This window comes from Lonchura striata, chromosome 10 (genome assembly GCF_046129695.1).
Source record: "Lonchura striata isolate bLonStr1 chromosome 10, bLonStr1.mat, whole genome shotgun sequence".
Taxonomy (NCBI): Eukaryota; Metazoa; Chordata; class Aves; order Passeriformes; family Estrildidae; genus Lonchura; species Lonchura striata.
In genome coordinates, this window is record NC_134612.1 from 19995050 (window position 1) to 20067138 (window position 72089).

Below are 72089 nucleotides of genomic sequence, written 5' to 3' on the forward strand. Positions count from 1 at the left end.
ATTTCACTCATATTGTCATGTACTTCAGGTTTTATCAACAGAGTGCTCAACTGCCAAAAAACATAATTTTAGCACATCAGAACTAAGGTGAAAAAAATTAAAAAGAGTACACATTATTATTTGATTTTCTGCAAGTAATAAATCATAAAAACATTATTTTACTATAAGTACTGCCTAATCACAAATTCAAAAAAAATAAAAAGAAAAGTAAGGGAGAAAAGATGGAGGATGCTGCTGGAAGGATGAATGTGGATTCAGGTATACAAAATATTGTCTTATTATGTGGTAAGATTTTTCTTCCATCAGAAATAATAAATGGGAAGAGATTGCTAAATGCATTTCCACTGCAAAGGGAAAAAAGTAATTTCTGGTATGTTGGACTTACAACAATATGAATTTTTTTTTGGCTTGCCATTATTTACAGTATCTTATGTACATTAGGGATAAGTACAAGACAAGCAGCATCTTTTGTTGCCTCTCAAGTCATACTTCCTGACTGCCCCATGTGTGCTTTCTAACAGCTGTATATATACACTGACAGCAACTGGTGAGGGGGTCCAAGCAGCCTTCTCCTGGCTTTTGGACATGTATAAAAGCATGGTCCAATTGTAAATAATTAAAGGATTTACTGGTCAGGCCAGGCTCCAGAATCTGTAGCACACACCAGGGAATAGCCAGGCTTGGTGCCTCAAGTTCCCATGTGATACAACAATGACAGAAGTACACAGATCTAGGTCCATCTCCTCTCTGCTTACATTTAGTCTCTGGCTGCTTCTGCTCTTACAGATGCTCTTCTCAAGCCCATGGATATGCTTCTGAGTTAGCAGAAGTCATTGGACAGGGAGGCAGAGAGAAGTTGCTTTTGTCAGAGCTTTTGTAAAGAACTTACTGGGAATCCTTCAAGAAATCAGTTCTCTGAATTGAAACTTTTCACTGGAGTTTACCCATTTTAGCAAAACTTTCAGCGAGAAAAGTATCTCAAGTCAGTATTTGTGACAAAGCAAAGAAAGACATGCATGGTCAGCATCCCAGGACAGAGGTACTAGCCTGGAATGTCAAACACAAAGCATTCAAGTGAACCTGAGGCAGCATTTGTGCAGTTGTAAATACAACACTGTGCTTATTAGAACGCCTACATTTTCCAGATTGTTGTCAATGCAGGAGTTGTTTGGGTGCATGAGACTCCTGGCTGTTGACTCAGGTTATGTCCTGTACAACACTGAGCAATCCATCAGGAGCCATCTTTCCTGAGATGTGCAGTGCTGGATGAGTGCCCAGCGTGCCCAGAACACAGCCTCAGGAAGCTGTAAATAGGAGCTTATGGTGAGTGTTGAGGAGCAACGACTGGAAAGCTGCCTAAGGACTGTGAAAGTGCTCTCCCAACATCCATTTCATAATGAAGTTACTCCAATGACTTCAGTGAAATTGCCCTTACTCTACACAGGAGTCAGAGGAAAATGAAACTGCCTCAAACTGTAAAACCTACCTTGTACATCTTATCATGCAAATTAAATTAAAACCCCCCATGGAAATAGTCCAAAGAACTTTCTCTGCATGTAAGTCACTTAAGTCATTCAGTGAGACAGGATAATGGCCATCACTTTTCACTTGGCCAGTTCATATTGTGGCACTGGGAGGAAGACAGTCTGTCAAGTTTTTGTCTGCAGTGTCTGATTTTTCACCACACTGCTCCTGCCCTCCCTCCATTGTGTCAGGAGTGCATTAGGTGTTGGAAGGGCAACAAGAGGATCAACCAGTGGGTGGGGAGGATGGAGAAGGGGAATTGAATTGTAGGCAGCCTGCAGAGTCTGTAGGAAAGGCTGTGCTGGCTCTCTTTGTGGCTGATATACATCTATGTCCCCGTGCCAAATTACATGGAAAGGATTAGAAAAAGGATTTCTGATATTTCAGCTGACATGACAGGAGTGATAATTTCATGCAACTATGTTGCAAGCTAAATTCAAATATTCCACCTTCTAAAGGGATTGTATATATTTTCATCTGTGCTCTTAGGCTCAGAACCTTTTTCTGGAATGACTGATACAACAATAAAATGCACTTCAAAGAGGCTAATACATAGATAATGTCCTGTCTCTCTAAATGTACCTTACTCATGCACTAATGACTTAAATGACTACATGAAATGGCAATAAGTGTTAAAATAACCTCCAGAATCTCTGTGGATCACAGTTTGTAAAAGTTTGGGAAATCTTTTGAAAATCAAAAATCTAACAGTGTTTTTGTTTAATTTTTTGGGGTGTTTTTCTGTTTCTAACCAACACCAAGAAAATAAAAAAGCAAAGTAACATAAAAATATCTCAGCTCTAAGTAGAAGGTATCAAGGTCACTGACTATAAATATAAATAATTCTGCTTCATAAATCTTAAACAGCTTACTGCAACTACTAATAAAACTTTACAGTATTTACAAGATTAATCTTTTTAAAGTAAATTACAGGATCATAATATCAAACAAGATTATGCTATGTCCTATATAGCATTTTACTATGTACATAGCAGTAACATGACAGCAAATATGCACTTGAGAGATATCAAGTAGCAACTGCATGAAGAGGGTGAAATTGTGTGCCAAATACTAAGCACAGCAACAAGTCTTGGGGCCATCTGATTTCCCCATAAAAAATATTTTGTTAAACCCCTGATAGCCTCATTGTATGTTTAATGAGAAATGCATAACTGTTCATGCCTCCATAGAAATATGCATTGAGTATTCCAACTATAATATACAGGTGTAAGATTTTCTAACTGTTGGCTGTTGAAGCAGAAGAAATACCAGGAATACTACAATGCAGACAGTGTCCTTGAATCCTGTCCTTGGGACAGAATGGAGGAACTTTTGCTAGGTTCTACATTGCTAGAACTCTTGCAATGGCATTTGCTGTGCTAGAATCATGCATCTCACAGTGTGTAACAGGTAAATTTTAGCATAGGTCTGTAGGTTGTGGTGAGCTCTGTGCCTTATTCTAAGGATTTTGTTCACTGTAAGGTTTATCCAGCATGAGAAGCAAATCCCCCAGCAGAGGCAAGCAAGACCACCACAGGAATCCAATTAGTAATTAGACCAATAGACACCCTTCTAGAGCACTGAATAGTGATAAAATTTGTAAACAGAAAGCTTTTCTTGCTAAAAATTTTAGGTAGTAAAGAGAACGAAGCTCCCTTTACCATCCAAAAGCCTAAACCCACTTGATTTATGCCACTATTTCAACAGGGCCTTGCCCAGCAGAACAAACACACTGAAGAGAAGCCCAGAGTGGGCCTGTGGTTCCAGGCCTGAGTGCACATCAGGCTGCTGTTCTCAGAAGCCCCACATCATTAAGTTGCACTGTAATTTCTACTTTCTCTGACCCATAGATGGTGTTCGCAGTAAAGGGACCACACATGTTTCTGTGCCCTGCAACAAAAGCCCAGGGGATGTTCCTGTCCCTTTCTCTTTTGCAGCTCCCCAAGCAAAAGCTGTTGCCTTGACAACTCTGGGGTGTTCTCTGGCTCCACGGATGCTGGCAGGAGGAAGGCCAATTTCCTTCTACAAAATGCAGAACTGCTAAGGAATAAACAATAAAAAATATTCTGATTCCTTCAGTAGTGCCAAAAACAGAAAGAAAATTAAGAAACTTACTACAGATACAGGATTTTATAAGCCAGAAGCAGCAGGATTCAAGCACGGAGAATTCACAAATACAAGTAGGGAACAGAAGAAATTGCAGTTGCTTGAGATTTCAGCAAAGAACTGGGAATGGCTGTGGCTAAGGTCAGGCTAAGGCTCTTCTCTTTGATCACCCTTCTGTGACTGGGAGACCTCTGGCCTTCCACGGCACTACCCTTGCTTTACCATTACACTCTTTATAAAGAAGGTGATAAAAACAAAAATGGAAACAAAATTAAAACAACATTAAAAGAAATTTTAAAAGGCTTGCAGTTTTCACTGATTTTGTATATAACCTTTCATAATATTAAGCAGGACTAACGTCCTTTATTTCTAATTTTGTGCCACATTTTAATTTTTTTCTCCAACTCTGCTTCAAATAAACACATTTTTGAAGCAAAAAAGAAGACACAAGAAAACTGATGGTCAGGAAGGAGATCATAGCAGCTACACTCCACCAAAAAGGACAGCACACAGAAGTGATGTATGTAACACAAAGGAAACATGAAAGATTTGAAGCTCTGTTTTTCTGTGTCCTGTATCTGAGCTGAGGGCTACTCAGCCATGTAATACTCAGCTGTGTGACCATTCTGTCACATCCCACTGCATCCATGAGGAACATCACATCCATTGAAAGCCACAGCTCGTATGTGGAAGGACAGATATGCTGTTGTAATCTTTAAATTCCTCATTACCTTAAGCACATATAAGCACAAAAGCTTTTGGCTTTTCTCATTTATTAAATCTTCCCCTCCTTCAAGGGTTAGCCAAAGCACAAGCTCTGCTATATCTACTGCCAGCAGATATCTAATGATAACAGGTTATCTGCATCCTTTATCAGAAATAAATTATTTTTGAAAGTATCCATTAGTAATTAGAGCTGGATTTACAGAGCAAATAAAAGCTAAAAGTGCAGGAGAAGCTACTCACAACTTCATGATGCTAATAAAATCTGTACTAAAAAGCAATGCACTCTGTATTCCAAAAGGCAGCAGCATATCAATAGACACATCTGACAAAAGCATGTAATACCACTGAAGCTCAAGCATACATGATTGTATTTTATTCAAAGAAAGCATAGACAAAAGATACTGCAGCAACCTTTCTGCTAGCAGTTAAATTTAACTTGAAACTAGGGATGATCAGGCTTCATAGTACACCAACCTGCTAGTCAAACTAATAGTACCTCTATTTTAAGCTAAATGAAAGGGGATTAGGGTAAGAAAACTCCCTCTATTGACCACTGACATTGTTTATTACATAAAAGGTAATTGCTTGGAGAAGATTCCATCTCTTTTTGTTGCAGAAAATGTCTTGGTTTGCTGTTAACCCTTCTCCCATTACAGTGCAGCCACATTTGTGCCACTGCTCACAGAAGCATAGAGAGCCTTCTGCATGATTGAGGGCAAGAACTTTGTAATGCACTACCTTTATCTGTCATATTTTGGTCTACAGCAGTAAATTTTGTATGCCTCTACTGACTACTCCCTGGAAATATGGTAAAGATGTGGCCTTTTATACAAAGATAAGGTACACAGAAGTGATATCCAGAGAAAATATGGTAATAGAAAAGAACAGGCTCAAACAACAATGAACAGCTCACAGTCAAATCCAAAAGCATTAGAAGATTTCAGGCTGTGTTGGTAGAGCACAAATCCATCTTGGATCAAATTATTCACCCATTTACTGCGGTCCCTCGCTTGGCCTGGCAATTAGTTCAACTGTGGAATGCTACTTGCGAGTACATTCACAATCCCTGCATATTCTCTATAGCACAAATGGACTTTGGGAAGGAAGAACTGGATACAGGCTACCCATTGTAAACAAAACAGCCATTGCTTCCCCAGAGGTGCTAAAGCTGTGTCTGGAAATAAAATAAAATAAAATAAAAATTAAAAAATAATTACAAATTAAAAAAATCTATTTTCCTACTTGGTATTCTGGGCAATATGAGGGAATTTACTTAATTTCTTCATGCCTCTGTTTTGTCATCTCTAAAACAAGGATCACACTACTGCCTTCACAGGACTCACTGCTATTTTCTGTCTCTGATAGGGCCATGAATTTTTCTGATCTATGTAACATACATGTGGGAGCTTGGAAATTCTGTGCATTCCCGTAAGACAATTCTCTCTTGTTAGGCCATGGACAAAGCTCATCTCTCAAGCAAAAAGTTTTGTTAACAAAATTAATTCAGCAAAACAACATCAACAAATAAGGAAAATCCAAATCTGATCTTTAACACATTCTTGAGGAACTCACCTGCAGAGACAGAAGTAGAAATTAATATCAGTGGATGGACCTGATTCGCAGAAAGAGATTTTTCCATTTTGTTTAAGAAACAAAGTGAAGGAAAAAAGCTATTTTTAGAATTACAATTTGAAATGCCTGTTGGAAAAATTAGGAAAAGCAAAAGTATACTTTGCCCTCTTTTTTCATACCACTTCTGATTCATCATTGCATGACACAATTTTTACAACTTACAGTAAAATATTGAAATTTGTTTAATCCCTTAGGGATGTAAGCTACTTTGTACATGCGTAAATAAACTGCATTATGCTAAGCAATAAGTCTCAGTTTCTTCCCCAAAACTGTTTAAAGTAATTTTGGATATAATTAGCAACCCCTGAGAATGCAATTAGTGTATGACTGACAATTTTGCAGTAACGATTCCCCTCCTGTCAAATGGGTTTTAAACTGAAAGGTCATTTTGGATAATAATTTCTATGATTTTACCTCTCTTCCCCCTCAAAGTTAAAACTTGAATTAACTTGTGGTGTCTTAAGGGAAATGAACATGTTTTCTTGGAGTGTTTTTGAAAGGTATTATAACCTTGATCAACACAAAAATCTTTCAGAGCTGCAGTTTTGTTTCTCAGAGTAAATCCTTGGCTTTACTCCCAAATTCCTCAGAAAGCTGCTACTCAAAACATCAAGCAAAAGGGTGATTTTTAACAAGTTTTGTGCTTGAGTCTGTAGAATTTTCTCCCCTAACAAAAAATGCTGCATTTTCCTTTGCATTTGTCTGCTTTCACTGAGTGTAAGCAGGCCCTCAGTAACCCTTCAGCTGACTGGAGTCAATGATAATAACAATACATTTTTATTTTTCGACCACTCAAATCTAAAGGCAAGTAAGCTCTGCACACGTATGCATGCACACACAAATGTAAGTAATATGTGAACATTTCCAAAGGACAACAAGTCCTTTTGGAATAGTAATGAATAGAGAAATCATCTTGTGCCCTGCATGAGATAGGTGCATTTCAAAATTTTCCTGTATAGCTTCCATGAAAATTGGCCCCTAAGCAAGGGTGTGAGTCATTGATGAATACAGCTCTGAGGCTTCACGCTGTGCAGCAAGAGCTGTAAAAGGCATTAGAGGAACAGAGGGGAGGAGGAGGAGAGAGAGAGAGGGTTAGGAGGTTATTAAATAAAACCTGGTAATGGTTTTACATGAACGTTTTCCGAGCAGTGTTTGGAGCGGGCACACCCCGCCCCGCCGGGCAGCGCCTTTGCCGGGCGGGGCACGCAGGGGCTGCTCTGCCCCTCCGCAAATCGCTCCTGCCTTACCAGAGGCATTGCTCTCACTGCTGCCCTCCCGGTGCTCGCTGAAACTCGGGATCGACAAGTAAAACAAATTACCCCATGGCACATTGTCTTCTAGTAACTTTTCAAACGAGTATTGCAGCAAAAGGATGGGGTTTTGTCTTTCGCACCCATCTCCAGCGCACAAAAGCCACCAGCAATATTGCAGCCTTTGCCAGCACAACTGTGCAGAAAGTGTAGAACGGGATAAAGAGAATATATTTAATCTTCCTCAAACTTCAAAAGAATTTGATTTGGGCTCATATTTGTCCTTCCTCCCCCCCCAAAAAAAAAAAAAAAATCAATAAATCAATGTATTAAACTCCTGTTAATTTATATCATTCACTGGTTAGTGATAAACATAACTGATAACACATGAATTATGAGCAATTCTCCTTTTTCATGCAATTGTGTTTCTCCTACCCAAGTTAGGAGCTCCAGGTTTCGATAAAGACATTGGGCTTTTAGTCAATACTTCAGTTGTTATCATGCCAGATCCTCCATCCTTCAGACTTCCTGCATGTCCTGATCTCACACTCACTTGTGTGGTCCCCTCAATCTCTCTTCCTATTTTTGCTTCTTCCATTTTGCAGCAGCATTAGTGCACCCATCTGAAAGAGAAGATCCAATGTGGGCCATTACATCCCATTATCAAACTCCCTGCCACTTGCATGTTCACATGGGAAAGTGATTATCAACAATTAACTGACACCAACTGGCTACACTGGGTTAGTTATAAATAATCCAACAAAACCTTAAATGAGTCTTTTTTCAGAGGATGGCTTAGATGTACAGTCAGAGAAAAAATATTTTCCCATATTTTATATAGCAAATGTATCATGTATTGGAAACAAATCCATAATTGAAATAGTTATTTTCACACAGATTTAAGGAGATTTGGCATAAACAAACAAAAATTATGTTTTTTAACAGGTATGAGAGGAGCTTTAAGTCTTTTGAAGGCCAGAAACAGTGGCTTTACATTTAAGTATTTTGAAAAAATGGGCACAGTCTACATTAATGAAAATTCAACCCAAAAGGAATGTTAACAGAAAAACAGTTTGTCATGTTACAAGTACTCCGGTTCCTCTAATACCTTTTAGAGATATAATTTTTTTAAAAAATGAAGCAAAACAACCTTCTGTAGATAGATAGATAGATAGATAGATAGATAGATAGATAGATAGATAGATAGATAGATATACATATATATGAACAGGAATTTTCTATTCTCTTTTAACTGAAGAGTCGATAACTGACTGGTGCTATTTTAAAAAGAGACACCAACAAAACCCCCCTGAATCCACAGACATGCAGCACCATCTGGTGGATTAGCAGGTTTGGCAAACAGTTCTGCATTTACCGAACACATTTCCACAGGCTGGAGAGGGAGAAACCATACGAACAAAAGCCTATCATGGAGATTTGTGTAGTCATCATCAGGCAAGAGAAAGTGAGGAGGGTGGAATTTACATGAAAATTGTGGAATAATACTCTTTACTCATATAACACTTTATACTTTTCAGACACTCACTTATGATGACAACAATTCAAAAGTTTGGTATGTTACTTAACTAACTGCATCAAGATTTATTTAATTTGATTTCCTTCATGCATGCATTAAGACACATGTTTATAAATTATTATTTTTTCACTGGAAGCCTTGCTTAGTGAGCAGGACTGATTGCTCACCTAATAACAGTTTTCCAATAATTTGCTTTGTTCTTCTCAGGCGCTATATGGTTTCATGTTCTTTCACACAAAAGCTCAGCTTGGAGAATACAAGATTATCAAGTGCTCATCACTGCAAAGCCACAACGGATTATAGGTGTCAGTTTAAAACCCCTGCAGGGCAAGTTGCATTTATTCTTCACATATAGTGAGTAAAAGGAGCTTCTCATTTTGGGTAGGAAAGGAAGGGGCCCTTATATGTAGACAGGGATGTGCCATTGTAGTCTCTGTTGTCTCTCTAGTAGCTTGTAGTGTCTTTGGAATTCCACCTTCCCACTGAGCCAGGTCACCTCCCTGCACTCTGCAATAGGTGGCTCTTGGCACACGACCCTTGAGGGGGTCAAAAGGCTCAGTCCTCCAGAGGCCACGCACTCACCCGACACTGCTTCAGCAGCTGAGGCTCAGCTGAGGTCCCTCCTTCTCATCACAGCCCTGCAGCACTTCTGCACGGATCCCTTTGTGCTAATCCCCATTTCTGACACAGGCCTGCAGGCCACTAGTCCTAAGGTTTCGTTTTGAAAAGACATCTGGCTACACATGTCCAGTTTGTAGATGTCTCCTCCATGTATGCTAGAATCAGGAAAAAAAAAAAAATATATATATATATATATATATCTTAGGTCTGAATTTTCTGCCTATAGAAGTTTCCCTTCTTCTTAATTGCCATGTATCTCATCTATCTTTCTGCATCATCTGCATCTTTGCGTTGCCCACATTGGCCATCATCCCATGTTCTTCTGGAAGACACTGACTGTACTCAGCACATCATTCTCACAATCAGACACATCATCACTGAGCTGCAGACTGGGAAAATGTACACACAGCAAGATCAAAACACAGGTCACTGGCCATCACAACTTCATACATCCCAGAGGGCAAACAGGAAGGTGGCAGGAGGCTGCTTGCTGCCAATTACTGTCTCAAGACACTGTGTTATCCTTGATGCTTCAAAAATATTATTAAGTGCTTCTTAAAAGCATCCACAGCCAACTGGGCCAGGTAAGACGAGGCAAAAAAGATCTTCCTCATGACATCTATATTTTTTTCACAGGTAGCTTGAGGCACTGAACCCTATACCATTCCTTTATTTTCAAGAAGCTGTTGCCCCCATACATTGTTGTTCCTTTTTCTTTCAATACTTTAAGAATAATGCAGGACTGTTCTCAGGGGATGATCAGTGAAATGACCAGTAATAATCTGCACAACACTTCAAGCCATGCTTTTGGTGCATCCTCATCAAGCCTTTCACTGTCCTTCAGCAAACTTTTCTTCTCTAAAAATATCCCATAATACATTTATAGATATGTGGCAAGACCCATGTCTTCTGTAGTCTGTGTTAGTGGTCTGCCATAGGCCCATGTTTGTAAGAAATCTCACTGCAAACCCCTTGCCCCTCCAAACCACCTCCCATACATTTGTCAGTGTTTATTGCTGTTTGGCTCAGGCACCTTTGAAATACACTTTGATTACTTCCTTTAACAACTTTTCAGATGCTTTAGCCAGACAATTGTCACCAACGGAGGGCTTCTGCATCAAAGCTACCCTTCCTTTTTTAGGGACTTTTTACAAGAACATATAGTGACAGGACAAGGAGGAATGGATCCAAATTAAAAGAGTGTAGGTTTAGACTGGATATTAGGAGGAAGTTATTTTCTGTCAGGGTGGTGAGACACTGACACATGCTGTCCAGAGCTGCTGGGGATGCCCCATCCCTGGAAGTGTTCCAGGCCAGGTTGGATGCGGCTCTGAGCAACCTGGGCTAGTGGAAGGTGTCCTCATCCAAGGCAGGGCTGGAACCAGATGAGCTTTAATGCCCCTTCCAACCCAATCCATTCTATTACTTGGTGATTCCTGCCAAGAGTGTCGTGTCTCTCTTCGTCTTTGAATGGTGGAACTCAGTGAGACAGGAACTCAGAAGCACAGATGGCTTCACAACGTGACAAGCAAGTTCACAGGGACATTGCATTAGTGTTTATGGTCACCTGCATGCAGCGTGGCTCGGGAAACCCACCTGTTGGTTGTGGAGATAACACCACAGGCCTGTTCAGAACAGGACACGTACAGTGCACCCTCCCTGACAGTGGTGCCACCAGCGGCAGGTGGTGTCAGCCCACACCTATTTGGTGTCCCCAGCGCCGGATGAGCCGGCCCCAGACCCGGTACCCCGGCTCTGGCAGAGGAGCCAGGGGGCTGTGAGGGGCTGCGGGCGGCTCTGGGGCTGACAGCCTCCTCTGCAGCACGGCCACGACCGACACAGCCCCTTTCCGCGGCGGGCCCGGCTCCCCTCGGGCCGGCCCCCCTCGGGCCCGGCGCCCCTCGGGCCCGGCCCCCCTCGGGCCCGGCGCCCCTCGGGCCCGGCCCCCCTCGGGCCCGGCCCCCCTCGGGCCCGGCCCCCATCGGGGCCCGGCTCCCCTCGGGCCCGGCGCCCCTCGGGCCCGGCCCCTCTCGGGCCCGGCTTCCCTCGGGGCCCGGCTCCCCTCCGGCCCGGCCCCCATCGGGGCCCGGCTCCCCTCGGGCCCGCCTCCCCTCGGGGCCCGGCTCCCCTCGGGCCCGGCCCCCCTCGGGGCCCGGCTCCCCTCCGGCCGGCCCCCCTCGGCCCGGCTCCCCTCGGGGCCCGGCTCCCCTCGGGCCCGGCCCCCCTCGGGGCCCGGCTCCCCTCGGGGCCCGGCGCCCCTCGGGCCCGGCCCGCCTCGGGCCCGGCGCCCCTCGGGCCCGGCCCGCGCGGGCAGCGGGGGCGGCGCCGCCCGCGGCCCCTCCCGCCGGAGCCGCCGTTGCCGAGCGCCCGGAGCCGCCTCAGCCCCGGCCCTGCCGCCGCCATGGACGGCCGCTCCGGCCCCGCCGCCGCCCCGGTGCTGGCCGAGCTGCAGTGGGAGCCCGGCTATGCCGTGCCCGTGGCCAACGCCGAGAACAAGGCTCTGGAGGACGAAGTGAGCGCGGGGAGAGGAGCCCGCCCTGCCCCCGGGGAGGCAGGGACGGACGGATGGATGGATGGATAGCAGGAAAGCTCACGGGAACCGGGGCGGCGATCCCCGCATCCCCCGAGCCCCGCGGGAGGAGCCGTGCGAGTTGTCCGTTCCCTTAGCAAAGCTCCGCGTTTTCTCCCGAAATCCCTCATTTGGAGGAATGTAGCAGCTACTTCTTACGTTGTTTTTTCATTAATAATTGCAGTGGCTGTTTTTAGGTAATTGTAGGTAATAAACACTTAACTACAGACAGTAACTTGACGATTCTAACTCTTAAACAGCTCCACAAGCTGCGAAAGGAGAAAGAGGAGCTGCAGAATGAGCTGACAAACTGTGAGGAGCGCATAGAAGCAATGACGTCTCATTTGAAAAACGTGAGACAAGAGATAAGCTTCGCTCAGGTAAATCACCACCTTTGGCAGGTCCGTTTTGTCAAACAAGCCTGAGTATCTCTCTCTGGCTGGTGTCCCTATCTGTTTTGCCACTTTTGTTAGAGATTTGTTAGGCCTTTATTCCAGGATTTCCACAGGAAACAAAAATTAAACTATGTATCTCAGTGATATTATTTGATGGTCATTAAGACCATCCCAATTCAAATTACTGTACCTAGGAAAAAGTCAGGAAGGGTACATTTTAGAATTCTTCCTGAATGGGGACTTTTCTAAATACTAATAAGAAGAAATTGGTCAACGAAAACACCAGTGTAAGGAAGAAAAATATAATCTTTATAATGGTGAAAAATTAGTTGTGAAATGCTGGTAAAGACTTAATTCACAGACATGGAAAATGAAGTGAGATGGTCAAGATCTAAGTCTTTACCTACACTCTGAATTAACTGACCAAAAGGGCTAGTTTAGATTTCTAAACAGTCTTGAGACAAAGATTTACACCTTTCAGATAAAAGATCCTGGGTGAAAAAGTCTTAGGAAACTTCCCTGCAGCTGAACAACTTCTTTATATTTTTTGGCCATATTCAATAATTAATTTGAATTAAAGGAAAGAAAGGTTAGGCAGTATCTACGTATTGCTATAGGCCAGCAGGGGAGGTCTCTCAGCACAGAACAATAAAATATTTTTTTGCTGTTCTTCCTGGATCTGATGTAAAGTCACTGGTGATCAAGAAACTAAGATTTTGATGTTGAAACGTTAAGATTCTGAATTTGGGGTGAAAAAAAAATCTTAGAATTGAGGTTTTAGGGATGCAAAAGGTTGATCTGTGGATACTTGATACGATGTGTACATATCTATATATAAGATTATGTGTATTTGAGATACTAAAATCAAGCCAATAAATTTTCTTTGAAAATTCCTTCATTTACGTGGTGAAACCATCTCTGACTTGGGATTTGATTGTATGTAAAAGAAAAGATTGTTGATGTTTAATTATTGTAAAATACTGAACTTTATTGTAAAATATGGAACTTTTGTTTATTGTAAAATACTGAACTTTATTATTCTGCAGTCTCTTTACAAAGCCAAAGAGAATGAAATTGAAACTGAACATCATTTTAAAGCCCTTGCTGAGAGAGAATATGGACGTCTCAAAAATGACATTAAACGACTGCAAGATGAGATAGCTTCCTTGAGACAAAAGAAAAGCATTCAAGAAGTAAGGTTTGAAATTTTTGGAAGGGAACACCTCTACTGCAGAATTGTATGGCTTGTCCTCACTTGCACATGGTAGTATAAGTCATTAATAGTTAATTATAATGAAGCTTGTAATCTAGTAGATGGTCTGGATGGGCTTTTCCCTGTGTAGGCAAGTAAAGTGACACTGAGAATGTACTGCATAGACTGGTCAAGACTTAGTAAATATTAAAGGAATTCTGTTCTTAATGCCAGATACACAGCCACACATTCATCTTACAGTATTTGTAATCCTCACAGGTAATTTCTTAATGGTTTAAAAATTAAAAAGGTTGGTGGTAAATCTTCTCTACATAAAATTAACTTGGGTCATGATTTAAAGATCAAAGATTTGGTTTAATTTACAAAGTATTCTAATGCTACTCAGTTACAGATGGTCTTCTGGGTTTGGAACTGTCTCTTTTTCTTCCTATTAATTATTTAATTATATTTTAAAAATTTTGCCCTTTTTCTTCTGAAGTCTGTAATCTCCAGTCTCTCAGAATGGGTAGCAGGATGAAGATATTCACACTGTTCATCTGGGTCTAGATTGTCTCATTTTTATGTCAGGAAGTCTCTTCACAGTCACACAAAGAGGTCACGTTTGAAAATTGATATGTAGGATAAGGATCTAACAACTGGGCCTCAATGAGTGAGTGAGAAACTTTACCTTTGGATGCCTCAGATCAGTTTATTCATATGGAACAAATACCCTGCAGATGGGTTTATCTTGCCAGAGATTGACTTTTCTTTTTAAAATTATTTGCATTTTAAATTAGTGGCAACTTCCTGGCTTGTTTCTTCAAGACCAGGATGTCCAATAGCATTCCTCAAGTATAACACACAATTAATAAAAAAGAAAACTATCAATTCTGTGGACAAGATGTGGGTAAACTTGTCACAGTAGCTTGAACTGGTTGCTTCAATTACTATTCACATTTGATATTGAACCTTTAATTTTCTCTTCTTTTATTAGAATACTATAAATAAAACCACTAAGAAGCTGGAAAACTTAAAGCAACAGATGAGCTGGGATGAGGAGCTCCTGGAGAGCTGGCTGAAGGAGTTGAACCGTACAGATAATGATGCCACTGCAATCCAGAAGTATGCACTGCAAGATGAAGGGAAACTAGGAGTAAGTAGAAATGACAGCACTTTTCAGAAACCAAAGGAAGAACCATTTTATCACTTGAAGACCTTGTTATGTTATCAAATCAGATAAAATGAAGACAAGATTTTGTACAACACTGCTTTGAACCCGGTTTCCATTTGGCACAACAGTGCAATTCCATACGAGGCTCATTTGGAAGTTGAGAGAATAGGTTTTGCAATAATGAGAGGCATAATTTAAGACATTAATTAGCTTATTCATATGGGTAAAATTTAAGTTTAAATTTTTTGAGAGGGTGCACAAATAAAGTCTAGAAAACAGTGCCACTGAATTAAGAGGAGTTCAAAAATTCACACCAAGTATGGATGAATAGTGTGGATTTATTAATATTGCTGAGAAAAAATTACAGCTACTTCAGTAAAGCTACCTGGAATAATGGAAGACATAAACATATATATCTGTAAAAAGAGGCATTCCGGTCAAAATCAGAGTTTATAAGGGTGAGTTCCCAAGTATATTATTAATGTAGAGATAGATAACCCTATTATTTATTATTATGGTTAATATTATTTTTAAATACTTTTATTATTTATTTATTAATATTATTATTTTAAAATATTCTTCAAATAGAGTGAGCGGAAATTTTATTTTTACTCACTAAATACTTAACCCAAGTGTTTGTTTACACAAATACTCTAGCTGCTGTATGCCAAGGACACCACACACACATTTACACACAGTAAATGTTACTTTGGGTTACTTTGGCCTTGCTGCAATTTGGTTCTTATTGCCACTTGTATTGACCGAAAATTTGTGAGGCTTCACTGTCAATTTTTTATTTTCTAGAACACAGTAAAATTGATACCTCAAGCATTTAACCCCTGATGTAGCAGGGCTTTAAAAATTTATAAAATGTGATCTCTTTACTTTGAAATACTTCATTTTCAAATATTTTCATATCCTTTCATTTTAGACATTAACCCTTCAAATAGAAAAGTTGACCAGGGAAGCAAACCAGAAGCGCAGAGCTCTAGATAATGAGCTTACAGAAACCATGACAGCTCAGGTTTGTGCTTAAGGTTCTCAAAGATCCCTTGTTTATATGTGGCATTTTTAACTTCAGAAATCATGAAGGTGCTTTCTTTTAAACAGATGGAGCTTGACAGAGCAGCTGAAGATTTTCGCAGGGTTCATCAAGAAAGGCAAGAAGTCATCAGGCAGTGGGAGAATGCAATTCATCAGATGCAGAAAAGAGATCAGGAGATAGATCAATGTGCTTTGGTAAAACTGCTGTCACTGATCCATTTCGGGGGGTTGGGTTTGATGTGGGGTGTTTTTTTTGGCTTTTTTTTAACATCAAAACTATAGTATAATTTTCTGGGTAGGTAATCTTTTACTTAACCTTTCAAAATGCACAATTTTCACGGAGTAGTTATAAATCTGTCAGGTAGAGTAAGCATCCCTAATGCTGGTAATTTTCCTGTTTAATTTCATCTGTTTCAATTCTACCTGAAGTTTTGCTTAGCTTCTTTTTTCCCAATTCAATCAATGAAGAATTATTTTCATAAGAGTCTCAAGCAAATAGTAATAATAATAGGGATTGATCTTCTGGTTTTACCCTTTATTAGTCTAATACAACTAATGCAAGCAAATCTAAAATGTTTTTATCCTGATAGCTAATTGCAGAGACAAAACAGGAAATCCGAAACAAAGAAATTTTGCTGAGAGAGAAGACTGCCTTTTTGGTAAATGAAACTGTTAATAACATGGAATATGAAAAGAAAATCTTCACTGCTGAGCGGGAAGCAAACAACCTCCGAAAGGAGTTCCAGACTCAGGATGCTCGAAGAACTCAGCTGCAGGATGAGGTAAGGGTGACCAAACAGTTCAGGAAAACAGACTGAAACTAGAACTGAGCACCAGATGGAGGAAATACAGGAATAGCATTTCCTTTTCTTTGGTTTTATACTAGGCTCTTAATAATTCAGCAAAATGTTGCTTTTCTCAGCCAAGTCCTGTTTATTTGGGATCTGAACCCTCAACTTAATCCTGTCATTGAGAGTGGTGAAAAGACTGGAATGTATTCTTTGTTGTGTAAAATGGATGAATTTTCTTTTAAATGGTCTAACACTGTTAGATGCCTCAGGAGACTTCTTTCCTTTAGCAGACATAGACTGCAGAATTGTATGAAGATGAGAAAAGTCTCTTCCAGATTCCAAACAGCTCCTGTCCCATGCTCTCAGAAGTGTGTGTTGTTGGCCTCGTAGTCTGGTTACAGTTCCTGGGGAAAACACCCAGTGCTTTCATGTGGCTTTCTAATCAAGAGGCAGTGGCACAGGGCTGCCCTGTGAACAAGTCATGCTTGATACTGTCCATACTGAATTTGCACTTAAACCTGGGAATGAGCTACACTGATTAATTACTTAAATGCCTGTGGAAGTATTTCTAAGCAGTAATTCAAGTTTCATGGCTCTGCTGAGAAGGGATACACTTGTATTACCTGAGTAAGTTTCTTCTTAACAAGAAAATGGTAACACTGGGGTACTCAGCAAGCTTAGTGACTTTTTAAAAAATCTGCCTCTGCTGTTACCTTAACTTTGGGATAGCTTTTCTCTAGCAGGTGGTTCATAGGCTGATCTAATTAAACTGTAGGTAGCTCAAACAAGGTGTAGGCTATTATATTACCCTATAATTCATGCAAGCTTGAGGGTTTGTAGAACTGATTGGTTTGCATCTCAAGCTGTGAAATTCTTGCTTGAAGTTTTTCACAATTAATACTCCATGATGGGATAATAGAACAGTCTCATCTTATTAGAATATCTGTGGAATGCCTGTGAGAAACAAGGAAAGAAGACAGTTCAGTCAACAACTTGTGACCTCTAAGAAAACGTCTATACATGCTTTTGATCAGTTTTCTTCATCTGTGACAGTGAAAACAATTAAACTTATTGTGAAGATAAAAGGATAAAAGAGCTACTGATTGGAAAGTATTCTTATCCTATTTAATGAGTGTATGCTGTTATGTATTTTTTACCAAATTAAATATCTGTGTATTTTTGTCACAGTGATAGCTTAATCAAAATAATCTTATGTATCAAGCAAAGTTTGACATGGAAATGTTTATTAGATATATAAGGTTATCCATGTTCACAAAGAACCTCAGGAAAGTCATCTGTGCCCTATAAAACCATGGTTCTACTTATACAGATGCTGTTGGACCAGAATTGCAGTCCATAGCACCTCCATAATTCATGTTCTTAATTATTACTATTTTTCCCAGTACTCATACTATGTAATTAGTCTATTGAATTTACTAGCTGGGCCAATTTACAATGCCTCAGAATTTGCAGCACTCCTCATTTGGAGAGCACTGTTTAAAAGTAATGGAATACTTTCCAATAAATAGGAAAATATGATTTTAAATATCTTAACATGTACCAAAGTAAGTAAGAGCTTTTTTGCTTGATTTTGTTGTTTATTAGCTGCAGACTTTGAAATCTATTGTGAACAGAAGTGCTTCTGATCTAGAGTCTTTGAGAACACAAATCACCAATATGAAGAAAGAAATTCAGGAAAAACAAGCCAGGTAAGAAACAGACCTTTAAAGGTAACATTTGTAAGGATTAATAATACAACCAAATCCTTGAGATACAAAAGAACTTTAAATAATGTTGATGACTGAAATCTCCAACTTTCTGGTTACTTCATGCTTAGATTTGGTATTGGCTAATTTAGGCAAAATACTCTTGGTAAACCTTGTTTTTAAAGAGTGGGGGGAAAAAAAATCAGGGCCTTCCTTATCATAGGTTGAAATTTAGGCTGAGGCAACTGCTCAGTCAGATTTGCTGCTCCCTTTTGGCAGCTTTGTCTAGGCAACCTACATTGAACTTTTATCATTCTTTTAGATTAAAACTTCTTAATGAAAAAAATGCAAGTCTTTCTGATAAACTGAAGCTTGCAATTGAGGAGACACTCAGTGCAGAAGAGAAAGCTTTGAGGTTGGAAGAAATACTGAAAGAAGAAGAAAAAAGTGTTGAGGTAAAATGATTTTCATGGTTTCTAGAAATGAGGAGTTGTTTGTATTTGCAGGCTCTATATTTTAAAATTATCTCTTTAATTTTAAAATTTTCTATTAAAATGAAATTACTGATATGACATGTAGCTATTTCATCAAATACTGAAGTGTGCATGTAGCTATGTCTGTGCTGAGAAAACTCTAGAGGAAAATAAATGATCCTAGTAATTCCGACTGTATTAGTTCAGGATACTGATACCCATCAATAAGGTTTTTAAAGAGAATTTTGTCAGGATGACTTGTCAGTATCACTGCCACCAAAAATTTCTTGGCTCTAGTAAAACAACACCAAAATTTATAAACCTGCAAAGAGCTGTGATTTTGGCAAACAGTGTAAAAATATTTAGAAATCTTCTAATCAGATTTGTCTGGCCTGGTCTGCTTTTCATTATTTTAATTCTACTACATGATACTCTGACACAACCAACTTGGAGACTGTTAAGTAATTACCGGCTCACTTTAGATTCATTTTTGTGAATAAAGATTTTGATCTGGGAAGTGGCATATACAGGCTATAATAAGGTGACTTTTTTTAATATGCCTAATAATACTTCTATAAAATTAAAAACCCTCTTCTTAGGTTGCAAATTAAGTATAGGAAAAAAATTCATTATCATCTGCTTAACTGTAAAGAGCTTCTGAATAATGCAATGATGTAATGCAATCTTTCAGGAAATGTTTATACTGTTTTGTCATTTTGCTACAAATTCTCTTAAAGTATTTTCACTACTTAGCATCTGACTGAACATGACAGAAATATTCTTTTACATTTTGCTGGACGACTGAGCATTGGATATGCTGAAGCTTTCATTGCTCCAGAATGACCAGGTTAAATTAAAGTGACAGCAGGTGTCCCACACAGCTGACAACAAAGCTGTACCTCTGTATGCTCTTTCATACCACTGTATGCTCTTTTTTTCTTCTCCATTTTGTGTTTCCTAGAGCATGCATGTGAAATAACGCCTTGCAGTAGAGTGAATGTCATTTTTCAAACTTTTTAACTCCACAGGCATTAATCGCACATTTTAAATACACTTTCAGAAACTAGAGATGGGATGTCTTTCCTTTATGGAGAGCTTCTTAAATTACAGGCCTTACTGTTTTGGCTTTTCAGATAATTTGAAAACAAGTAATGGTGTAGCATTTCATTAAAATGAAAACCTTCTTTTCTTCCCCTTTAGACAGTTTCCAGGGTGGCAAAAGCCTTAGCAGGGTTTCTTTACCCGTGTCTGTGGCAGATAACCTAAGATGACATTGAGCTTGGCAGCTCCACAGCTGCAGGGGAATATTTTAGCTAGGATGAACTGTTCTTGAACAATGTCTGTAATGTATTAGTCAGAAGCCTCCCCTCCATCAGCATTAGACACACATGGCTCTTAGCTGCATCTGTTAATTTACTGTGAAGAGATATTTACAGGAACAATGTGGATGAAATGTCCTTGTTTTTGCTTTCTAGTTCTGTGGTACTTCTCCTTCATCAATTTGTGGCAAAACACTTTTGCACAGTGAAGCTTATTGAATGTCTTATCTCTCTTAACAACCTCACTTAAAGGGAGAGCAACAATTTCTGCTCAATAAATTAATTTAGATATGCAATAAAGAATCGAAGGTCAAATCATGATCCAGTGTCAGTGGATGAATTTATAATTGTCATTAGCTTTAGAAATACAACTCAGCATTTGGCACATACTTAAAAATCAGTTTACTTCCAGAAGAAAGTTCCTTTGTTCAAGGATGATGCAAAGCCTACTGACATTTGCTACAGTCCATAATAATTTCATATTAAACTTACACTTGCCTTTAACATCCTGAGTTTTGAATTTGGAATTGCACTTAGAGCAAGTTCAACTGCAAACAAATTCTGTTGGGTAGAATGGGCAGTGTGATTACAAACCCATAGAGAAGGCATTAACGTATCTTTAACCATTATTTAAGCCAGTAAGGTGGTCACATACATACTAAATCCAGAATAAATACATTGTTAATCAATGTAGAAAAGTGAGTTCTCAGGTGTTTTGCATATTAATTTAAATGTACATCTTCAAATTCTGTACCAGACTTGAGCTGAGTGTAAATGAGTCCTTTGGAACAGGAAGGGGAAATCACATCACTTGTTGTAGGATGTACCTCACAGGAAACTGTCATGCTCAATGGCCTGAGCTTTGCAAGGTCTTTGGCTGCTTGAGTGGGAGAGGTGGAAGGAAGGAGGAAAATAATATTGTTTTCCTTATTAGGGTGATAAAAAGAAAATAATCTCATTTTTCATTGTTTTCAGTCCATTTCAGGTTACCTGAAATGTTCAGCATTGTTTTTTATCCTACTAAAACTTCATTTCCTGCACTGATTTAGGTGTTAATGGCACTTTACCTCTGAGAAAAAGGAAGTGATTTTAGAAGGTGTAATTTTTCAGAATTATTCCCTCTTAGATAAACACACACATACATATATGTGCACACATAACATTACAAGATTTAATAAACCATTGAAAAGCTTTGTATTATATTTCTCAAATATTTACAGATGCTGGAGGCAGTAAGGAGGTTTTTTGAAAAGAATGACAGGAATTTAGTTTTCTGAAAGGCTGAAAAGATAGCATTCCTATAACTAGGGAAAAAAAGTCATGTAATTGTAGGGTAGGATTAGATTTTTTAAAAATTAATAAAAATTATTACTTCCTCTTTAAGTCAAATAGTTGTTTTGCCAACCATTTTGAAGGCTTACAAAACTCCACGTTCATATTAATGGATATTGTAATACTTTTTTTCTATCTATGATTAATAAAAACAATTCCTCAGAAATTAACTCTGATGTGATTAATTACTTCTTTGTTCTACTTAATGATCGATTTGTCACCAGGAAAAAGAAAATGAAATGAGACAGTTAAAGGACCTACTTTTCAAGAAGACTCAGGAATTAAAAATGCAGAGTGATAAGGAGAAGATTGTTCTGGCAGAAATTGAGGGAGGTCAAAAATCACTTAAAAATCTCAAGAGTCGACTGGGCAAACTTGACACAGATCTGTTAAAACAACAAGAATTAATATATAACCAGGTAAAATATTAATGTATTTTCATACTGTGATTGTTTCTTGAGTGTACTGATAGCACATTGCTTGAATTCTGTAATCTTGAACAGTTTTCCATTTTGGAAATGCTATGTAGAATCATTTAAAGTCTGCATTTATTTCTATTTCTAGATGTACAGATAAAATTGAAATTACCCAAGCTTGCCAAAATATATCACCTACATTTTTGCACTTTTGTTTTCATTATTTTTTGGATCTGCTGCTTTTCCCGCTAATTCCTAAAATCCATTCTTTACTTTGATCCCTCTGAACCACAGACACCTCAGGGTGTATTTTTAAAGCAATACAAGAGGTACATGCCAAAATCCTGTTATTTACTAATTGGATTATGTGCCTATTTCCTATGCACCACTTTGAAAATTTGCTTTTATATCAGCATCCACTGGTAGCAACAAGATGGCAACTCCATTGTAAGCCTCCCTACAGCAGCCTGTGCTGAGTGTGCTTTGTTACTCTTCTAGAAGATTACCCCAAACCATCACTGCTCATCAGTCATCTGAGATATTTTGCTAATGAGGTCTAAAAGCCAGAAACTATTATAAAAACAATAGCTTAATTGGGTGACTGTCTTAAAGCCAATATTTAGATCCAAGTTTATTGCTTATCTCAGACTATTAATTCTCTTCAAATTTATTTTAACAGGATTTTTATATTCAGCAAATACAGAGACGGCTGTCACGGTTAGAAGGGGAGGTTAATTCAGATGAAAAAGAAGTTTTGGAAGGAAAAGTTGCTGAACTTAAGAAAACTTTAGAAGAAAAGAAAAAGGCATATGATGTTCTACAGTCACTGTACAGGAAACTTCAGGTAACTTCCTTGGAACATAATTTTGACTGTGTGTCATTTAGAAACCTCAGCGAATTAAGTAGATTGGGTCTTAGTAATTAAAAAGTTGGCATTAGTCTAAAGGGTATCTGAACTTTGTGTAACCCATGTGGAAAACTTCATAAATTCCCTGTAACTTCCAGAAAAAGGGAGACACCTTAGCATGAAGACAAGCGTTGAATGTTGGAAGGACAAGCTGAGCTTTCTCAAGCATGTGACTGACTGCTTGCAATTGTCTGAGTTTATCATTAGGCCCATGCAGAAATAGGAGAATGCTGTTTTGTAAAGCTGTCACTTTTATAGTTTTCATGAATTCATAAGTGCAATTGCATTTAAAGTTGTCCAAAGTCCCCGTGCAGCACTCTGCATGAGGTCACGCCATGCACTTTGCAGAGCAGCATATTAGATACATCATGATGATGGTTCCTGGTTACAGGACTTAAATATATCTCATTTAAAATTAACTAGTAGCTTTTGTTGCCATTTACATTCACTGAAATAAGCTCAATATAACTTATTTTGAAACAGAATGATGTCCAAATCACCAAGAGAACAATTGATAAGACAAGACAAGAAACAAGTGGTTTGATAGTGAAGATAGAAGAACTAACTCTTTTCAATGAAAGATCACTTCAGGAGTTAAAAAAAGCAAAACACATTAAGCAGGTAGAGTATTATTTTGCAACTTTACTAATACAGGACACTGTTTGGGGTGTCATCTGCCTTCCACAGTGCTACATCATTACATACATCAGTACACCTCCTGTAGTTTTCTAATTGACACTTCTTTCCCAGACTTTGCAGTCATCTTTATCACTATCATCTTACTAGGCAAACGGTTGCTTCTTCTCCCTCCACAGCAGGAAGTCTGATGAAATATCAGTTTAATCCCACATTAATTATACTACAATATCCACTAGGTCAGTGAGTGTTGGTGTTTTTTCCCCCAAGAAACAATTAGCTTTAAAATAGAAAATATATTTACTGCTCAAGGATGTCTTTACGTAACACTGAGATTTTACTCTCAAGCTGTGAGGCCTGCTAATAAGTTTGGCTAAGTATTGTTATCAAACTCTAAGCATTTTTTTTCTAACAGGTGATTTGAATCAGTTTACATTCAAGTTTAAGGAATTAGAAACAATTTGTAAATCATTTCCTCATATTTTGATAAACAGAAAAATACAGTTCCCACTCCTTGAATTATTGTACGATTTTTTTTCATGCAGTAATCTTTAGCCTTCCTAAAGGAAGCACTAACACAGTAGCAAAAAGCAGAGTCTAAGTAGAAGGGAAAAGAGTTTTGCCTTCAACTTGACTGGTACACTTCCTCCTCAATGAAAGCTCTTTCCTTAGATGTGGAACTTTTTTGGGGAAATTCAGTGGAACAAAAGAAGCTGATGATCTAAAAGCACTCAGATAAAAACTGGTCAAGTTGGAATCATTTGATGTTTTAAAAGAATTATTTAATGTATTTGCATGCTAATGAAGTTCACTGCTTGCTGCTTCTCATAAGCTTTGGTATATACAATATTTTTTCATGCAACAAGATGATTTTCAGGCCTACAGAATCTAGAATATACTTCAAGACAGTTTTAATGGTTCAAGTGAGATACTAACTGCTCCAGAAAGCTCCTTGTAAGCTCTCTTATTTTTTTTTTAAACCACCTAAACCAAAAAAGTTGTAGAAGTCTAATAACCCAAAACTCAGCCTGAATTAGAAAGTATGATGAATTTGTATAAAACCATTCAGGAAACAATCTACCCCTGTCACAGTCACTATGTTAGACTGTTGGCAAATGAGAAAATGCCAAGACTTTTAAATGCAGAGCAAAATTAGTTTTACAGTTGTGTGTATATGAAAGGTAAAATAATGAATAAATATTAATTTACTAAATGATAAATGATTTTAATTAAAACAATGGTTTCTTGTTTTGATACCACTTGGCACTTATTAGGAGATGATGGTTGAAGATAATCTCTTAAAGCTAGAACTGAAGCGCCTTCAAAATACTCTGTGTAATAAAGCAGAGAAAGTTCTAACACTGGAAAAACAACAATTGGAGTTAAAAAAAGCCATAGCAGAAAGAACTGAGGAGATCAGGATCCATAAGGCAATGCTGGATTCTGAGATAAGGCTGCTGGATCAGGAACGGCATCGCATGAGGTAACTGTTCTTGTAGAAATTCAACTTGTAGCTTTGACCAAGTACATTTTTACTGGGGACTTACTAAAGAAAGAAGCAGTTTGCTCAGCTTCACCATTAGAGAAATTGAGGATTAAATAAATCTTGCTCAAAGTTTTCTACCAAGACAGCTGAGGCCAGCAAGAGACCCCAGCTGTGACCCCTCAGACAGCAGTTTTAACTCCTTGGTGAACAGATCAGTGGCCTTGCTGTGAGTGAGGAGCCTCAGCAGAAGTGAGAGGAAACCTCAGTCACAGACATCTTACAGTAAACACTCTGTGTGTGACTCTGCCATTTTCAAAATAATCTGGACATGTGAAACCATGTGTCTGGAAGTATGCCAAAGTATATGAAACAGTATATGAAAAGTTGCTTTTAAAGAGGGCTAACTGTCAGCTGCTTGCTAAAACTGTAATTTCTTTGATTCAACCAGTAAGACTGGTTTGCTTTGTGGTATATTTTGTTTGGTTGGGCTTTTTCTTCTTTTTAACTAATAAGCTTTCCATTATGTGTCCCATATAAAAAATTAATCTTGCTAATTACATATGCACCCTCTCATAAAGCAATGACCTAGAAATAACTTTTCCCTCCTGTAATAATCAGTCCAAAGTATCTGGGATGGTTTTAGCCCTGAAATCCCAGTACCTAGATTCAGCCAAAATTGAACACTTCAGCAGCTGAACTGCCCTGCTGACCACACCCCTCACAATGGGAATTAGAGTGATTTAGTATGATTGAGAGCACAGACTGGGCCTTCTTCCTTTGGTGTCACCCAGCTGTTGGATGCTCCCAGCGAATCTGATCTGGGGCTGTTTCTGGCTGTTCCTCACACTCATCCTGCAGCTGGAACGTGAAGTACCATCAGCAGGGGCAGCTCTGGGAGTGCATTGCCAAACCCATAAATTTGGCAACGCAAATTTGAGGAAGGACTGTGGCACAGCCTCTCAGAATGTAGTGATCTGGGATGTGAAAACAGATTTGACTCCACTTAGAACTTCAAAAGGCACATAGGTAACCAGAACAAGGGATGTTTGTGGCTGGGGGAGCACAGAAAACCACCAAGACCTGTAGCAGGTCCAGTACAATTCCTGGTACAGGCTGCTGGAATAACACCAGGAATTTAAACTGCTGCAGCAAGAACTGCCCACAAAACACTACCAGACAAGCATTTTCTCAACCCATGTATTTTCTCCCTAAACAAACAGTGCTGAATTTCAAGATCGCCTATGGAAAATTGATAAACTGAAATGCAAATATGAAATTTTTACTCTTTCCATGATGCCACCTGAAGGAGAGGAGATGAAAAGTCAGGCCTACTATGTAATTAAGGTATTTTATTAACATCATTCATTATAATTCAATTATTTAAACTATAGATTTCCCTGGGCTCTTAGACAACCTCCTTGCCTACTGTCTACTTTGAGTCTAATTGCTTTATGTTATCTGACACCAGTGGTTATTTAAATTATACAGTAATTTCACAAGAATTTATATGGAGCCTTAATTCTGAGCAGTTTGAAAACTTCAGTGCTCATTAATTTAAAAATACAAAGTAATTAGTGGTCAAGTTATAATCCACTATGAACTGGAAAGAACTTTATTGGAATCTCACAGGACCTTAAATTCTTCTACCTGTCAGAGTTATTTCCAGGTATTCATTTTGCCATATGGGGTTTATACCTTGAAGAATGTCTGCTTTCCCCTTTCACTTACCAATCACCTATGTATACTTCAGCTTTTAATTAAAAAAAAGAGAAAATCAGTCCTTATCCAAAATGCAATACCCTGGTTCTTGAACAAGAATCTGTTTATTTTGATGTCCACAAAATGTGGATGCTGCTGGGCAGGACTAAGTGAGCTCAGGCAGAGAGACAGATACACATAATGAAATGCCTCAAAGAACTTCAATACTGTCAATAACTCCTCCTTCCAGTTCTCTAGGCACCCAAATCTCAGTTAAAGTGGTTTTAGCCCCTAAATATTGCTGTACAGTAAATATTTTCTGTAAAATTAATATTTTCAGTATATCTGCAGTCACCTAAAATAGTGGATTTGCTTTCAGGCTGCACAGGAAAAGGAAGCCCTTAAGCAAGAAGGTGATGATTTGGATGCAAAGATCTGCAAAGCTCAGAAAGAAATCATGGCTATGGAAAACAGTTTGTGTGTACTTAAAAACTGGAACAGAAACTACAAAAACTCTTTCAAGGCAGTCCCTGAAACAAGTATGTGAAATAGAAATTAGATAGAAAATAGAACTTAATTCTAAATAATAATTATTATTTAACTTTTGTGCCCTCTGCTGGTTCTGGAACCGGTAGCTCTTAAATTGTTCTCCCTCATGAAGTCAGTTACTTTTTGACAGTGATTTGGAATTAGTAGGAGAGTATTTAAAAACCCCTCAAACCTTGACACACTGAAATACTGCCAACACCAATATAGTAATCTTCTGAGATGCAGTTATTTTCAAATGAAAATTGAGTTGTATGCACAGCAATAATGCTGCTTCATTGTTTGGGATCACAGGTGAAGAACTTGAGGAAAAATTGAAACTAGAAAAGGACAAAAAGGATGCTGATGAAAAATACAAATACAAACAAAGACAGATCAAGGAACTTCAGAAAAATCTCCAGGTAAAATACAAGTAAAGTTCAGTCAGACAAGACTGCAACATGTAGCTAAATCTATGAAGGACATCCTAGAGAAATAATAGGAAATTGTGCTACAATTTTTTTTCTGCTCTTTTATTAGGATATTATTTTTAGAAGGTTCTACATCCCCTTTCAAAAAGTGAGTGATTATTTGAATTTTCTCAAATCACACCAAAACTTCAGGAGTTTAGTCACATTCAGCTAGAAGTTTCAGAATCCCACATGCACTGACAGCTGCTGTTCTGGCAGCCACTAAAGCAGCCACATGTGCAGCACACACCACCATTGTACCATCCTGCCCAGCACCACAGATTAAAATCCACACAGTTTGGGACCTCTGGCATCTATACCCCAGGATTTTTCTGGAACAGATTCAGTTTGATTAGCACTGAGGGTGCCTCAGTTTAACAGGATTAAATTAGCTGACTTGAAATTTAGCAGGCTGAGCACTAAATGCAGGCAAAAAAGAACTTGTGTTCTCAGGCTCCATAGCAAGGATTCACTCATGGTTCCTCTGGTTATCAAAAAGCCACTTGGACCTTAAGAAAGTGCAACAATTAATTCTGTTGATTGACATTTCAATTATCATTTTAATTCTGATGTATGACACTTCAGTTAGAATTTTATTAGGCAGAAAAAGCAAGGCCCATGGTCATATTCCACATAATTGTTCTAAGCCCTGAGTCACTGCCTACAGTCAATAATCATTCCTATTGCTTATTCTACCACCACAGGACGTAGATCTTATTTCAGAGATGTTATTTCTTAAGGTAAAGGGACACAGATCTTCATCAGGGAGTAAGTCCTAGCATGTAACAGGTGTTACAGCAAACCCATTCCTGCCTTTTAATTTTTTAAAGTTTTGTTTATTAATTTATGTATTTAAAAGTCCAGCTGCCGTTATGGAGCTGATTTTATTCATTCCAGTCAAAGGTATCCCTCTTCTACAGGAAACAGTATTGGGTTTTTTTTCAGGATAGCTTGCACTGGTAAGTTGGTAGGGTGCCAAGTAAATAGTTTGTAGCCAGTATGAGATATATCTGAAAAGTCAAACCTGTAACCTCATTACCAGTACCTTTAAAAGAGATGTAAATTACCTGGGAGTTTCTTTGTCCAGGTCTGTATCCACCAAACAGTTGGACTGGCAGAAAGCTTTGAGTTAACATTAGAACTAATTGCTTGAGCTACATTTAGAAACAAGTAGTAATGACAACAGACCCTTCCACAAATACAAAAAGTGAATGGATACCAAACCTGCTTTATAAACTAATTCTACTTTCAAATGAATTTGCAGAGCATGCAACAACACTTTGATGTAATACAGAAGGAGCAGGCCCTCCTCAAAGAGCAAAAGAAGGAAAAACAAGCTTTTATTTTGCAGCTGAAAAAAGACATTGAAGAACAGAAGCCAAAACTAAACAGGGTTATGAAACAGGTTTGTGTGTTTATTGATGACAACTTCTAACTTTATAGACAGTAGTGTGGGTTAATCTCTGTGGGTTAAACTTAGCAGGTTTCTGAAAATTTTCTTAAGAATAATGTTTAAAAATATTTATAATAATGTTTAAAAATACTTGTGTTAAGTGTTCCAAACTATCCAGAGAAATTGAGTCTCAGAGAGAAGGTGGAGCAGAAACACTGGAAGAGAGAGACATTCATCTTCGGGAACTGAAAGCTTTCAACAGAACCGTCAACCAAGTGATAGCTGATGTTCTAGAAGCAAATCCTGATTTAGCTCCAGCCTTTAAAATGTACTTTGACAAGGTGAGCTTTCCACTTAACTGCCACCAAAATCTTGAGTGAGAGCTCCAGCCTATAACTGAGTGTCTTTCAAGGACAACTCACAATATGGGAAAACACAGAAGTGTTCACTTGCTTTCAACATCTTCCAATGCCAAGCACTTTTAAGTGCTCCTGATATCTCAATCCTATTATACAACCATCAGGTCAACCTTTTTCTTTCCAATTTTTCTAGTACAATTTAGAGCTTCCTGTGGCTGCTTCTCCCACTGGTAGTCAAACTTCTCAGTCCCCACAGAGCTCACTACCTCCTACCAGGTAAGTTCTAACACTTGGGTTGCTTTCAGATTTTTTAAAGATCAAGTTTAAATCAGCAAAATTAGTCCCTAACTGAAAGAATTCTTTACTCTTAAGGTCACCTCAATTTTCTTTTTGCTGAAGACTGTAAAAATTTTCTCCTTTCTCTGTCCTTTAAGTTTAGTACATTCTTCTAGAACATGAGGAAGTTTACTTCAGCATCCATCACAGTTTAGAAAGCCCAATAATTACAGAATAATTACAATTACTTTTGTTTACTGTGCTCTAGCTAAAAAAAAAAAAATGGTTTGATGTTATAAAAGGACAATTTTGAGCCACAGTTTACACTTTGTAGCGTGAACATCCCTTCCTAATTAAACAGAAAAGGTACTGATGCTTTTACTGGTACCTTCTTCCCCTGTTCAATGTATGCTCAAATAGAGCCTGTGCTGTGCTGATCCAACATTCCCAGTGGTTACTGAAGCCATTTAGTGGTTGTGGCTACAGAGATCTTTTAGGGGGTTTCTGGAATGAACATGGCTACTGGGTGGCTTCATGGTGAGCCAACCTTGGCAGCTCTGTTTGATGCAGGGATTTCTGTATCCTCATTAGTAAATTTTTGTCTTTCAGAGTTCCCAGCAGAAAAACTTCAGCCTCAAGTCAGGTTTCACCAGCCACAGTGGTGGAGCTGACCTTGCCTATCCCCACCCCTGAGGAAGCAGCAGCTCTTGGCTCACAGCCAGGCAGCAGAGCCAGCACCTCTGGTATTTCTGAACGCAAGAAGTCTTAAGTCATTTTTTGAAGGCCACACTAGTTGAGATTTATTAATTTTTGCAACTAACTTATACCCATGGAATTACCTGGAAAACTTGCAGCTGAAGTACAATTGTCACTGTGTGGTTCTGCCACTCTCCTTTGCAGATCTCCCTGTAAACCTCCCATGTAACCTTTTCTTCAGCAACACAACTGCTGCCTCCAAGCAATTGTAAAGCAAATCCCCACTACAGCTCAAACCAGGGGTTCACACTTGAGCTTACCTAGACAATAAATGGTGTTGCAAAACTTGCTCTTCTGCTTCAAGTTGAGGTTTTGGGGTTTTTTTTTCACATTACTCTCAAGAGGATATGCAATATACTTGCCTTGACAGACACAGCAGGGTTCCATGGAATAGCACCAGGATGAAACATCCCAGCAACATTCACAAAAACACAGACACAAAAAAATTAAAAATTAAGAAAATTTAATGATCAAATGGGCTATATACATTGATGGCACATTACTTCATTCTGTTATCCCTTTTCTATAGCTGGAAGTTAAGTTTGATAGAAGAATATCAACAGTCAATAGTACCTCAGGGACAAGGAAAACCAAACCCAGCTGTTGTTAAAGTGCATACTTGATGTGAGCACAGCTAACTACACCCAGGGGTATCAAAGGATTTCAGCCCATCAGACAAAATATTGTACAGGAACACCTCAAATTAAGACCACAGGAAACTTGTCTTTAAAATAACTGATATTTTATGTATGATATTCTTCCATCTCTTTCCACCATATGATCTTTTAGAATTCTTTGACATCTGAAATGCAGAAAAAATTCTGCCTCTGTGTTTCCTCAAGATACTAAGTTAAAATCCACATAACTACACTCATCCAAGTAGTGTATTCTCAGATACTTCACTGTTTCTTCTGCTTACTTCCTTTTTCCCTCTCAAACTCAGCTATCTGATTGAATATGTTAACCAAGTTCTGAGGCAGGTTTCTTTTAACACCACTTTCTGCTTGTTCTGTACCATTTAATGACACTTCTTCATCTTCTTCCTTTGTTTTATCAGTGTCTTCATAACTTATTTTTCTATTCTTAGACTCGCTTTCATTTTTATGCCGCCTGTCACTATCATAATCTTTCTCACCTTCATATGAGCAGCTGCTAGAATATGACCTGTACTTCCCCCATGACCTGCCAGAATAGTCAGACCCTGGGGACATGTAATACCTGTCTTGACCTGAGCCATGTCTCTTGAACTGCTCCCTTCTCCACTCCCCATCCCTTTCAAATCTCCTGTAATAATGCATCCTGGGTTTGTAATCTGATTTATGATACGAACCTGAAGGACCCCTCCAACTGGAGAAGTATCTCTCTGGCTTACTGTATTTTTCAGTTTTGCTATGACTTGGCTGACTTCTCGAGCTACTGTAAGAATCTCTTGAATCTTCAGACCTACCTCCACAAGTGTCTTCATCATCACCTGAAGTCCTCGAAAAAGAACAGTGTCTGTCTTTCTCTTTTACCTCCATTTTTGGGCACGCTACGCTGTCCTGCCTTTCCAGCAGCTTTTCCACTTCAAAACTTTGGTTAAGAAAGGAAGCAGAGGTATCAGCTGGAGGGGAATACCACTCCTCTTTCCTATTCTGATCTTTATAATGGGAAGAAGCTCTAGATGAGCTTTTTCTGGAGCTGTGAGCAGACTCGGATCTATGCCGACGCTTTTTCCTACGTTTCTTGTGATCAGAGGAAGAGGAGGAAGAAGAAGCTGATACATCTGATGATGAATCACTTGATGATGATGAGGAGGAGGAGGAAGAGGATGAAGAAGAAGAGGAGGAGGAAGTCGATACTTTCCGTTTCTTCTTCAACCTAAAAAAATAATTAACCTGTGAGATAACCTTCAGTATCAGGCAAAAACTACAGATAGAAAGTAAATCTGCATACCCTAGCTTGACTGTAAGGTGGGAACAGAAACTGAGCCTGACTGACATGACAATTTCAAATGTCAATTCTTCATCAACAAATTAAAATTAAATCCACTGAACATTTTGTTATAAAAGACCTCTTTCCCAATTTTGCATGGCATTACACTTTGCAAATATGTCACATTGCAAAGTATTCCTTAAACAACTTCTCTTCCACACATATCTCTATTAAAGGCTCTAGGCACTAAAGGACACTTCACAGAAACATTCTGAGGGAAAAGCAGTTTACCCAGGGAGAAGTTCTCCTCAGCCTGCTGTTTGTTGAGATGGATTGCACACAGTCTCATCTCCACTTAATGCCACACAACCAGTACACTGAATGTAACAGTTACCTCTTTTCTTCTTTTAAGAGCTTACGCAATTTTTCTGCACTTGTTTCTATTTTCTTTGCTTTCTCTCTCTCTTCTTTGGCAGCTTGTTTCTCCCTCATTTCCAAAGATTTCTTTTTTGAACCCAAGCATCATAAAAAAGATTACATTAGTAGTGTTAACATGGGTATTAACCCCCATTCAACCCCATCCAAATGTATACACCAGGAATGTTTTACCACGATTCCCAGATCAAAAATGAGTATTATTCAGGAATTTGGTATTGGCCATTGTGACAGGTTTATATTTAAGGACCATATTGCAGTTTTTATTCCATTAAAAGATATATTTGACCAGTCATTGCAATGGTACCCGTGATCCAGCACACCAAGAAGCATAGAGCCCAAAAGTTACAGGCAGAATATGCAAAAAAATCCCCAATATTACCAACGTGTAGAAAAATAAGGGCAAAACCCCCCAAACAACAGAAAGACAGAAGAGTTTGAGGGAAAGTGTCATCATTGTTGTAGTTTACAAGAGAAACACGGCAGAGGCCAGTTGAAGATGAATTCAAATTGGCCATGTTTGAATACAAACCGTTTGGTAACAATTTCACAGAGCAGTTTGATGCATAGTTTACGTAAGAAATCAAGTTCCAGGGGTTTGGTGGTGATGAGCAGCACCAGACGCAGGCACAGCAACAACAGTTCCGTTCAGAGGGAAATGCATTGGAGAAAAACACATAATCAGTATTACAGGAAAAAACACCGCAGTTGTTTCAGCCATTCTACACAGCAGGGACAGTGTCAGATTATGTACTATGTTACAGGTAAATGCAGGAGGGCACCTAAGTAGATAAATAAACTATTTAAGTCCATAAGAGATCATCCTTCTACCACTTACAGCCCTACAGAGTTGCTCTGTTCAGACTGAGCAGGAAGTCTGATTTATAGTTTTCAAAGCTCAGCAACTGTCTTAACATCTGTAATAAAGGAAACCCTTCACTGCAGCCAAGGCCATGCATAGCAACAATTAACAACAGTCATATTCTTTATCTGCTGCATCAATGACTGCAGCAGAATGTCTAAGGAGTGACATTTATCTCCTACTTGCTGTGAATATTCTTCATCATTTTAACTGATACCTTTTTCTAAAGCAGCCAAATTTAGGTACTGCTCAAATTACACTCTTTATGTGTGCTGTAGCTCAGTTTTATCAGATTGTCCCATCTCCTCTTCCCCCTTGTTTCCACATCCTGTCAGCATTATGGCTCCACCAACTGAAGAACTGCTGACTAAGGCCATCTACCCCAGCCTTTGTACATCCCCACATGCAGCAGCACAGAACAACACAAGCCTGTTCCTCAGTGCTCTATTTTATTCTTTGACCCACTCTGGAAGACAACACATGCAAAAGAAGTAAATAAAAGGGAAAAGATGACAACTCAGATTAGCAGAGACCCAGCAGGCTCACCTGGGAAACATGCTGCGTGCAAGGGAAGAGAGAAAAAACCCACCAGACAACAGAGGAGAAAGCTGAGATATTCAAACTGTCTGCCCGCCCACCCTCCACCTCCTGCTGTTTTCCTTTAAATTACCTTTTAATTTCCTCTCATGCAAGCTCCCTGTGCTTTAGCTTTGCCTGTTGTTACTCTCTCTAATTACCTCAGAGACCAATGGTCTGGCCAGACTATGGTAACAATGTTTATTTGGCTTGTTGGAAGTGTTTTACACTTTGAACATTTGTATTCACAAAATCTTTTAAATTAACCTCATCAATCATGCTGTGTGATGGGGTATTCTTATCCCTGCTTTGCTCTTTCCCTGTCTCCACTGTCTGGCATTTCTTTACTATCCTAAAACAGTGGGGCACCAAGAGGAACCTTTCTTCTGGTAGGTACAGCCATAATGCTCACTAGAAAACATTTACTGTGGAGTAGGGAAGCAGAGAATAAGACAAACTATCAATTTAACCCCTCCCAGTTCAAAGGATTTAATATGATTTTTGATGTTCATTTATTGTCATTGAGAGCACCTTATGAAAAGAAAGTAAAGAATCACCTGCATGTGCTTATGGAGTTTTGTTAAGGCCTCTTCTGCTTCCTGAAAAGTCTCATCCAAGCTCAAGGCTTTTTTATAGTAACTTTCAGCATTTAGCAGTTTCTCTTCCTCTTCCAACCTGAAATTCAAGTGATAATTCATATACAGTTAGGACACAGATTTTGACAGCTATCTCTTCTTTTAGAACTTTCTTATTTGCAAGGATTTCTTATTACCACTATGACACTACCATTGCATCCCTCTGAGACCCCCTCTATCATCTCAGCTCACCTCACTAACAACACAAAACAGTATTTCTAACCTTACCATCTCCTAATTCAGATCTGTAACATTATTCTTTGAAGTATAAAGTCCAGTCTCAAAAATACTCTCTCTCTTCTTAAAACAGTGCTTAAAAGAAACCTATCCCTAAATATTCAAAACTAAAATTTTGCATTAGAGCGGGTCACCAATATTTCAGCAGAGTAACAGAATGCAATTTTGTTACAAAACTTAAAAAAAACCCCCAATCCTCAACTTTTGGAATATAGTCAAACAATTCACAGGACTTTATGCAAGCCTGGTATCCTACCAGTGAAAGGGTATCAAGGATTTAAAAGGATATAGAGGATTAAACCTCAAATATTTTGCCAGAATTTTAGCTGGGACAGAGGACAAAGTGTTAACCAATTACACAAGGACGGATGTTTCCAAGGACTTCTTTTTTTCTTTAAACACATAGCCATGAAGGAAAGATGCCATTTTGTGTCCTCACTAGAATGGCATGAAAAAAATATTATGAGAAAACTTGTTAACAACCAACCAAACTCATAACCCCAACACTTACTGCCCGCCTCTTTCCACAAGGGTCTGACACAGATATTTCCTTGCATTTCTATGGGTAGGACAGTTTTCTAAAGCAACTTCAAAATCCCCTATGGCTTTGTTCAGACTTCCTTTGGTTGCATACCTAGAACAACAAAAAGTTGTATATGAAACAGTGATGCTTCTCTTTCACAAAAGGGGAAAAAAGTGAAACAAGGAGACTTACAGAGCTCCACGTGCTACCAAAGCTTCAACATTTTGTGGGTCAATTTCCAAAGCCTTGTTGTACTCATTCATGGCTTCCACGTGGCGCCCAACCTTAAAATAATCCACCCCAGCCTTTACACTGGAGAAAAAATATTTAGAAAAAAGTATGTACAATTAGTCTATGCAGATTGTTCTGTTACTTGCAAATTATGATTGCAAACAAAGGACAGGTTAAGACCTGACCTTGTTATTGTGTACTTTACACTGGCATTTCAGTTAGGTGATACTGACCTAATTCCACAAAAATGTACTGTCTTTAATCCAATATCTTAAGACACTCAAGAATATTTCTGATGACAGTGCTACTGTATTATTTTTCATTTATAGAATTATTGTTTAAGCAATTTTCTACATAAAACTATGTGTGACCTACAATCACTAACCTTGAACAGGCTTAATTATATCCAAATCTAAAAATCCCCATTAGCGATGGCACAAGGCAATATGGGCAGATGGTGCACACTCAAACTAGCTCACCTCACACAGATATCCTGAGATTTTACATTTCATATTCCCTGAACATTTCTTGCACATTTTCCAAGAGATTAACTTATTAGAAGAGAATTGATATAAGTTGATTTTCAAATAAATTCATTTACAGACTTTTCTTAAAAATTTAAATTTAATTTAACATTACATGCAACCTTTTCTGCAATTAACATTGCAAATACACTGTGTAGTGTAAAAGCAAAAGTAAATACCCAGGGCTACTGCTCCATTTAACTTTCCAAAGTCAGCAAGTACACTTGTTACATCTCCAGTCTGAGGCTTAAATGACTTGATAAATATGAGGTCACTCAACACTCAATTATTATAAAACAGAAGGTTGTGTACTTGGAATTATCATAACTTTTGCTCTCTACTCTAGAATGGGTCAGGATATTAAAAGTATTCTAATAACAACTCCCTTAAACCTGACACACAATTTGGAACCGAATCTCAGGATTTTATCTTTCACATTCCCACATGACAGACAGGTTTATTTTCAATAAGATCCTGGTTACATTGCTACATGTGCAGTAGAAAAACTGTTTCAATGTGTGTTTTCTTTGCAGAAATATAATCTGCAACCCAGTCTAACAACAAGCTTTGACAGGAAGTAGTATCACATACCATTTCAAGGCCCATGATGCAGACTGCTGTTTCCTCAATGCAGGGGCAAAATCTTCTTCACTGAAATTTTTACTGTAAGGAACAAATAAATAAAAACATCAAGTTGGCTGTCTGAGTCTACAAAGTTAAGCTTACAGTATGCAGTGCAGTTGAAATAAGCTGAAATATTATTTGTCCATGCCTTACTGCTCTCCCTCAGTCAGGCGTGTTCTTTCATATTTCTGAAACCAGTTTTTCCCAAACCATTCTAGAAGTGCTAAACTTTCTAGAAGTGCAGTACATTTAATGAAAACATACAAAGTCCACACCTGCTTTGAGTCTAATAGGGGTCAAAACATCAAACATTGCATATATGTGACTCTTATTTTACAAAAGAGGTCAAACCTATTAGTAAAATAAACATTGTGAATAAACATATATCAGAATACAGTAAAACCTAAGCATCCCACATTTCAATACACAGATGCTGACAGCAGCTACACAATAAATTCCATAAGTATCTGATACCAAACATTGTGTGTGGTAAGGTGTCTTGCTTATTCAGAGCAATAGGATTTCAAATGCAAATTTCTTACTCTAGAGGAGTTTGCTTTTAAATATTTAAGGACATGTACACTACAGTCATGCAAGTCAAAATGTAAAAGGTTTAAGTATAAATGGTCTAGGACTACTACTCACAAGTCTATTTCAATGGATTAGAATAATCTCCACAGAGCTACAGGAGAGGAACAATGTAAAAATCACTTACATTTGAAGACTTCTCAGCAAAGACGGTGGATTTGACTCACTTAGTCCCAGTTTTTCTGCTAAATATTCAACTAATGATGGATTAGCAAATCCTGGGGAACGATGCAAAACCTCTTCAAATGTCTCTCCTGTGTTGGCAACTTCCAGGCTTCGCCTTCAAAACAGCACCAATCCACACAAATGAGACCTGAGGCTCTGTACCCTATTTAATCACACTTATGTTTAGAATAAAAATGCCCATATGCTATCTGTATTACTGCTCACAAACTTCTCTCTTCTGTAGGCATGTACCAACCGTTATGTCCTTTACCCCAAATGAGCTTCTGAAATCTATCTGGGCAACCACCCCCTATCGCCAGGACATACAAAAACACAACAAATACTACAGACAGCTGCGTCCCCATTTTCTAAGGGGATTTTTAAATTGCTAACAATTAATATTCCAGTCTCCCAAGATTTTGGGTTTTTTTAAATTTGTTTGTTAAAACAGTCCAAAAGCAACAGATATCTCACCCTGCCTTTTGCTTTCCTTGTATTTTTGGAAAGCTAAAAAGTCAACCACGTCTACATATCCAGACACAAGGATGCTAAAAGGAGGAACAACAAGGAGGATGTGATCAGCCAATTTAATCAGAAAGCCCTCTGAGGAGTTTAAGGGACAGTCAGCCTGTCAGAGATGCTCTTCAGATACCCTGACTGCAGCCAGCAAGTGTAGCCAAACAGCACATCCTTACTTATAATGCAGTGGGAAGTCATCAGAGGTGATCACACCCAGCTTTGTACTGGAAAGCTTGGGTGGAAGAGCTGAGCTGTAAAGCGACACCGCCAGCTTCTCGTGGTAACGGTCAACGTCCTTGAGCACAGCTGGAGAAATAATACAGGGAGGGATAAAATTACAGAAATGGCTCAAACCTGAGGCAAACCCATTCCAGACAACTTCTGCAGCTACTCACCTCGGATAAGGTCTCCAGTTTGATAGTAAGACAGAGGATCTCCATGGTTGCTTTGAGGAGGCACATCCCTCAGAGGACACAGGGCCTGCAACACAACAGAGCAGGAATGTCATAAATGAAGTCACAGGGTTGGGTTTTCTTCCCTCCCCAAGAGCAAGCCAAAAAAGACTGCTTTAAGCTTAATGCACATCAGAACTGCAATTCTTAAAATATGGCTTGGTTCAAGTGAAAATTCACTCATCCACAAATGATGAGCTTCTCAACTCAATAATGTGGGTCATCGCAAGATGTCTTTAGTGGCTGAGCAAAGTATCACAAGCTGCCCACAAAGTCAGACACTACCCATCATCCCAAAGCTGTTTCACCTTTACACGGTCCACTCCATTAAGAAACATAAGAGGCAACAAATGTCAAAAATGAACTATTGATCTAAGCTGTGTCTTACAGTGATTTCCAAATCTGCAATTTCCCGTATGACACCACTTCCCAGACAAATCAACACCATGAAAAAGCCAAATTCACGGATAGATGTAATCCTCCCAATCACGATATCGCCCCGCTGGATGTCTCGGAAGAACAGCTCTCTCCTCTCCTCCCTGGGCACCTCCAAGAACCTCTCCAGGGGCGGCATGACAGCGTAACACTCTGCAACAAGGGCACAGCCAGTTACCAACAGCCAAGCTGCACCCCGAGATCACAACATTTCACAACAGCAGAACACGTGAAAATATGATTTTCTGTGCTAACAGGAATCTTACGCATAGCCTATAAAAATCAACAGGAAAAATTTCAAGCCTCTTTTTAAAGACACTGCAAATTCAAGTCCTCACAGAGTGACCCCCACCCACCACCTCACACACCCTCATTCTCCTCAATGCTGTCCTCGATCGGCCCGTTGGGCTTCCACGAGTGCGCGAACAGCAGATCCGCCTTCTTGGCGATGAAGCGCTTTATCTCGGTGTCGATGCTCGCCCTCTCTTTCCTGGGGAAGGAGAACGCGGTGAGTCGCGCCCCGCGGCCCCTCCCGGCCCGCCCGGCCGCTGCCCCGGCGCCCCTCACCAGGCGGCCGGCGGGGCCCCGCGGGGCGGCTCCGGGCCGGCCCCGGGCGGCGGCAGCAGCCCGCGGAAGTCGGGGTTGTCGTGCTGCTCGGCGCGGAGCAGCGACAGCAGCGCGGGGCCGTGGTGGTTCAGCGCCTGCCGCAGCAGCTCCCGATCCATCCCGGCGCCAGCGCCGCCGCCTCGCCCGGAACGGGAACCGCCGCTCGGGCAGCGGCGACAGGGCGGGACCGGGCGGCCGCAGCGCCCCCGGCGGGCGGGAGGACCGCGCTGAGCGGCGGCGGCGCTGCCCGCCCTATTCGCCGGCCCGTCTTTAGTTTATGAGCAGTCGGTAATTAAAGAGAGAACAATTAAAACACGCGGCGCAAATTACACGGATTTCCCCCACGGGAATCCTGCCCGGCTCGGCAGCGGCGGCCCGTGCAGGCAGTGCCCGCGGCGGCGCTGCCGGGAGGGGGCGCTGCGCACCCGCTGGCCCCGTCCCGGAGCGCCCAGTGCGGGTGACACCGGCGGTGATGCCGAGAGTGTCACGGGCCCGAACCGGCGATGATACGGGCCCGAACCGGGGGTGATACGGCCCCGAACCGGCGGTGATACGGACCCGAACCGGCGGTGTCGCGGGCCCGAACCGGGGGAGTCGCGGTGCCGCTCGAGGAGGCGCAGCCGCGGCACCGCCTGGAGCGCTGCCTGGAGCGTTTTCGCTCCCTCGGGAGCGGCCCTGGAGCAGCACGGGCGGCTCTCGGTCGGGGCTCGGGCAGCGCTGCCGAGTTCGGGCAGTCGAGCGCGGAGAAAGCGAACGGAGCTGGGGAAGGGGCTGGAGCACAGCGCGGGGAGGAGCTGCTGAGGGAGCCGGGAGAGCTCAGCAGGAGCGAAGGAGGCTCAGGGCGACGTGGGCACTCCGCAACTCCCTGACGGGAGGGCGCGGCCAGGATCCGCTCCCCGGGAACCAGCCGCAGGACAGGGGAAAACGGCCTCAGCCTGCTCCAGGGGAGGCTTAGCTTCGACATTTGGAAGAATCTCTTCATAGAAAGGGTGATTAGACATTCGAAGGGGCTGTCCAGGGAGTCGCCGTTCCTGGAAGTGTTTACAGAAAGACTGGACGCGGCACTTGGTTCCATGGTCTAATTGACAAGATGGTGATGGGCCGCAGGTTGGACTCGATAGTCTCAGAAATCTTTTCCGACCCAGGTGGTTCCGTGATTCTGTGACTAAAGGAGAGGGCGTGAGCCAGCGCAGAGCACAGCTCTGCAGGGTTCCTAACCCCGGCTCCTTGCGCTGTCCCTGGCCAGGGTCCCTGGCACAGCCCGCGGGTGGCACGTCCTGGCTTTAGGGAAACGGGGAACACGGGCGGGCCCTCGGCTCAGGCACTGCCAAGCTGCTGCCGCGGGCCGGGCGCCAGGCTCGGCCGCCCTGCTCCCCAGAGCTGACTTTAGATGCTAAAAGACACTTCACTCAGGAGGCTCTTCATGATAATCACCTCTCCAGCTAATGGAGAAAGGTGCTTAAAACCAGCTGGAAATAATCCAAGCCTATTAGAGGGATCACAGTTTTTCAGCTCCCAAGAATAATTTGTCCCTGGCATCACATTTAATAATTAATTTTATAAAGGGGAGGTGGGTGGGGGAGAAAAACCCACTGCAAACAGCATAATGTCACTTCTCCCCTCAGTGCAATGCTGAAGAAAAAATAGCAATCTGGCTGTCAGCAGATCAGGGACACGGGCTCCTCCAGGAAGCAGCATGACTGAGAGGGCAAGGATCATATCAAAGACTCTGGGCTTAGAAGCTCAGTTCAAAGCCAGCAGGGATATCACTGGTGTAGCAGACTTGGGGAAGACACTGGAAGGGCGAATTTATATTTTAGTTTCATTTCATGTCCCCCTGTTGTAATAAAGAAGATAAAGGAGGTACAACACTTAACTATGTACCAAACGGCTGACGAGATTTTGATTTAAAATCTTCCTGATCTGTATGAGACCAGGTGTGCTCTTAGATTGCTGGTTACCATGGTGGAGAAACACCAATAACACCAGATGGAAATTTCTAGACATTAAGACTGGTTAGACACAGGTTGACAGGGAAGGTTAAGGCACCTGCATGGGTCCAGTGCAAACAGGAGCCTTTCCTGGATGAGTTTTGTGGCAAGAGCAGTGTCCTGAGCCGTGTGGCACAACTGCAAATAGCGGCAGTTTTATTTGAGGGAATGGTATTTTGAGTAAGAGTTAATTGGTGTTGCTTAGCAAATACAAGAGCTAAAAAAAAAATTGTTTGAAGCATGAACTCTGCTTGTGTAAGCATTTCCTCAGTCTCATATGCAGATACACACAGTGTACAAGAAATTAGACATTATGAGTAGACTTCCAGTGTATTACAACTTTTGGACTTAAAAAATCACAGTGAAAGCACAACCACCTACAGCAGCAGATTCTTCTTACAGACATTTTCTTCTTTGTATAAAATCAATGGCATTTCAGGAAATTCAGTAATTTGAACACATAATTTATACACACTAATCTACCTCTACAGAAGGATTAGTTGCCCCTGAACATGAGGGCTAACCTCGTATTTAAAGTGATCCATTCTTTATCTGGGTCAAACACATCCCAAAATTATCATAATCAAGCAAACTAAATTACCCCAAATAATTCCAGCTTCAGAAACAGCTTTTCTATAGCAGCGTATGTGCTTGAACTTCTAATTTTTATTCCTATTTTTGAGGTTATAGTAATGAATTGAGAAGTAATATAAGACTGTGATATATTGTATGTTGTTCCACCTCATCCAGGGCAGACACAACCTTTTGCATCCTTTTCTCTCTCAGGACACTTCCTGGATATTCACTGTGATTTTAAAACCATTTCTCCATCTTTTCAGTGGTGGAAGTTTTCTGCTTTTCTTTTCATTCTTTGCTTGCTTTACTTCCGTTGCCCAATAGAAAATTCTTTTGATAAAAGAGAATAGCAGCCACCACAGTTCAGTCAGGAGCAATGATAAATGGAGGAGTTTGGAAAAAAGCCAGGGTTATACACACTGCTCAGGAGATGCCAGGCCTGAGGATGGGGCATGCTCCATATGCTGTTAATCCTCTGTTCCATTGATTTAGGAACTGCCTGGATGAGTAGTGCTGATCCCATCTGCTGAGTAAACACAGGGTGGGCAGGAGCGTCCTGATCCTGCAGGAGAAAGAGATACAAATCAACATCTCACCCTGCTGGAGGAGGAACACTCCAGATACTTTGGAACCAGACATGTCTGAGCACACTCTGACAGCTCAGGTCAGTGCATGCTCAAAGGCAGCTCATAAAATCCATCCTGCAGCCTTTAACTCCCTCAGTAAAAAGATGACAAATTTATGCCATGCCAGTTTTGGACCCAGGGTCAAACTTGCAGTGATATTGCCCCTGAACAACCCAAATAGTGATAGGCATGATAGAACTTCAAAGTGGGTATGTGAAATACTAAGCAGATTTTCATCCAAATCCAGTGAGCACAGCTTGAATGCAACAAGGTCAAGCTGCTTCTCAAATGTTTCCAAGCATCCAATATCACTGGTGAAGCTTACAAGAAAATCTCATTGCAGAAAAGGATTTTGTGCCCAGAGCCACATTTTATCACTGACTAAAAGATTAGATTCTGCAAGATCATACATGTCCAATTATTATTCTCTGTAAATTTTGGGCACATTTGAAGATAAATTTCAGCCTGTTGCAAATGGGAGTGAAATATTAAACTAAATATGTCCTTTGGGCTAAGAAAGAGGAAGCTAATAGTAGTAATGAGAAGGGACATGAAGAGTTGTACTTCCAGCTGTGTTATACTTATGGAAAATTCTGCCAAAAAGCAGTCCTGCTGCCTAGACTTGCTAATTTATTAAGCGGCAAGGAGACTGTCCCATATCGAAGATATTATTTTATCTCAAGACTGATGAAAGGACCTTCAGCACAAAATAACTGCTAGCCAGTTAATAGCACTACTGTGAAGAAAAAAAGCTATCTGCAGGTTGGAGGAAATGTGAAGAGAACTCCAAACTCTGAGTGATGGAGCAACCCAAGCCATGGCCATTCCAACATTGCCCTTTGTCACGAGTTCATTGTTCAGTCCAGCTTTGGCATGGTCTGTAAGAGAGTACAGTTTCAGTGATGTAGACTTACCTGGAGGGTGATCAGCACCTGTTTTTGGTGTCAAGGACCTTTGCAATTCTCAAATTTCTAGACACATGTAGACAAAGGATAGTTAGTTGCATGTTACAGATATGCAAAGACAGACTGTGGAAGCTGCCCAGGGTCTGAATCCACAGTTAGAGCCTGCTGGAGTACAACAGAAATAATGGCTCACAAATGTCAGTGGAGACCTATTGTAAATGCAGGCGAGCCCAATGGGAAGAAATGACAATGTCTGACTCTATTCAGAAGGCTGAATTATTTCTTTGTTATAACTATGCTAAAATACATTAATATACTATATAAAAGGAGGATACTAAAACTACATGCTACTTTCTCTAACTCTAACACAACTCATGAGCTTCTCTCGAGAGTCCAGCTACAGGTGGATTGGATTGGCCATCAGGCTCAAAAAATCCTCACCGGAATCCAATCAAGCACTCACTCCAGGTAAACAATTCTCCAAACACATTCCACATGGGAAAAACAAGGAGCAGAAATAGAAATTGTTTTCTCTTTCATCTTTCTTTGTGCACCTCTATGAGAATTGTGCTTGCCACAGAGACCCCCCTCGAGTGCTGTGGATTTCTGTCTGGTGCAGGCAGTGGCACTGCTGAGCCTCTGTACGCTGGGAGTTCAGCCTGTGCACCCAGTGCTGCTTTCTGTGCCTGCAGAGTAGCAACAAGTGCTTAGAGGTTTCAGGTGAAACTGAAGAGGCTACTGGAGGAAACATTGCCCTTGACATTTTTTTACCCTAAATATGAAAGCCAGACTGTGTTGAATGACAGTTTGCGTATTTGGCAGGAACCCCAGACAGGCAACTTAGCAGTAATCATGACACAGACAATATGTACACACCCACCTGTGCAGCTTGCAATACATCTACAAATCCTGCCTGCAAAGCAAATTCCTATGATACATGGGGGCCCAGCAGCAGGTATGCTGAGCAGACATGTTTTTGTGAGGTTTTCATGGATTTTCCAGCTTCTAACACTCCACAGACTGGCTGTATCTCCTGCTTTATAGCAAGGGAGAATCATCCTGGTTTTCCAGTTTTGGAGTGATTGCACCTTAAAGCAGCATCAGAACTTTCCTGTCAGCAGGGTAGATCACTACTTACAGCTCAAAATTGCATTTCCAGGGTGTAGTAAAATTCAGTGTGAACGTTTGACCTCAAGGCTGCAAGCACTACAAGAAGATCTTTAAGCATGCAACTTCTCTTGCTTATTGAGTCTTTCATTTGTAGTAGAGAAAATTCACATTTTCATTATAAAATTCTTTTTCCAGACATTTGCATCTTTATAACTACCATAGAATATGTATGAACTTTCAAAAGTTGTTCCAAGAAGTCTCTAAAAATATTTTGAAGATCTAAACCAGTTGGAGTTCTTCTATTTCTGGTAAAACAACCTACTTATTTATGTATCTCATGGTCAGTTGCTTTAACATTCTATTCGTACAACATGTGCAATAAATACTGCCTAAATAGCAATGTACAAAAACCAGAAGTTGTTTTCTCAAAGGCTTGCAATGAACCAGGCATGTAACCACCGTCACAAACTAATTAGCAGCCTCCTAATTTCTTTTAAATTTGTCACTATTTAAACAACACTAAAACTAGAAAGTTGAAACTGCTTTAATTAACTTATGAAGAGCTAAACAGTTGGCAATACAAATACACAATACAGATTAATTATCTTTGTGTTTGCTCCAATTTAATGCATGAGCATACCTTGAAAACAAATAAAATGTACCAAAATTATTTTTGTCTTTAGCAGGTGTATCTCTCATTAAAAATGATAAGCTGAATTGGTGTGATATGATTTCCAATTAATTTTTATCTCAATAATATTTTTTTGGAAATACAGTGATTAAGGAATACTTTTAGAAACAGAAAGAGAAGTTAATTACAGAATTATCTGTTCGATATAATTCCAGTAAGTAACAGCCATAAGTAGATATTCATTAGTCTCTTAACAGATCCGGTTTGTTTTTCCTATCAACCAAAAGCAGAGGCCAGATGGAACAGTGGAATGCCAAACTAATGTATGGATATGATATTTGTTTGTTTAAATATCGGGTGAATTCTTCACTGTGTTAAATCCAGAAAGCTGGAATGATTTGCCAGTAAATTAACAAGCCATGGAAAAATATATATCTGTTCTGAATTTAATAGTTATCTTCAGGTTTGTAATTTATTGTTAGAAATTTCCTGTTTCTATCATAAAACTTTTTAGAACTGTAAGTAAAACCTGTTGCCTGGTGTTCCAGTCTGCTTTTTGGCTCAGGAAAGAAATTACAAAGGCTGAGACAAAAACAACTGCCACTGGTTTAATGGGCAGTTTTGTGCCTCTGAGGGATTTTGGAAGGAGACTTTGTGAACTCCCACTGATTTCAGAAGGTTTCAGGTCAAGCATGAAAGGTGGAAATTGGTAACTAAACCTTCTTTGCTTTCCCTGCTGTCTATAATTATGATTTAATCAGAGCAATCAAGTGTCAAAGTCCAGACATGGTTTGATTGGAGCTTCTGGAATATAAGAAATATACAGCTGTTGATTTCCTCTTGCTTCATGTCTTATTAAGGCAGTCAAACAAAATACATAATCACAGGGAATAGAAGCTCTGAAACAGATGAAAATCTAAAGCAGAAACAGGAGGAGGTAACTTGAAATGTGAAAAAAATAAATACTACTGTGAAATAAAGATGTGTATGCGTGGAGGCAATGGCCAGGACTTAGAGCAGAAGAAAGGGACCTCTGCCAGAAGTACATCAAAGGCCAGAACTGCTCTCTTACAAAAAACCCCAAACCAAACCAAAAAAACCCAACCTCCAACACTTGTCCCAAATCAAATGCAGACAATCTGAAATGCAAGTTATACATTCCATGCGTCTCCCTTTTGTAGTACATTTTATGCCACTGATACCAAATTATGTTTTTAAAGATACTGGCAGCTAAAATCATAGAATTTACCTAAGAAGGAATCAAAAACCCAAAAGTTAGGCCTCTAAATACCTTTGTGATTCTGGCCTATGAATGGATGATAATTAGTATAGCACAAATTAAGTTTTTACACATGCAAATCGAATTGTTTGCTGTTGTAACTAATTACAGATGTAGCTGTGTGCTGATTTTACTGGGAGTGAGAAATAAACATACAAATCTAAAGCACGGGTGTCTAAAACTCTTCTCTTGTAATTGTGATGATCTGATCCTCCTCCAGCTGGTAAATATATACATGGGAGACTGTGTGTACATGCGTAGGAGAACAGTAAGTGGGAGAAAGAAATCCAGATTTTTCCATCTGTACAAAATGTCAACATTCTCTCTCTAAAAAGGCGTCAACAAAATCCTTGTAAGCACAATTCAGGCTACTCGAGTTCTAATCTGTATCTTCACTGACAGAGAGGTTAATCAAAACTCCAATACAATGTTTCTTTAGTTGAGAAGCTGCAAGGAAATGATGAAGCACTGAAAAATTCTGTAAAGCTTGGGTAGTGCCAGATAGCGCACTTGCAATTGAAAGTTTCAACAGAAGGTTAATAGCCAGGAAAAGGTTGGTCCTCAAAAGTAACACTTCAGGCGGTTGAAATGCCTGGTTGGGCCCCCCCACCAGAATGTGCCTCTGAGAAATTCTAGTGGCAGCCCAGAAAACTGATAATTGTCTGGTCCTCGAAGCAGCCTGTTATTTTTTTCTCCACCTCTCTAACCTGGTTTGTAATCTCATAATGCAAATTTAGCACTTCATTTCTTTAAAGATGGAAAAACATACCTTGTGTTAGGACTGATCACAAAGTACATCTAAAAAATATGAAGAACAGTTTTTCTTCAAAATTGGTAAATTTAAATAAATTTCAGCATCCAAAGAGAGTTCTGGCTCCTGCAATCCAGAAGAGGTTTGGAAATTTCAAAAGGGGGAAGGGATTTTCCTCAGACTGTGAGGGTTATTTTGGTATTGAATGCCAAGGTAAAAGGAAAAACCTTCCCTACCCAGAGCTAGAAGTGCCTTCTTGTAAGGATGACTTACAGGGTCAAGTGGTCAGAAACTATGGAGAGTCTTTGACAAATCAGTTGTGCAAAGTGCTGTCAAAAAATCCCCACTCTACCAACAGTCATGTAAAGGGAGGATACATGACAGGGGAAAGTAGAGTAGGATACACAACGTTTTTGTAAGACCAAATGAATATATCAAAAAATAACAAGAGCTACTGTGGAACTCTGAGATGTAATGGTAGGCTCTGAATAATAGTTCCTGCTGGTACTGAAAATGGACCATAACCCTCTGTATTCAACTTCAGAAATTGCACTCACACAGCTGATATATGAAACAGTCATTTTGGTCTCTAATAACTGTGTTAGAAGCCAGAAAGAGCAGGAGAAAGCAGCAGTCTGGCTAGTCTGATATACTTTTTTTTTTTTCCCCAAAGTAAACATATTATTGCTTTGTATTTTAAAATAAGGTTCAAGGGAAAAGAAAAATATTTTGAAGTAAGAGTACAAGAGCTGTTTAGCTTCACCAATACCAGAATGAAAATACAGAAACTTTTTCTGTACTTGCAAATAATGCAGGCACTGCTTTGTAACAGGAAAAAAGGAAAGCCATTATTAGCAAAAATCTGTAGATTCTTTAAGTGGAAAAATACACAGCATAAATTGCTTCCATTTTCAATGGGGAGCATCCTTTGGTGCATCAAGCTGTCACGCAGCTTAGCAGCATGACACATTTTAGTGATTAAATGCTACCTCCCTGGCAAAATCCAAAAAACAAAACAAATGAATTTTCAGTGGAGAAATGCACTGTTTTTTTGTACAGTGGCTCTCACAGCCAAAAAGAGGCAGCAGCAGGGTGGTAGAAATCAAAGTCACTCAGCAGGTGAACTGTAGTTTGAATGTACCACTTCACAGGGTATCTTTATCTGCCTTTGGTATCACTCCTCTGCTGGGGTAAAATACACCATTACTTACCAGTTTGATTTGAGATGTTGACCATGCAATGTGATGGACCTTGGAAAGAAATTATTGCATCCCTTCACTTGTTTTATTTGGAAGCCCCAAACCAAGCAGAGTTAACCCAGTTACTCAGATGCATGAAATCAGAACAGTGATAAGGCAACAGCAGCAAAAGGCACCCGTGAGTGTCAGGATCAGGGCTGGGAACAGGGATCAGGGTCAGACACAGCCCAGAGGTTGCCCAGGTTGCCTCAGTGATGAGGCAGCTCCAGCTGGACAAGCAGCCAGTGGGTTTGGGTCTAGGTTCAGGTCTGGAGGCCAGAGATCAGTGCAGACACAACTGCAACAGGACTGCAGAATAACACTGGGGAAATTATATTAAACCCTCAACAGCATCTACCTAGGGAAAGCAGGGGCAGGCCCTCACTTCTACTTTTCTTCATAGTAGTTCTTGGCAGTAAAGAAGCTGATCTTGAGCTTAGCCCATAAATCCCATAACTCCTCCAGCCTAACTCCATCAGGACATGTACTCAAGGCCCAGGCATAAACTCGGGCTTAGGTCTTTGGCCAATGCAAAAGCACTTGTAGCAGATGGCACAGGTTCATTTGATCATGCAGGTGCTTGTATGTGAGTCATCAGCCAGTCTGAAAAGCAGAAACTTTTGTATTTTTTGCAAAGTTCACACTTTGTTATGCCCCAGCTGTTCACTGTTACCAGTCCCAAACATGCATTGCCACATGAGGAGTCAGCTTAGGCTTACTTCAACTAATAAAACATCAATAACTAACTTCAACAAAAACAGTATTATTTTTTTGAGTGACTTAGTAATGTTTACCGACTTTTGTTTTCTTTATGCTGTTTGCAATTCCAAAGGGGTCACATTCAGCAGCTGGTCATGAAAAATACTCTCAGATCAAAGAAAGCAATGAGCAGTCCACACTGTCACATGGGGCTGATGAAATGCACGAGCTGACACTTGACAGGACAGTGATTATCCCAGAGTTTAATAACATGTTAATCATCTTAAGAGTCATTATTTTCTCCCAGGCACACACTGTACTCCCACAGTGACATTAAAAAAATCCCCAACAAAACACACCAGAGGGTATTTCTACAGGGCAAAACATACTGGAAAACTAAAAATATGTTTATGAAAATGGTCTCTTCCACTGTCCTAGAACACAAAACCACCAGCAAGGTGGTGCTCTTTTTGTGCAGCTCTGTGCTACTCATCCCAAATGATTTTGAATATAATTGCATAGGCTTTTATTTACTAAATTTAATAATAATGTGAATGTGAACATGCAATGTAGTCTAGGCATATGAACACAAACATGAGGAAACCACTGAGCCAGTTTGGTGAAGATGGTCCCACTGGCACACATGGCAAAAGGGGAATGAGAAAATGACAGTCAGAAGCTTTGTCTGAAGCCCAGGCAGAGACACTTAGTGCTCCATGAGGAAAATCCCTAAGGACCAGAACAGAAAGTCATTGAGTTATCAAAAAGTCAATCCAGAAATCTCCAAACTACCAAACAGAAAGAGAGACATTGTTTTTTACATCTCACTTCACTTTGGAGTTATTATAGATAAATAAGTTAATTACTGTAGATCCTGTTCCAATAGAAATGACTTAAGAGTTTCAAAGTATTTGGGGATATTCAATGTAGATCTATGGATTCATGTGGGAGATGGGACTGGTCCCAGGCTCTGCCATGGGTCTGAGCTGCACTCATTTGGAGTTTATTTTCCTCCAGCCAAGCATTAACAGCCAGCCCAGTCCCTGCTGCTGCCTCATAAGGCACTTACACAATGTAGATTAATAGGAGTTGGTGAGAAGGTCATGTCCTGATACTAATGGAAATGAATTATTCCCAGAAATATATTTAGTCAAGACTGTGTCCAAGTCTTCAAGCAGTAAGGTTCAAATACTTCCCTATGAGATTTTTACAAGTTCATTTCTGTATCAGAGTTTTTTATCTTGGTGTTCAGCTTAAATTTTAATTTCTTCATCCTTTCTGCCTTAGAACAGTCTAAAGAATTCCTCTTATTTCTTGCTGCTTATCCCATTTGTAGACTTGGCAAGTTCTTTGTTCTCAGACACTTAACCTTCTTTTCACCAGCCTATAAATATTGATCCATTCCAATCTTCCCTTTTTGTCTATACAAAAGTCCCTCTATAGTTATTTCTGCCCTACACTGAATAACCTTCAATTTGTTTGTTATAATGAGCTACCTAAAAACACATGTAGTCTTTTGCCAGTGTTAAATGGAGATGAACAATGCCTCCTTATTCATGCTGCATGGGTATAGGCATTCCAACAATTTCTCAGTCCTTCATGTCACTCCTTCCCAGATGTGCCCATCACAGTATGTACAACAGAAACACCTTTCCTTGAGATGAATTGGCATTTTTCCAGGTTGAATTCAATTTGTTTTGCATTTCATCAGTATTATAAGACCTCCAAGAAACAGACTATTTGCTTCCCAGTTTCTTTCTATACTTTTTCCCTAACTCATCCAGAGTGCATCAAAAGCACATGTGTGAGGTTTTGTTAACATGGGATTTACTTTGTCCTTGCTCTTAGTGTCTATTTTCCCAGGAGCTACAAGAGATCTCTGCTGTACAATTAATCACTTTATTCTAACCCAGCATTCATCATTTACCAAACTGCATCTTAATGTTAGTCTTGACTCACCATTAGCTTCAGGAAACAATCAACTGTTTGGCAGCATTAAAGGTATCATAGTAGTTGAATATTATTTCAGGAATGGAAACATCTGCAATTTTGGTGTATATATGAACAGATGTATTTATGAAAATTAGTATGATTCACTGCACAGATGACAACTTTATATTTCATAGTCATCATTTCATAGTTCATGTTTCAATCAGTTTTTAGTAATAGAGTAGATACTGCAGCAACTGCTGCTTGCAGGAATAGGTCTGGCAAGCTTGCAGCTGTAGTCAATGCTACAATGCACTTGAAGCCATAATATAAAATGCCCTGGATGTTGACCTGAAATCAAGAAGTTAAAATTCAAAATGGGAATTAGAAATAGATGATAATAATTTAGAGGAAATTTTTTACCAGTTTAATTCAACTTATAATGCAAATTCCTAGTAACAAAATCTGTCTCAGTAATCATAAACCACTTCCGCTTAATATCAACATACAAAAAGAAGCCTGAAAATCTGTTTAAGGGAGTTATTTTTAGATTAGTTGTCTGTTGAGAAGAAATTTTCCTTCCGTATTCCCAGCAGAGCAAATGAGATGCCACTGAGCTTTGGAAGCAGTGCCCATGGCCACCTGCACTCATCTCGCCTTAGTCTAAGTCCTTTCTTGGATTTAGACAAATAAGGCCCCATGTAGAAAATTCCCACTGTTTAGGGCTTACAGCACCTGCTAAAAACATCTGGTTACTGCTATTTGTCTAGAGTTCAGAATCTTCTCTCTTCATTCTTGTGTTTTTCTTCCAACTTGTCCTCACAAAAGGTCACAGAATAGAAGTCCTCCCTTTTTTGTGAAGCTGGTATAAGCCTATTGATTTACAGTCTGTTCAACCCAGTTAATTTCAATTTACCCTTTTGTGATTTGTTTCCCTCAAAGGTAATAAACCTGTGCTAACCATTTTACTTTCAGCTATTATTTGTTTTTTGCCAAACACCAGGGGAGAAAAATGAATGGTGATCACAGCCCACAGCTGTCACAGAGCTGGGGTGATGCTGTGAACTGTCACCACACTGGGTGACACTTGTGCTTGGTTCCTGTCACTCAGACCCTGAACACCTGCCCCATGGCTCTGTATGGACTGTGACATAATTCAGGATACTCCCTTCAATACACAGTCTTATCTAGGATATTTATTTCAATTTTGATATGCCTTTTACACAGAAATCCTGCAGGCAGCTCTCCATGGCAACTGGTGCTCTGTGAGGAGCAGCCATCAGTGTGACCAGCACTGGACACTCTGTGCACACAGCACTGAGGGCTTGAGAGCACCAAACCACTTTGGTGAGGTGCCAGATCTGAGTTAATAAAGAACATCAGCTTCCTAGGCAGACTCATTAGTTCAGGAACATTGTGTTAGAGAAGTTTCACTGCTCTCCATTTCTTCATGGGGTGTAGATGCACCACATGTCGTGACACCTGAGCATGGGAAGTTCTTTTCTGTCTGTGACTCTCTTCTGTGTCAGATGTAACAACAGAACCTGCAGAATTCATCACACACAAGACAAAAGAAATTAGGAGAGATCAGGACATATGATAATGCAATATGTAAGCCTCTGGATCAAAGATATGTTGAACAGGGAATGGCCTCTGCATTCTCCTGTGATCTTGTTCTGAATGTGCTTTGCAGTGTTCTGGGACCTCCTCAAAACATGCTGAAATCCCCATGGATTCCAAAAGCTACATCACTCTCCACAACTTTTCTGATAATACTGACATAGGAAGGTCAGAATCTGATGAGAACAAACATTACTGAACTCACAGCACTTGGGACAGCAGTGGTTTCAGCCCAAATGCATTAGCTCACAATCATATTTATTTCAAAACATTGACATGAAATTATACCCATGACAAATGAGGTGTAATTTGATGTTCTTTTCTGTATAAACGGAATGTTCTCTCTAAAATCCAGTTTCAGTGGATATCTGTATCAGTTATAACTTTTCCAGCCAGCAGCCATTTCAGCTCATTGCTGGATTTGAGGCCTGTGGCTTAGAGCAAAAGAATCACTTGAGAAAAGCTGATCTCAGGTATTAAGTGGCAAACGAGGGCTGAAATGTACCACACCATGGCCTCCACATTATCCCTGTTTCAGCTCAGGAAAACACTTCTCCAAGTAAAAAACATACCTTGATCCTGTACCAGTATTATTTTAATTTGATCTGTGGCAAATAGCCCAATATATGAGTGCTGACTGACTCAAAAATAGCTTCAACTACAAGTAATAAGAAAGAGGTTAGAGAGACCATAGAGAGATTTTACCAGGCAGAAGATCAAACAGCTGAACTCTTGACAGACTCTGCTGCTTCCCTTTGCCTGCTGTTTCCTGGAACTGCAAATTCAGGAGCCATCTGTCAGTCACTGGCCAGTTCACCCTCACAAACCATTAATGGCATACCTGAACCTCCAAATGTCACAGTGGAAACAGAAAAACAAATCCAACTCAGAAGTCTTCTGTGTCTGAAAGAATTGTTTTCTTGTACTTTCTGGACATGCTTTTGTAATGTGTGTTTGAGGTGGTTGACAGGCCTCTGTTTGACATAAGTTTGGGTGGAAAAATGGAAAAGAAAAGCTCTTAAAATGTTCTCTTACAGTTATTCCACTGAATAAATATTTGTATTGTGTCCAAGCATCAAATGCAAAGTGCCGTTTCCTGAGTTCTTGCTGGGGGCTTTCAAATTTTCTTTTCTTGAGAAAATTAGTGTGATTCCCACAGTTCCCCAGGGAACTAATGCATTTTACTCTGGCAAGAACCACGGGGACATAAAGCTCTATGGGGTCATATTTTTTAAACCATTTTACTCACTGATTTTATGCCTTAAGGAATCCAGAGCTCAGAATAGCCTTTTGTGTGCCACAACAATGAGGCCACCAGCCGGTGACATTTGTAAATCTACTATTAATTGCTTCTATGCCTGGGCTCCAACGCTTAAATGCTTTGAGTCACGTATCTAATGAGGTCGAAACTAAAACTTGCCAAGCCTGAGGCAGAGGGGAAATCATCAGAGAGGGAGGAAGAGCCAAACTCTCCTGGCTGCTGGCTCCCAGCGTTGCTGATTGATCGGTGCAGCTCAGGAGGGTTACCTGGGGCAGCCCTGCTGCTGTTCCTGCCCCTCCCGTGTCACCAGGGCACTGCTCACCTCCAGAACACCTCGTTAGTGCCGGGCCCCAGCTGGGGAGAGCAAAGATGCCAACAACAAGGACTCACCTCTCTCCTGATGAGCAAACTCTTAACAGGAGTCCAGCTCCTCGGATCTAATTACAGGCAAAATCTTCCTCTCTAGCGACTGTGAAGAGAAACAGAGGAAATCTCACCTGACTCAGAGTTAGAATTTGACTGAGATTATTGTCTGCTGGAGACATCGAACATATTTTTTTTATTTAGGTACTCCAATGTCACCCTGATTCTTAAGACTTCCTAAAGCCTTCTGAGTTTACATTCCTTTGGAGAACTTTCCCCACAATTTCTGTAAACAACATATTGTTTACATTCTTTTATGGGGGTGGAGAACACTTGATGTACTGGTGGTTTGTCCAATGTCTTTGGAGAGGTGGCCCATTCACTCTCCAATCCAATGTCACCCTTGGGAAGGTATAAAAGACAGAGTCAGATAATAAACGTTCCTTTTTTACCTTGCAAGCAGCAGGTGGTCCGCGTTGTGCTTTCACGTGTCCCACAGCGACACTCGAATATCTGGCTTTTCAATAGTTTGCATCTTTAAAAATACTAAAAATGTCATCAATGCTCTGAAATTATTAAAACAGGCTTCTAAGAATACCGCTAGATGCCCAAGGTCTAACCTGTTGCACAGAGAAATAAAAAAATACTGCAGCCTAAAGGAGGTTAGAGCCCTGAATTTTCAGGGTGATTTTCTATACAGGAAATCCACAAGGTATAAATTCATACAAAAAAAAAAATTACATAACAAAAATGTGTTGTCCATATGTCCACAAAATGCCCTGTTCCATTTAAGTCTCTTACACTTTGAAATAAAACAAAACTGTTTTAATTAACAAGGTGGAGGTATTGTAGAAATATAACAATATTACTTATAAAAATAGTACTGGCATTGTACAGCTCTTGCAATCATTAGGTCTCAAAGTAATATGCAGAATTATGATGATCCTTAATATCTAGATAAGGAAATTAAGGTACACAGAGGCGAAATCACTTGCCTAAACCCTCCAGTGAGTCAGAAATATCAGTGAAGAGAGCAGATTTCAAAATCTTTGCATCACCTTGATGTGTTGAAGAATTAAAAAAAAAATTACTAATGTTCAGATCAATTCATAACCTGAAAATGAAGTTCAGGTTCCCAAAATGAGCATCTGGCATTGCCACAGAATTTTATCCTCCTGAACTAGGTAGAATTTAATGTGCCAGGTGTGCTATACAAAACAGGTAAATATTAGCATTTGTCTTGAAGAGATGCATTTATAGTCCTTTTTGTTATCAAAAATTCTTTATTACATCTTCAGAGTTTCACAGATTTGGCTCCCTTGCTATTAGCTACACATCAATTTCTTAAAGTTTTCATGTAACAGCTGCCTCAGAGATCAAAGACAGTCAAAATATCAGGGGTGCTGGGAAAGAGTTGTATTCTTTTTGGTGGCTTAATGTGGTTTTGATCAAAGTACACAGAGATTCCCACTAAGCAGAAACTGAATTTAGTGGGATTCAGCTCTATTCAGCTGAAAAATAGGAAAACAATATTTTTGTTTTGTTGGATGCATAAACCTGTATTTATCCTCTTTCTGTCTCTCATCTTTAATTTTTCCTACAAAATGTTCATTCTGTATGAGGAAACTGAATGGGTTCAGGGGTGTCCATAAACCACAGCTACATTTTACCTTCTGCTTTATGTTCTCAATCACCAGACCCTGAGGCTGTAAGAGCACAAGGAGGAGCTGCATCAGAAGTCTCCAGCAAAAGCTGGAGGGTGGCTGTTAATGCAGATTGCACCAGGCTTTGCTTTTGTGAGCAGAAGTGTTCCCTCTTTGTATAAACACACATTTCAAGGGCAGAATGCAATGCTTAGGAACACATCTCGTATTATTTAGGAAAAGGTCCAGAAGGCCACTGTTGTAAATGTTTGAAATAGAAAAACCATCCTTTACGTGACTGCTCAGGTTCACCTAAACAGAAAATTGGCAGCCAAGCAGATAAAATGGATTTTTTACAGCTGTTTTATTTTCTATTGCCAAGTGTTCTCAAATGGATCATCAGAAGCAAGAGAATCTATAAGTTTCTTTACAGTTTTGAAGTACAAAGGATGATTATATGAGAAAGCAGTATTCATATAAGACAAGCAGATTCCCAACCAGTTTACAACAAAACAAAATACTTAATACCCTATTATTTACTGAGAAGAGTACCTTGTTGACAACTAGATTAGAATACTTTTAACTATTTCAAATAAAATGAAACAAAATAAACCACTCTAATTGAACTAAAAGAAAACCTGAGTTTTTCTGCAATGGTTTAGCCATCTTAGATGGAACTCATTATTAAATTAGACGAGTACAATTCTGTGATAAAAATAGGGCCATAAATGATATCTTCATTAAAGCCATTGGAAAATGAATGGAATACTAATGAAATTAAACACAAGGGCAAGGGCCAACTATGTGCATCAATCAGGCTTTATAAAATCCATAATCTACTCCTGAAGCTAAATAAAACACACACGTGGTCAAGGTCTCTGAATTTCTAGAAAGACTAAAATTCTGAAGACTTAAGTGTTAGAAAAACAGAGGCTCAATTCTGTAGTATTAGACAAAAGAAATAATTCTTGCAGAAAACAATTATTTATTCTTTTTAAACAAACAAACAAACATGCAAACAATGAATTCTTAATGGAAACATTTTCTGTGAAGGTAAGCATTAATATTATTTTTACTAAACTGGGAGAAAATTCTCTTCAACTTCTCAATGACAGAGAAGCAGCTTTTTGGCCCAGCTCTATGAAACTCTCCAGGCCAGCAGCTCTTCACTGTTAGGCCAATTCTGTTTGTTCCCAAGAGCACAGAACTCCTTGGAGTACATGGGATAGGGTGGGGAATCATGTGGATATTCCCACATGGCACAGGATAATGTGGTGATGATGTGAGATGGGGGATGTGAGTACCCAAGCTGGTTTTTTAACAGTAGCTTGAAAAACGGAGGCGTAAATAATTCTGTACTCTGGCATGGAGAATGAATCTTTGTTCCATGCCTGAAATTCAGGGGAAAAACCACAGCTAGGCAAAGGGTGAGCTCTGGCCTGGGCAATGCAGGAGGTGGCAGAACTCGCTGCCTTGTCTCATTTCTGGGGAGGGCAGTGCCATAGAACACAGTCCAGCCAAAGGTTTTGATGTTGACATTATCAGCATTTTCCAAAGGAAACAAATTCTTCCTGAAAATTTCCAATGAGCTCTTATTATGTGCAAATATTGAAATGTCAGCACAGCCAAACCACTTTTCTTATTTCATTTTATCTATGTCCCCTAAATTCTCCCTTTTCCATTTGGGATCGCCTCCTCTTGTCCTGAGCTCAGCTGTGACAGTCATTATGCAACACTGCAATGATCTTTTGCCCTCTTAGGGGCTTCTTCTAAGGGCTAGATTATTACTCATTTATAGTTAGATTGCTACTCGCTTAGAAAGGGTCTAATTCTGCTTTTGCAGTCTCCTTAATTTTGAGACATGGCGCAAAAAATATGTAACTGGTGAACAAATAGGGCAAAAGAGAAGGTCAAGCCCAAACTAATGAGGTTCTCTAGAATAAAAAAAGAGTTATATAAATAGACAATTATATTTTCTCATTAACAAGAAAGTTTTTTCATTTTATTTCTGGGTCTTTGAATCTACTAAAACAGTCAGTGGTAACTTCTGTTTTCATTGCCTAGCTCTGGTTATTCTCAGAAACTTCTAATAGAGAGTTTAGCTTGCAATTTCCTTGTGCTATCAGATGGAGAGCTCTGTGATTATGTTACTGGGCATGAGATGAAAACATTTCTCAGGCTGAGAGCTGTCTGAAGATGAGCATTTCAGCCTTAATGCTGAGTGGCCAAATTTTGCTTGCTGGCTCTTCAGCATAAATCAAAGGCAACATTATCACAATCATGGGAATGAGAAAGGTAGAAGAATCCTAATAAACGAGAGGAAAAACAAAACCTCAGGGGGTTTTAAGAATGTGGATTAGTTCAGGTAATTTTGAGCAACTATTCTCAAGAAAGCACCTGGGGACAGTTAAGTTTAATTAGGCTGCAGCTCGTCCTCACCACAGGTGGTTTTGTTTCTGCCACAAAACTCTTTCCTCTCTCAGGTGGAATGAGCACCAACAAACCCCTGGAACTGCTCCTGCTTGATAAGGAAGGAAGGGAGAGCTGGCTGGGCCCATCTATTGAAAGAGGTGTCACAGGTGTTGATTTTGAATTACCAAGAGCTAAATCTCCCTGCAAGAGGCTGGGAAGGAGACCTGGAGAGTGTCAGCAGGGCTGGGGACACACCTGGGCTGCTGCAAGAGGAGCTGGCCTGACACTGCTCCTTCCAGCCCATCCTTATTCCTGCCTGGGCATCCCCCCGAGGGTTTGGTGTTCTACCAGTAGCACAAAATCTCTCTCTCTATTCTCCACCTTTTCCTACTCATACCTTTACAAAAATGTCACATTTATCTGCTGGAAAATTTACAGCTCTGGCTTATTTGAAGTCAACACAACTACAGGAAGAAAACTTCAGCAAGTGCACAAAGCTTAGGAAGAGGTGTCAGGTTGCTGGGCAGATTTTTTTCCCCATTATTTTTAATTTATTTCAGTTAAATTTTAATCAGGCAGAAAAAATGTGAGTCTGAAAGCAGTCAGAATTAATTATACTTTGTGTTTTCTATATTCATCCAAAATTTTTCTGAACGTGGTGTCCTTGACATGTTGCATATGTGACAATTACATGGTGGAATGGCTCAATTTTATACATAATTTATTGAAAAAATTTAAACTCTACATTACTTGAGTAATTTTCATGTATAATTGAGCTTAAATTGCATTTGGGTTATTTTGAATTAGGAAATCTTGAATTGGATCAAGTCACATTAATAAGTGATTATCATTTAAAAAGAAGCCATTTCTAGGTCCTTACTGATTTTTAAAATATCCTGGAATCTCATTAAAATGAAATCAAATTGCTGTGAAATTAAAATCTAAACTTGGAGTTTGAATATATGAAAAGAGGGATTTTTAAACTTCCTGAGTATTTCCTTACTTTCTATTGAATTATGAAGTTGTCCCAAAAATATGTGTAACTATATTGTCTTATTTTAAATGATTGATTCTAGTTTTAGAGAAACACAAGAGAACCAATGAAATTCTGGCAAGAGAGGCAAAATAAATTGCAGGCCAAGCTATAACCCTGATGCTCTTAGACACCCCTAAGCTCTTGTGAGGAGCCATTTAGATCCTACAACTCATCACACTGGCCACATTCAGCTGTCACCTTTTTAGTACCTTTGTAGGGGCAGCTGGTCTGGTGCAAAATGGGATGAAGAGCAGGAAAACGGGTGCATGGAGGCTGCTAATTTGGGAAGATGTGAATTTTCCCTTTCTTATCACACAAACTCTCACTGTAGTCGCTGAAGTGTCCAAAAATAGGAGTTTGCAGCCCTAACTATAGCCTTGTGAAACAACGAGGAACTCGTAGCATCTCTCCATCTCTCCTGCTAGGGAGACTTGTGGTTTGGGAAGCAGATGGATGAAATGGTGCAGCACATTTCAGCCACTCTCAGTAAGCTGGCAGAATATACCAAAGCACAGCACCCTCCAGCAATATCACTTTATGACACAGCTCAGGTTTTATCATCAAAATAATTTTGGCCTAATTTTGATTCACATTGACATGCTAACCGGAAGAAGGGATGATAGGGAGAGGGAACTCTAAAAGACATTAATATTCATGCCAGCAAAAAATTCATCATGCATGACCTCAAAAAGTGTAAAAAAGAACATTATTAACAAAGGCAGCACTTGGGAACGTGGCTGGGTTTGTGCTGGTGTCAGCATTTCTGTAGGACATAATTAGCTTTCTTTTTTCATTGTAATTGGGTCCTAAAACACTTCCTCAGTTCTGCAACTTGGAATTTCAGTGCCAGCTCAGCAGAAAGACCCCTTAGAAAAATATTTGGTAATTCAAATATCTTCTGAATATTGAATAAAACACAGTTATTCCAACTCTTTAAGATAGGCTTGTTCTGATGAACTCTCATGGCACCTTCTTGTTCACCAAGGCTGCTGTCTGATATTGCTGCTCACTTAGGTGCTGCAAGTAAACCTTTGCTCTCCCATTCCTCCTGGAACTGATGCATCTAAGAGGATGAAAATCTGTTTATATTACTACTTTGTACAACAGAAGAATCGCTGCATTTTCATTGCCTCCCTTTGAGGGTCTCCCTGAAGGCACAGGGGTGGCATTGGTCTAGAAGTCTGAAGAGTCCAACCTTCAGAAGGTTTGTTCTTGACAATAACATATGAAAAAGTGTTTGATTTTTTTTCCCTGACAATTCTGTCTTCATAAAAGATATATTAAGATGTAAAGAGAGTGTATTTGATATAGAAAATTAGTAGACTAAGTAAACACAATACCAACAAGATTTATTTAGAGCAGAATTTCACTTCAGGGTTTTTTTAATCCATCACTGTAACAGTAAAAAAAAAATCCTAATTTGATTGTAAATACTGTTACGATGTTTAGAATGTTTATATTCTGGGATTGCAGATTTCTATACAATATGGCTTGACTTTCAGATTACAATTTCAAATTCATGAAGAAGTATATCTTAAATTATGACAGCAAATGGGTAGAATTTTCAAGAGTTCACGATGATGAGGAAAGAGCATTTTAAAATTCTGGCCATTGATGTCACAAGAGATGTGAGATTTTGAAAATCAGGTCTTACATTTTTCATTTCATGTTTCCAAAGCACTTACTGGCCTAGAGATCAAGACAAACAGCCAGGGAGATTTATAGAAGCACCTAAATGCTGTTTTTAGTCAATGTAAATTGAGCCTGCAAGCCTGTCAGATGCTTCTGTAGATCATACTGGACGTCCAGCTATGTATTTAAAAATAGAAAACAATTATAAATCAATTCTTTTGAAGCTATAACCTCTCATAAACCTTATCAGCTATTGGCACCTCAGTATCCAGGGATAGATTGCTCACAGCTCAGATGCTTATTTTAAAGATGCTCTTTACCTGCATGATGGAGCAACCAAACACAGATGGACAAACTACAGCTGAAGCATCAGAATGTTTCTGCTAAGGGACAACACCTGAGCTACAATAGCCCTGCACATGTCAAGGAACCATGGGGAAGTATTTTGAGATGTTTTCTCCTCTGAGATTTTATATTCATGCCAAGCCAGGTCAAAATGACAGTGACTTGTGATTAATTTTCCCATAATACCAAAAGGAATTTTTCCTGTTTCAGCTTACTCCCATGTTGTCCAATATAGACTTGCTAGGAATATATAGGGAGATAGCACATGTTTTGCTTGGAACAGATGCAAACTTGGATCTAAAATGAGAGGTGTGTTTTGTAGGTTGTTACTGATGACATATGGGCAGGATAAATTCAGAACAGATTGTCATTTAACACCACCAAGAGCCTAACCCTTCAAATGAGGCTGGATATGATCCTAACAGGTTACATCCTGCCTGCACTCGTGTCTTTGTGTCCCAGAGGAATTGTTTCAGCTCCTCTGGCACTGTGACAAATTCCCAAGATCACCTGTCACTTGAAAGGATGACTTTGCTGCTCTGGTGCCGTGTGTCTCCTCGTGCTCTGCTGAATCCACACGTGCACAGCACAAGCTCCTCAGGCCCACTGAAGCTTACCCCAGGAATTCCAGCATGGAGCAGCCTCATGGAACATCTCATTCCCCAGCATTTCAGCTCCAGGTCTCTGTGGTACAAAGCAAGTGAGAGCCTCAACTCTGCCTTGAGAGTGCCAAGGGGTGGAAGGAAGCCTCACACAGGCAATGATCACTCACTGGCAGCTTGGAAATGCTGATTAGCAGAAAGATATTGGGCTTTAGCTGTAAATCTGAACTTCTGGCTTGCTAGACAGTTACCTGGGGGTGACTATGGATTAATGATGGGAGAGATGGCTGCTTTCCATGGAGCTGCCTTCTGGCTTGGAATCAGCTCCTCATTACTTCACCAGCCCAACAAAATTTCCACAGAACTGTGCTGGCCTTTTCCCCAGTGAAGTGAGAAAGAGTGATCAACAGATAGGGGGAAGAAAAAAAAGAGATTAGAAATAAGTCACTTAGTGTTCTGTTGCTCTGAGAAGAGCCCAAAGTGGGGTGAGAAAAGAGCTGTGTGAGGAGACTGAGGAATCCTCTGAGTGCCCAGACAAACACCTGGCTCCATGAGACTGCACGTTGTGCCTGCGTGTGAGACAAGAACTAAGTGATGTTCTCAATTTCCATATTAATTCAAGGACTGCAGCCAAAGGTAGAAACCCAAAGTCTCCAGGGAAGAAAAACAAATTGCTCTGACTTCTGAAGGAAATCAATATTGGATGGTGCATTGGTTAAAGTGTTGAAACCCATGGATCAGTTCCAGATCCTGTGTAAAGAGATCCCTTAGGAATTCTTAGAATAGATCTTCATTATATTCAGCTTAGAAGCACTTCAAGCAGGAGACAAAGTAAAGCTGGACAATCCTGCAAGTAGCTTGTCTTTTGTCTTGGAACCCAAAAGGTATTTCAGTGTAGTTTCAAACAGACTGCAAAACCTGTGAGCTCTGGCAGCAAAAACACCAATCTGGCTCCACAATCCCCTACCTGGGACAGTAATGAGCACAAGAACAAGCACCTGTTAAAAGAAGATAGAAAAAATTACATTAAATGAGAGACAGCATGACCACATTCAATTACATTAACTTACAAAGCTGGATCCTAGAAGACCACTCTGTGCCTTAAGAAATAATATGAAATTAGGAGTCAATGTACAGGTGAGTAACAGAATATGAATTTTAAGAAGACAGTACCACTGTATTGTTTTGACCACTCCTAGGCAGTAAAAGGACATGCTCTTCTGTTCCAGCTGTGCCAGTGCAATATCCTGCCACTCTTAGTCTAATCCTCATGATAAATCCTCAGATTCCCTGTGGTAGAAATTATGTTGCCTCAGATCTGCTGGTGCTCAAGCTGCTTAGGTGACTTTTTCTTAACCTTTATCAGTCTAAAAAAAGGCACATTAGTTGAAACGGTTCAACAGCACATTTTTCACTAACCCATCTAATTTTTGAATAAAATGAGCACACACACAAGCAATGCTGCTGGCATGTTTGAGGGGGCTGCTACCTCCAGCACAGGAATGGTAAGTAGGTGCTGGGGACTGTAGAACTTTTGACAGCTTGAGAGAGCTTTTTGCAGAGTGAACCTCACACCTCATCCTTCTTCAGTTACCTCTTTCAGGTTCATTGCAACCTTAATGCTCTGGGCAATAAGGAAAGTTAAGCCAAATGGTATAGAACCAAAATAAGAAAAAAAAATAATTGAAGACTTTTATAAAATCTTTTTTTCCCAAGTGCCACAATCCTAGTCAAGGATTGTAGCTACTCTCATTTAATTAAAAATCAGAACCAAAACACCACTTTGGCAAAGACAGTATTGGTTTCATAAATCAGTGAAACAATCTACATTTTAAAGAGCTTCCTGAGTATTTAAAAAGCCAGTAAAATGCATATCATCATCATGATACATGGTTTCATAGCTAAATACTTATTAAAGACCAAAAGCACATATACACACTCTCAAAGTCAAAAAGCATACAGAGATCCATGCCACAATCCATTTACACAAAAGCCTGGTTAAAAAAGGAGCAAGTCACCATCTGCTGAACCATCTGTGCCATCCAAGTCCTGTTCTTCATTTACGGTCACTGGGATAGGAGCTTCCACGAGAAAAAAAAAACTGCTCAGCATCATCAGAATCCCCAAATAAATATTTGGTTTCTTCTCATGCCACCCTCAGCTTAATCCAAATAGTGGTTTCAGGACAAAATTTTGGCTGTGGATAGATTTGTCTGAGCTTGCTATACACTTAAGGAGTGAGGACATGTTTTTAAACAGCAGTTCAAGTGCTGAGTGAGTTATCTGAGGGGTTCTGCTGTTCCTGCTTCACTGCTTGCCATGGCAGTAGCCCATCCTTTGGCAGGGATCCACTGTGGGAAAAGGCTGCACTGTTTGAGCTTGTGGGATTGGGTCCATGTGCAAAAACTGAGTTTTGCCTGTTCATCCTGGTGTGCTTTCAGTTTAAAAGGAAAAGCAGTGAGACTCACCTGTATTTCTTTCTATACAACCTGGCAATTACATAATTTTTGCTACATGATAACTGTTCTAATGTAAGCCTACTTTGATGTTTAGCCTACCAAAGCATTTGGGCATTCAGAAATTATTTTCTTCCTCCAAAACCAAGTATTCAGCGGAAGAAATGTCTCTCTGAATGTGGCGTGAGCAATGAAGGATGGAAGTTTCCTTAGGCATCTAAATATTTCCTCAATCAGTTCACTTGTCTGTGTCCTGCTTGCCACCCAAGCAGGCAGAAAACCAGGCTTTAAACTTTCCTGCACTGAAAGCACCTGTGTGTGTAGGGGCCAGCTGCATGCCTGGGTTATTTCCTGTGCAAACAGCAGGAGATGGAGCAGACACCTCTTCCAGTCCCTTTGTCTGCAAACACCTGGGTCAATATTTAATCCAAAGCAGGCCTGTTTGGTGCTGACCAAATTGATGCATTCCCTGGTTCTCAGATGCAGCTGTTACTGCAGAGGGCACAATTTAGTGGAGATGGGCACAGGTACCATGAAGGGCAGGTGCCTTGGTGGCAGAGATGAGTTTTGGACAGTGTCTCTGAAGCAGTGATCACTCCCAGCTCTGAGCTTCACCCACCAAGAGAAGCACCCTTTGTGCCTCACTGCTGCTCTAGTAAAGTCACCTTCAGATGGACTTCACTGCAGTGAAATAACAAAATGGGTCAGATGAGCACTGCTTATCTGCTCCAGTGCAAAACAGATGAGTTACTTTAAAAATCCCAGCCCAAACCTTGCTGCTCTGACATCTCATGTTCCCTGAGCTCTCACAGGGTACCTCTGCACAGCTTCATACTGCTCATGGCCTGGATGTTCTACACTGCCTTTCTTTTCCTGTCCAAACCTCTTCTTCACTTTACAATTCTTCAATTATTTTGCCTTCAATCACTGAAGAAAAAACATGCATATACAAAATACAAAAGTGTCCCTTTCTACCTCAAACTCTTATTCTTCCTTTTGACCCTTCCTTTTCTGAACCCATTTCAGTGGATTCTCCCAAAAGGGATTAATTGCAACAGCCCATCAGCACAGATCCCCTTTCCCATGTACATGACTTTGTCCAAATGACATTTTCAGTCCCATAACAAAAACACTTAATGGCTGCTGTGACCAGGTTTCTGTAGCAGCTCCGTGCTCCAAACTGCCCTGAGCAGGCACAGCTTTGGGTGAGGTAGAGTGACCTTAAATCTTCTGCTCTCTCTTTTGTCCTCAGCTGGAGATTGGCTTGGTTTCATGGCACGGAGCCATCTAATAGAGGCTGCTCTGGTGCATCATGGGCTGGCACAGCCCCAGAGGGATATTCGTGCAGGAAAGGATGTGCTGGGGCTGAGGGCATTTCCCAGATCATAGTCCAAGGACAGCAGGCAGAAAGCAGCCAATAATGTGCTGCTACTTTGTCACTCTCCCACCTTTGCTAACAAGACATTCCCAGATATACCAGGATTTTGGTAAATTTAGTCCTTAGATTGGGACTAATGAATGACCCTGGAATGGGTTATTATCTATCTCAGTGTGTTTTATTTTCACATGTTTCATAAGCTGATCCCCAGAACTGCACAAGGCAAAGGGAATATCATTGGAAGACTTTTATAGTCATATCTCATATACATAAATGAAAATTCAATGTGTAAAGCATAAACTAACACATTTTCAGTTCATACTAATGATACATTCTTTAGTACAAAAGGGAATAATTTGTACAACTGTGTTAGCCATTGTTTATCTAAATATTGTTCAAATTAATCATAAACTCCCAGTCTTGAGGAATGATGAGTTATGATAGCTGAGGAGTTCTCAAGGTACCTATTTACTAGAATGGGAAGCAAGACCTAAAATGAGCAAAATATTGTGTTTAGAGGGGGATCCCAGAGCACAATGCTCATTTAAAACAAGAAGGGCGAATGCTAATCACAGCTAAAGCACAGCTATGGACAAAGCAGACTCACTTTCCACAGAAAAATCATTTAGTGCTTCCATTAGAATTCCCACACAGCTTGGAAGCAGGACTGAGATAACTGGCATGGAGCTGGGCACTGGTGTAGGAAAAACACAGCTCTGCCTTGAGTGTAGGAACCTGCAGTGGTAATGATAAGTGGATAATGGACAGGATTAGCACAAAGCCTGACTGCCCCATTGGAACAGTGCAGAGGAAATGTTTATTCCTCTCCTGAGAAGAGGGAAGGCATCCAGGGCAGTAAACCTGGGCTGGAGAAGGTAAAAAAGAGATTCTGGGTTTTGCCCTGACTGCTCTTTGTTAAGGATGGACTTCTGCAGCAGCAGAACTGTGGTAACCTACTGCTCCCTCCTGTAGGGACTGGCCTCTTTGGGATTCTTCTGTGCTGAAGTGTGAATTTGACTGGAAATGGGATATTTGTCTTAAACAACATTCATATATTTTTGTCACAGTGCATAGACTTGCCTGACTCAGCACCATTTTAATGAGAAAAAGGTAGGACTCCCTCATAATGAGGAATATTCAGGCCATAAAAATGGACTATACTCCTCTGTGTCTCTTTCAATCCCTGACAGAAAAAGCAAAGAGGATCCATATCACCTCATCACTTCATAACTTCCTCTCTCAGCCTTGGCTTCTTGTGACAGCAGATTGCAGTGTCCAGCCAACAGGGCTGCACATATCCTGCTTCCTGCACTTCATTTATATGGAGGAAAAGGATTTAAGGATATTTGAAGGCAGTAATTTAGGGGAGAAACTCCTCTAAAAGCTGCGGATTTGGCAATATTTTCAGAAGAGTGTGGCTCTGCCTGCTCAGCACACCCTTGTTTCCAGACACACCAATACAGCCCCAGCCTTTCACAAGCTTGTTTGATGTATCATCAAGTACCCTCATATCCAGAAGTCACTGAAATAAATTAATGCCTTTCTATTTTACAATTAGGTATTTAAGAATATTAACTTTGTGCACCAAAGATTTCTTACTGCTGGATTTCCATACCTCACCTTGTTTCTGCTACTCAAACAACCAAAGTTTTACTAAAGAGCCACAGCTGAAGGATGAGGAGTTGAATGCTGTTCCAATTTTTGCTTTTCCACCAGATTTTCTTCCTGGATTTAAGCCATTTGTTTTTCATTGGCAATAAATAAGTGCAAAGGTATCAGAAGTGGCACTGTCTAGCCTGCAGCATTGCTGTTACCTACAAAATGATGAAGAAATCTGAGCCAGGTTCACTGGCAGCACCTAAATGCTGCAGTGTACCCACATTTGGCTGGGAAAAAGCACATTTAGATGAAGTTTAAATTATATTCCTTCTGCAAAGTAAGAGAAGGTTAAACCTGTTCCTCTAAGGCTTCACCACACTGTTAGAAATCTAAGAAATAATTTCTAAACTTTTAACCAATCCTATTCCATAGCTGGTTTCTCCATGAGGAACCTTAATTTTGAAAAGCAAGGTCCCTTGAGGAGGTTAAAATAAATATTTTAACTAAGTTATTAGGAAATAATTTGTGCATCCTTTTCACCCTTCTTCATCTGCTACATTCATTAATTTTAGGCAATTCTGGTTGTAGAGACTGTATGTCTTGGTGGAATTAAAGGCTAAAGGACTTCATAGTGTGCTGCACTCCACCATAAATCATGCCAGGCTACATGGCCAACTCCATTTTCTATCATTAGCAGAAGTGATACTGCTCCCTCTAGGGTGAAACTGTTTAAGGGAATCGAAAATCCTCTGCCACCAGTCCTGCAAATTTGTCAGCATTTGAATCAGGCGAATCCTTAACTGAAAGTTCTGCATTTTTTACTTTTCAATTATACCCCATCAAAGGATTTGAACTGGGGGCTCAGTAGGATGTTACCATCTCTGCAATTCCATTTAGCAGCTGCCTTACAACCTCAGAGAAAATGCAGCCCTGTAGAAAGATTTCAAACTTGCAGTGCAAAAGGGAGGAAACCCATGATTTTTAAAAGTTGAAAATTAAACTTTATGGGATTGATTTTGGAGATTTTCCTCAAGATCAAATGACTGAATAACATAGGATGTAAATTACAGATTTTAGTGCTTTTTGTCGAAGTGTGAACAGCCCTAACTGCAGTCCTCTGCAGTGAAAAATCAGCACCAGCTCAGTATTAGAGATGATAAAATTGTTCTAATTTTTTGTTGAAAAATACCAGTACATCAAAGAAGAGATCATATAAATTGAGACCTAGGAAGCTGCTGTGCTTCCCAATTTTTTTTCTGGGTGGTTTCTTGCAAAGTCCCACCATCCCAGGAGGTGCTGGTGATGCCAGCACTGCCTTTGCACTGTGTTTAAGTTAGACAGTGCTTTGGTGTATGGTAGGCATGCTAAGCTTCCTGAGATACCAGAATCCTTCACCTGTAACCTTGCAGAAAGTTTCTTGGTGTCTCTGCTGATGATAAACTCTCCAGGTCTTGTCTGGGAGAGAAGAATTCTTCCTGCATTGACTCAGGATATATCTTTCTTAGTCAACTCCAAAGCTACAATTCAGCCTGAGCCCAGGACTGCTGGTCTGTAAAAGCTGTAGTGGTGTGAGGAATTGAGCATTTTTGCATCCTGCAGCCTCACTCTTTTCACATTGCAATCAGCTTTATGACAGTGGTGCTTAAAGCCATTCTTGCAGAGGCCACTGATAAAGTATTTTAGTCATGTCAAATGTTGTCCTTGTAAATCCCTCAGACTCTGTACTTACCACTGATTGAACATTTTCTACCAAGAGCTGATATTATGCCTATGAAGGTTGTAAGTCTAATGCAGTATCTAATAAAACTTATTAAATTTTGCTTGGAGTTCTCTATCCAAATACTAGCCATGCATGCCACTCTCAATTTGTGTTGGCCCAGAAATTTCAGGAATGACAGCAGCATGATTCAGACTGCTTTCTTAAAATCTTTCAGCATATTGACATTACATCAAATGCCAAATGCCAGAGGAACTGCCTTTTTCAATCTTGACATTGCTACTGTTATCTGTCACTGTTACTGAACTACAGCAGTGCCCGGATCCCAAATTTCGATCAGGGTTTTAAAGCACAAAAAAAACCACCAAAAACACAGAAATCCAGAGAAAAAGTCTTTACCCTAATGAATAGTTTAAGTAGACAAACCCCAAATTAGATAGAAATCAAATATAGACCCAGAAACTTAGAGCAGTTTACCAAGAGTTTTAAAGCAAGAGTGGCAACATAGGAAACAGCCAGTGCTTCTGAGCAGCTACATTATGCTTCAATAATAAATTTATTATTTTCTTGTTACATGATTGATATTCCCTATTTAGCAGAATTCTAACAGCTGTTTTCACAACAGAGATTCACAATAGAGTCAAGGGGTATTTCATAATACTTGTCTTTAATTGGCAAAATTTTTAATCATTAAATGCAGAGAAAATTAATTTATATAGGATGTAAAATTGGAAAAAAAAAAAACAGGAAAGGCAAAAATGTGTTTTCCAAAGTTACAGCATATTACAAAGACAATATATGAACTATCTACACTGAAAAATAATAAATCACAGCATCTGCCTTCAAGTCCTGCATGCTGCTGAATTACAGTGACAGAAAGAATTTATCTTTTATATCTTCCTTTTCCAGTGAAGCTGATCCTTTCCTCCCTACTTTTAAATGTTCCTTTCCAGCAGAGAATTTATCTTTCCTTGAATTTTCCTGTAGTGTTTACATCGTGTGTGATTCTAGCAGAGATCACAAGTGGAGCCTGTAGCTCAGAGTGCTGAACCCTGCTTACACTAATGACTCTTAACAGGACTTGGGCCATGAAAGGGGGGGTTAATTTGATGAATTATCAGCACAGGGACTCCTGCTCTGTGTGCAGAGTGAAGGGATGTGGTTTGTGGCCAAACTCCACCCTGCTGTGAGTTTGCTGCATCTCCTGGGAGCCACAAGGACCTTGGGACAAAGAATTGAATTGTCCAAACCAGGCTGATCCACGGCAGAGACCCAGCAGGTGAAGGGAACCTGAGCTCAGGCTTTCCTTCTGCCCCTCTCCTGTGAAAGGTTTCAGGGGTGACAGGGATTTTGCAACTGTGTAATTCCACTGTCTTCTAGGGACTCATTTCTGCTTTAAAAGGAAATTTGGGTCTAAGGAATCAGACTTGTTAGAGAAATGTCCTAAAATATTCTTGTAGGCCATCCCTGCAGTCCCTGGCACTGCCTTTGAGTGGAAATTTGCATATGCATCTGCATAAAAGTGGATTTAGAAGTTATTAGATAGATTTGAGCCTAAATGTAAAACATCTGATTTAACATTACATGTTCCCAGGAGTTTTGTACGTTTATGTGCATCAGCAAAATTCAATGATTGCCTGTTAGTATGTTATCCAAAACATAAAAATCAATTAAAATCATTTTGTACAATTCACTCATGGCCAAATGCTGACACAGTTTAAACTCATTACTGCCCTCAAAAGCAATAGGATAACCAAGATAAAGATGAATATGGATTTATCCACTTTAAGAAAAAAACTTTATGTGTTTTACCACCCACATGACAAAGTAACTGAAGAACAATGACTAATTAAAAAGATTGGTCAGCTTTTAAATAAGCTTTGCTCATATGGGCTGTAGATTAAATAAAGCTATTGTGATAACTTAAATAAAATTAATTCTATTTTTAGAAGATTTAGTCTAACTGGATGTAGCTGGTAATTAAGGAAATAGCAGTTCTAGCACTTGCTCCTTCTTGTATTTTACTGCAGACAAAGAACACACAACATCCTACAGCCCAGGCACTGCAAAGCTTCCCAATGTGAAAAAAATTTGTGGCTGGAAAAACCCTATCTCCACAGTCACAAAGGAATGATAAACCACAGGGAATATCAGAGTCCTCACAGGCCTAACATTTCATGGAGATAACTCTTCATTTCCTGAGGATTCTCATAACTTATGTAGAATGTGACACACCCTGGAGTTTGCAGGTTGTGATTTGTTCTTCTAGACAGATTTTCTCTATTTTACCTCTTCCCTGATGGGCAAGAGATGCATCTACTCCAATCACAGCAGAATTTGGCCACTGAAGTAGGAGTGATGTAAAGATTGAGTCAGGACTTGTGTTTTAAGATTAAGACTTATTTGTTGTTGTTCTGACAGGACATGCTTTGTTCCTCCTTTTGTTCAAGACATTTATCTTAAAATGTGCTGAACTCTCCACAGATCCTACATTCAAAAGCCAGTGAGAGTCTATAATTACAGAGGACTTAAAATTCAGTAAGGAAATACTTCTCCTATTCATGACTTGACTGGTTATTTTAAGTAGGGAGTAACTTATTTCAAGTTATAACCAGAGAAATTAAATGGTTAGAACACAATAGCTGACTTTCAAA

The 72089-nt window shown here is 39.9% G+C and overlaps 2 protein-coding genes across 2 annotated transcripts; one reads left to right on the plus strand and one right to left on the minus strand.

Moving 5' to 3' along the window:
* Positions 1-11753: 11753 nt before the first annotated feature.
* On the plus strand, positions 11754-30613 carry CCDC39 (coiled-coil domain 39 molecular ruler complex subunit). The gene is made up of 20 exons (XM_021543427.3): positions 11754-11908; positions 12226-12345; positions 13407-13553; positions 14547-14705; positions 15655-15747; positions 15834-15962; positions 16358-16549; positions 18164-18267; positions 18587-18719; positions 21613-21807; positions 22484-22648; positions 23195-23332; positions 24622-24830; positions 26054-26177; positions 26911-27070; positions 27372-27478; positions 28791-28931; positions 29081-29260; positions 29472-29554; positions 30164-30613. The coding sequence occupies exons 1-20, from the start codon at positions 11798-11800 to the stop codon at positions 30321-30323; spliced, it is 2850 nt and encodes a 949-aa protein (XP_021399102.2). The 5' UTR covers positions 11754-11797; the 3' UTR covers positions 30324-30613.
* A 143-nt stretch (positions 30614-30756) lies between these two features.
* Positions 30757-39775, minus strand: TTC14 (tetratricopeptide repeat domain 14). Its single transcript, XM_021543437.2, has 12 exons — positions 39598-39775; positions 39399-39520; positions 38984-39183; positions 38539-38623; positions 38320-38449; positions 37587-37739; positions 36839-36910; positions 35685-35804; positions 35481-35603; positions 34655-34772; positions 32619-32728; positions 30757-32170 (listed from the first exon to the last, which is right to left on the minus strand). The coding sequence occupies exons 1-12, from the start codon at positions 39753-39755 to the stop codon at positions 31210-31212; spliced, it is 2352 nt and encodes a 783-aa protein (XP_021399112.2). The 5' UTR covers positions 39756-39775; the 3' UTR covers positions 30757-31209.
* Positions 39776-72089: the final 32314 nt, after the last annotated feature.

Excerpts from the sequence above, each read along its gene's own strand:
- TTC14 (XM_021543437.2), bottom strand. The coding sequence starts at position 39,755 with ATGGATCGGGAGCTGCTGCGGCAGGCGCTGAACCACCACGGCCCCGCG. Across the intron at positions 36,911-37,586 it reads TTGCTGAGAAGTCTTCAAAT|TAAAAATTTCAGTGAAGAAG; the intron begins GTAAGTGATTTT and ends TGTTCCTTACAG. Across the intron at positions 32,729-34,654 it reads AACTCCATAAGCACATGCAG|AAATCTTTGGAAATGAGGGA; the intron begins GTGATTCTTTAC and ends GGTTCAAAAAAG.
- CCDC39 (XM_021543427.3), top strand. The coding sequence starts at position 11,798 with ATGGACGGCCGCTCCGGCCCCGCCGCCGCCCCGGTGCTGGCCGAGCTG. Across the intron at positions 11,909-12,225 it reads ACAAGGCTCTGGAGGACGAA|CTCCACAAGCTGCGAAAGGA; the intron begins GTGAGCGCGGGG and ends ACTCTTAAACAG. Across the intron at positions 22,649-23,194 it reads CACTGTACAGGAAACTTCAG|AATGATGTCCAAATCACCAA; the intron begins GTAACTTCCTTG and ends ATTTTGAAACAG.